Source organism: Contarinia nasturtii, unplaced genomic scaffold (assembly GCF_009176525.2).
Source record: "Contarinia nasturtii isolate CC-2019 unplaced genomic scaffold, AAFC_CNas_1.1 Cnas_scaffold_493, whole genome shotgun sequence".
Lineage (NCBI taxonomy): Eukaryota > Metazoa > Arthropoda > Insecta > Diptera > Cecidomyiidae > Contarinia > Contarinia nasturtii.
The window spans coordinates 1,174,921-1,233,404 of record NW_022197846.1 but is presented as its reverse complement, the minus strand read 5'-3'; the positions used below and the strand labels follow the sequence as shown (position 1 = coordinate 1,233,404).

The 58,484-nt window shown below is 30.9% G+C and overlaps 4 protein-coding genes across 10 annotated transcripts; 3 read left to right on the top strand and 1 right to left on the bottom strand.

Moving 5' to 3' along the window:
- Nucleotides 1-158: 158 nt before the first annotated feature.
- On the bottom strand, nt 159-15,297 carry LOC116339165 (protein NDRG3). 3 transcript variants are annotated; one of them, XM_031764875.1, is made up of 7 exons: nt 14,963-15,297; nt 14,587-14,782; nt 10,092-10,312; nt 3,619-3,705; nt 737-930; nt 471-591; nt 159-399 (listed from the first exon to the last, which is right to left on the bottom strand). In XM_031764875.1, exons 3-7 carry the CDS (start codon nt 10,289-10,291, stop codon nt 174-176), a joined length of 828 nt encoding a protein of 275 aa, XP_031620735.1. In that variant the 5' UTR covers nt 10,292-10,312; nt 14,587-14,782; nt 14,963-15,297; the 3' UTR covers nt 159-173. The 3 variants fall into 3 exon arrangements, with proteins under 3 accessions (XP_031620735.1, XP_031620733.1, XP_031620736.1); XM_031764873.1 differs by having other exon boundaries at nt 14,587-15,297; XM_031764876.1 differs by lacking the exon at nt 3,619-3,705 and having other exon boundaries at nt 14,587-15,297.
- Nucleotides 15,298-17,472: 2,175 nt separating this feature from the next.
- LOC116339129 (FK506-binding protein 2) lies at nt 17,473-43,268 on the top strand. 4 transcript variants are annotated; one of them, XM_031764807.1, is made up of 6 exons: nt 17,543-17,559; nt 18,000-18,226; nt 19,658-19,833; nt 41,970-42,058; nt 42,599-42,798; nt 42,951-43,268. In XM_031764807.1, exons 3-6 carry the CDS (start codon nt 19,658-19,660, stop codon nt 43,128-43,130), a joined length of 645 nt encoding a protein of 214 aa, XP_031620667.1. In that variant the 5' UTR covers nt 17,543-17,559; nt 18,000-18,226; the 3' UTR covers nt 43,131-43,268. The 4 variants fall into 4 exon arrangements, with proteins under 4 accessions (XP_031620666.1, XP_031620669.1, XP_031620667.1 ...); XM_031764806.1 differs by having other exon boundaries at nt 17,473-18,226; XM_031764809.1 differs by having other exon boundaries at nt 17,474-18,226; nt 42,599-42,786; nt 42,951-43,267.
- Nucleotides 43,269-43,868: 600 nt separating this feature from the next.
- LOC116339047 (condensin complex subunit 3) lies at nt 43,869-49,684 on the top strand. 2 transcript variants are annotated; one of them, XM_031764659.1, is made up of 10 exons: nt 43,869-43,987; nt 44,135-44,424; nt 44,496-45,301; nt 45,401-46,488; nt 46,572-47,459; nt 47,551-47,798; nt 47,867-47,932; nt 48,113-48,187; nt 48,383-49,009; nt 49,469-49,684. In XM_031764659.1, exons 2-9 carry the CDS (start codon nt 44,143-44,145, stop codon nt 48,992-48,994), a joined length of 4,065 nt encoding a protein of 1,354 aa, XP_031620519.1. In that variant the 5' UTR covers nt 43,869-43,987; nt 44,135-44,142; the 3' UTR covers nt 48,995-49,009; nt 49,469-49,684. The 2 variants fall into 2 exon arrangements, with proteins under 2 accessions (XP_031620519.1, XP_031620518.1); XM_031764658.1 differs by having other exon boundaries at nt 48,383-49,684.
- On the top strand, nt 49,543-55,765 carry LOC116339048. Its single transcript, XM_031764660.1, has 13 exons — nt 49,543-49,689; nt 49,765-50,064; nt 50,142-50,285; nt 50,363-50,615; nt 50,701-50,920; nt 50,984-51,108; nt 52,464-52,900; nt 53,027-53,098; nt 53,180-53,212; nt 53,592-54,132; nt 54,211-54,303; nt 54,389-54,568; nt 54,670-55,765. Exons 1-13 carry the CDS (start codon nt 49,559-49,561, stop codon nt 55,594-55,596), a joined length of 3,456 nt encoding a protein of 1,151 aa, XP_031620520.1. The 5' UTR covers nt 49,543-49,558; the 3' UTR covers nt 55,597-55,765.
- The last annotated feature ends 2,719 nt before the right edge of the window (nt 55,766-58,484 follow it).

Here is a 58,484-nt window from a genome sequence, read left to right as displayed (position 1 = left end):
CCGAAAGGTACAATCGGTCTATAAATGATTGTTGTTGTTGTTGTTGTTGTTCAAACTGTTATAAAAATCAGTCAACAATGACAAGAATAACGGAAACGACAATGCGGTATCAACTTCTAAACTTAGTTAATAAGAATTTGGAATAAATTTTGTTGCATAATTCGTATTAATAATTACCGTGCATTGAAACTTTGATAGCCCCATTCCATCCAACCAGCTGTCGTTGAACTACAATTAATAAGGCACAATGCACCAACTTTATCACTGTGGTTCAGTGCAAATCGTGCCAAAATATTTGCGCCAGCTCCAACACCAAAGCCTATTATCAATTTTAGACCAAAATGCGACATAACAAATAATAGTTGGGCAGCCAAATCATCCATTGTTGGGTATACGTAACTGAAATTTTGCAAAAAATGCATCATTTGAACTTCTATTAATTTAAAAAAACTTTTATGACTTTTACTCACTCTTCAGGTAGGCTGGGCGCACCCTCTTCTTGCCCCGGAGCGGTAACATGATACACACAAAAATTGTCTAATAATGTTCGCATCGTAGGATAGTTGAAAAATCCAGCAAAACTTGTTGCATCTAATACACAAATAATATGATATTGTTTTCTAATTATAAAATTTTTCAATAATATTGTCAAAAATATTTATGATTGAAATATTACATATATTATTATTTGTTATTTAAACAATAACACAGAACAAATAATCTTTCTAATATTTACAGTTTAATCCCAAATCATGGTAAGTTAAAATGGCCGGTTTCGAAATATCGCCTTGGACGGCCACTAAAACCTCTCCTTTATCAGTAATCACACGTTGTATATCGCAACTTCCTACCAATGAACCACTTCCATTTGAGAATTGCAACTGAACCGAACGCAACTCTATATCGTCCATCGGATCAACTGGCATATTGCTGTTAAAAAAGAAAATAAGGAAGGAAAAAAGTTTTACTATGGATCTAAATAATATTTGTAGTGATCTTTTTTTAACCGGTGAACTCAATTATAATGAACAAAATAAATGTTTACTTTCTCTTTGAATTTTTAAACGTTATCATTATTTAAGCGATGGGCGATTCGTCAAAAAATATCTGTTCATAAAACACATAGAAATGGAAATTGTATTGTTTTCTTATGCATTTGTTGATTGAATTTTGTCTCTCTCAATTTTTCTTTTTTCATTTTTTAAGTGAAAAAATACTTTCATTCGAGTGTTAAAAAAATTGAAGTATATTGGAAAAAATATGGCTGTGATTTGTTTTACTACGTTTTTCAAAAATGATATAATAGATATAAATGTCGCTCTGCGTATTTTATAAAAAAAAATGTTGTCAATGTGATGAAATATAACCCTATAGGGCTGTTCCGTCACTCACGCAAACAGCCGTTTGCTGTAACACTTTTTATTTATGTTGCTAAATTAAAAGACTTGCATTTAGTGAAACATTTATATATTTGTTTATTTCTGAATGACGTCACCAAAACTTAAATTTTGCGAATAAATAGATTATTTTGGGGTGGAATATATATATATACCCCAGCTGTAATGTATAGTAGGGAGTGTTTATTGTTGTCGACACAATGTCGCGTTGCCAAGGGCAACTTCATTCAACAACATTCGGCTACAATATCATGCTATATTTACCATGACAAATTAATGATTTTACTTTGAATAGTGAATTATTTCTCTGATGATTTGTTATCCACACCTATATTTGTTATAAAAAAAATTGAATACATGTTTGTCAATTTTCGAAAGCTTGACATGTAGATTATATATTAATCTAAATATTCTATGATTCTCAGACTGCGAAAATAATCTAAAAGATATGAATATCTTGTGTAGATTTTCGGACAAAATTAAAGCTTAAAGTATCGTATCCATTTAATAAAACGAAATATTTTGTAAACGAAATATTTTGCAAAGTGAATTCTATCGACATGAAATATAAAAGCTTTTATTTGATTACATTTTTATTGTTAGCCCAGCCCATCCAACCAAATATTTTCCTTTGAATTCATATTCAATGGAATCGTTTTTGGATCATATCTGTCATATCAGTTATTTTCAAGGCATAGCGACAGACGATGAAATTATCGTATACATCAAAATGTCCATATTATTGTGAAATTAAAAAACGAATTCGGACATCTAAAACACAAAAGTAGGCGTCTAAATTCGAGAGATTCGAGCTTTTATCAGTCAACAAATTTTAACAACATTTTTGGGACATTTTGATTTACCATTTTCTATTTAGTTAATTTTGTCATTCATTCGTTTTACCCCTAGTAACTTCTGAAATTGTTAATGGTTTACTTTATTTTATTTCTCAGGTAAATATGCCAGTCTGTTGTCAATATGTTTCGAATTTCGATATTACCCCAGAAGTCTTATATAATGTTTCATTATATTAATTTCATTCGTTGATATCAAGTCCAAATACATATAAATTTCATTTCTCACTTAGGTGCTAATATATTGTGGAAATAAAAAGGCTAAATAACTTCACAAGTATTTCAATACAACTGAAAACATCACGTCAACATTTCGAACGTTTCATAGATGACATAAGTACCTATGTTAATTTACAATTCACATCATTAAATGGGTGAACACAATGAATATTTCAAATCCAGTTGGATGTTATCCAAATATTTAGGACCAAAATATTGCGAAGGCAGTAAAATCTGAAAGTGCAATCATTTGAAGTGCTTACTGATTAACGCAAAGTCTTCTTTAACACATTTTCATAACCTGATTTTGATGACAATTATAGTTTGAAATATGAATAAAAAAACTTGTGGTTCTATATGAATTTTCTCCCTTCTTCTTGAAATTCGTTTTCAAATCAGCTATTTGTCGATGAAGTTTTTAGAATGATTTTATCCATGACGTACGCTTTTTTGGTTTGACGTCAATTTTAAATTCTAAATAGAAAACTATAAAAAAATACGTACTTCATGCTCTACACTAATTTATCATATTGTACTGAATATAACTACTTTCAATGCTGTACTGATGTTACTCTTTTCTTCATGCAAATTATTCAAATTGTTAACATTCGATAAAATGTCTATTTATAACCATTGTCTAATTACAGAGAAAGAAACATCTCAGAGGAGAGAATCTTCTAACCAAATTTCTTTTTTATTCAAGAAATGCGAAAAATTGGGAAAATCACGTTTTTCATGTCGTTTTTAAAATTATTTAGTTTTTAGTAGTTTTTGCTCATTCATAAATTTCTTCATTCAGTAATAATCGGTGTCCAAATAGGAGTGTCAGTAGTATAATTGTGATTGATCATGATCAACATTTACAATAAAAAGATTGGTCAAATGGAAATTTCTAACACTCTAATTGAGACACCGTTTTCTATTTAATATCGTAAATAAAACATTATATGGATACATTATGTTAATTTGTGATATCTAAATGAAATGTTTGTCAATGTGAAGTCATCCTCTTCATGCTGTGACTGGAAATTTACTCAAAAATGGTTCATACAATAATTGTTTGTAAAACATATCAAATATTAAATAAAGTAATTGCTGGAATAACTCATTTAAGGAAGTGGAAATGTTAAGGAAAACAACCAACTTACCCAAGAAGTCGTGCCTCTTCGGCAGTATGTGTTGGTGCTGATGGCATCTTTGTATTTTGTGCTTTTCCTATGACACGCTCACGATCTCTGCAAAAATGGTTTTAAATTTCGTAACAAAACGCAAAACTGCATGCATATTAAAACAGATCAAATCATCAATCGTCAAAGAAGAAAACTCGATAATCTAAATATGTTTGTTCTAAGATTTTACGGATTTTAAATATACAGTACGGAGTATTATTTATTATTACAGTAAAACCTCTTACTATTTAGAGTTTTTTAAGTTTCATTCTTCCCGACACTATAATTTGGTCAACGATTTGTCGCACTTGCTTAACCCTCTAATGCATTAATTTATTCGGCATAAGAGCTATTTTCCATGGTTCAAAATTCTTTTTAAAAAATAATCGAAATGCAATAAATCCCATAGTTTACAAAAAAAAAATGATTGACAAAATTCGAGAACAATCAAATCCATTGTTTAAAGTACTATAAAAGTGTTATATATGCTGATTATGCCTTTTGGAACGAATATAAACCATGCACAATCACTTTATTTTAAATGATAGTTGATAGTCTTTGCATTGTTATGTTGATTTCTCAATTTTTCACTACTAATTTCGTTTTTATGAACAAAAATGTATGCTGAAATCAAGAAAAAAAATCTTCAGATTCGCCGATTTCCCAATATTTGGAGGTTTTTTTTTAGCTATTGGAAGGTCATTTCGTATGGACGTCTCGATGTACAATTTTTTCCCAATATTCGAAGTTCCCATAATAGAGAGGTTTTACTGTTTTACATTTCTCTAAAAATACAAATCGACATTATTATAACATGTTCAATTTTAACGATGGCAGAAATTGATTCTGATCTGTTTCAACAGGTTAGTTAATTCATTCGAAAGTTTTAATTCGTAAATGTGTTGATTTGTGATTTGCTAAAAGAAGAGCGATAATAACAAGTGACAAGTATTAATATCACATATGGTTTCATAGAAGATGCTCATGCTTATACTCAAAATATCGTAGTTACTAGACGCTCTTCTTTCTCAAATACTAAATAAAGGAACATAAAAAAACGAAATAAAAGAAAATAAAAAATGGTGAATGAAGATTTTTTTAGTCAATGAGATGACTTCAAACAGCATTTAATTTTCACATTCAATTTATTAGCTTACACAATGAAAATTGTTCGATTCTTATCAAAGCATTCTATATCATTTATACGGGGTGTCATTATCTTGTAGAGACAGACTTGAGGAACACGATAGAAGCAAAAAAAAATGATCATTTTCCATGGCCCCCTAACTTGCATTTTAATCGACCTAAAATTTATTCTATCTTGTAGAGGAAGACCCCAGAATATAATGCAACCATAAAAGACTAGATATTCGAACCTATTTTTGAGGTTTTTTATCGATTTGTAAAAATAACCAACCGCCAACTCGCACTCTCTGGTAGTTGCAAACTTATTTGAGAGACCCTACACTGACAGAACTAAGGTTATGATTTTGACAACACCGTGTTGTAAATGCTTCACAATGACAACAATTGTTGGCTACTTCACAACATTCGTTGGAATGTAAGCATTTACAACACGGTATTGTCAAAATCATAACCTTAGTTTTGTCAGTGTGTATATTTATGATATATATTTTATGATATGATTTTTTTTCAATTTTTCTAAACCAAATAAAATGAGTAAAATTATCAACCTATTGAAATAGCGATCTGAATGTGGCTTATTATCATTATTATTATTAAATGGTTTATGTTTGAATATGTTTCAAGTAATATAAATATTACTCAGTATTTTGTGCATTATATGTACTCAGATTTATGCTATTTTCAGGCGTTCAGTGGCATAACTATAGTTACTTTTATAAAAGTTGGATTTGAGAGTTTGTATGAAAAAATGTCATATTAGAATTCACACTCTTAAATTGACTCTCTTTCGACATTATTATGTACTAGCTATACATAAGTATAAGATGATCTATTGGGTGTATCGATTAATTTTAAAGGACTTTTGCTAGGGGGTAAGCGCGCTTTTAAATATATAGAAATATGAACAAATTCAGGAGATTTCAACGAATTCAAGAGATATCGAGAGATATGAACGGAACTTTATATTTTTGGGGGATATTGTGAGATATTCTCATCTAAAAGTTGTTCTGGAAGTGGGCTTTAGTGGATCCTCAGGATCATCAAAACTGCTCCCAGTTCTGGAAGCGGGTTTTGGTGGATCGTCAGGATGGACCAGACTATGGTTTGACAATGCCCTGGCCCATCCTGAGGGTCCACTTCCAGAACTGGGAGCGATCTGAATGATCCTGAAGATCCACCAATACTTTGAGATAATGTGAGATATAATTGAATACTTTGAGATATTTGAGTTTTAATCAGATTTTAAGAATGAAGTTAAATTTTGGTACATATATGTATATTTATAAATATGCGCGGAATCCCCCTAGGATTTTTGTGTTCAAAGAAACATTTATTTCAAAGCAAAATGAATGAGTACATTAACCAATGTATTGCCCATCGTTAGCTTTGACTTCCGCCCATCTTCTTGGTAGCTTGTCGATTCCACGTTGGAAGAATGCCTCATCTTTTGAAGCTATCCAGTCATCGATCCAATTTCGCACTCCTTCAGCATTTCAAAACGATATCTCGGACAAGCCCATTTGCATCGATAGAAACAAGTGGTAGTCAGAAGGAGCAAGGTCTGGAGAGTACGGGGGGTGATCAAGCCGATCCCAACCGAACGCCTCTATCTTTTGTTTGACGATGTGTGCTCGATATGGCTTAGCATTATCATCGTGAAACAAAACCTTGTGGTGTTTTCTCGCTACTAGCGGCCGTTTTTCGTTCAATGCATGCGCCAATTTGTTTAATTGTTGTCGATAGCGATCAGCTGTAACCGTTTCGCCTTGTTTTAGCAGCTCATAATACACGATACCTTTCTGATCCCACCATATGCATAGCATGACCTTCTGGCAATGAATGTCTCCTTTTGGCTGCGACGGTCCTGGTTGGCCTGTATCAACATACGCTGCTTTACGTTTGGGGTTATCGTAATAGACCCACTTTTCATCGCCAGTAACAATTCGACTAAAAACACTATGTTTTTTGTATTCTTTAAAATGTTTTTTGCATGCTGTGATTCGTGCTTTGAGTTGATTTCCAGTCAGTTGCTGTGTTACCCATTTTCCCAACTTTCGAATCATTCCCATTGCATGCAAACGTTCAGAAATGGTTGATTGAGAGACATTCAACTCTAATGCAAGTTCTTTTTGCATACAGGCTGAGTTTTCAACCAATAATGCTTGCAAATCCGCATCGTCAAATTTTTTTGGCTGACCTGGGCGATCTTTGTCTTCCACGTCTAAATCACCACTTTTAAAGCGTCGAATCCAATACTCACAGGTTGAAATCGATGGAGTATGCTTGGAACCATAAGTTTCCAACAATAATCGATGGCTCTCAGCGGCACTTTTCTTCGAATTAACCCTAAAACCGTCCTTCTGCAATCCACCTTAATCCCGTCTTTGGGGGCACTCCCACTCCACTCTTGGGGGTTTTTCCCGACTAAAAATGATTTCAAAGGAAAATTTAAGCCCCGAATCATTTGAATTACAAGAGTAATTACAACGTTGAATAAATTTTTGGGATTAAGCCTTATAAAATCAAGTACCGCATTTTCCGGAATAATGGGAGCTCATCGTTTTGAGCTGCTCATATACACCAAAATGAAATTCCAAGAAATTCTTACGGATCTTAACATTTGATACCTTAAGTCTAACTCAAAAATATATCATCGCTAGTGTAGCGTTTTTCCTCAGTTTAGATATTCATATATATCACTTTAAGGTGAACTATTAATTTGAAGCTACATATAAAAAATGGATAAATTTAGAAAAGAGCAAGGTAAAAATATATTATTCTAAAGGTAAACTTTAGGTAGACTTGATTAGGACTATAAAACGTGGAGGCTAAAAATAGTTTCCGTGTTAGTGAAGCCTAGCGGCAAGTTGAATATACAGAAATATTGACCCATGAATATTTTTTTCAACTTCGAGGTATACTTTTTTTGAATTGCGGTATACTTAAGGAGACTTCAGGTAGAGTTGAATGAGATGATTGAAAAAAAAATTCGACCTCGCCGGCATTTTGAATATCCAAATATGAGGTCGTCAATACGAAATTTAATATGAGGTCGTCAATGAAAACTAGATGAAATGCCATGGTGAGGCATATCTCTCTCATAAGAAATCCATATTTTTGGTTTTTTTACATTTTTGAATGGAAAATGCATTCACATTTCATCGTCTCGCAAAAAAACGACCAAGAAACTCTTGTACCAAAAAACTCCCGACCGAGTTTAAATTAAAAAGAAAAACATGAATTCAAATATCATGAAAAACCAGTTTTTTTGAGTGTGATATCATTTGCTAGTCAATCGTTTCCAGTGGAAATAAATTACCCAAGATCTACGCAACAGCTGATAACTTTTCAAATATAAGATGATATTCGTTAATCGAGTACGCTATGGGACACGTTATGTGATTATGGTTTGTGTTTTGTGTTTACCTCTCATACATAAGTTTGGATTTTTGGCTCGAATTTGCATTGAAATATCTTCAAACTATATCATATATGCATACATCGTATACAAAAGTTCAAATTTTTGTATGAAAAGTGTTTCGAAAATAATTGTATCGCAATACTAATGTCATAATTAGTTTTCTCGTGAATTAAAATTTACAGCAAAAGATATGTAATAAATGCATTTCGTAATTCACAGTGCAGAAAACTTCATCTTACTTACTTTTAACTCTCAACAATTTGTTTTTTAAAAGATAAGAAATAACAATTATAATAATAGAGATGAAATAATTTCTGGTATTAATTTCTAAAATTCTAATTAAGTATAAATTTCTAGGATTAAATACTACAAAATTATTTCATCAGGAATTATTTAAAAAAAAAAATACAATAGAAATCAAATTCAATGTGATACAAGTAGATATTATTCTTCAGAAATAAATGTGGTCTACTGACGCCTCACTGTATTATATATATAGGCTATACTGTTGCGTCCCCCCGCACAGTATCTATCAGTGTTCGCAACGGAGGCGATTTTTCGACTCCGGCGCCGACCGGTCTCCGACCGGTTCGGCTCGGATCGGATCGGAGTTCGGTACCTTTTCGGTGATCGGAATTCGGACCATCTATAGACTGTTTATGGTGTATTCCATAAGTTGTGCTCGGTACACGGCATAGCCGGTGCACAACCTACCTTCTTTCAAGTGTAAAATATGTTTGATTTTTGATTGCATTGTTTACAGCAAAGACTTTGACTCAATTCGAATTGCTGTTTGTTTCATTTCAACCCAAAGAAAAATTTCAACTCGAAATGAACAAATTTTCTAGATATTTTGTGTGTAGTAAATATATCGAACAGTCCAAACAATCCGAATCGTACGAACAGTCCGAAGATTTAATTTTCTACGAACGAACGAACTCTGGATTCAATGTCCATTGTATACAAAAATGTTACTGATGGTGCAGAGCATATACTGAGCATAGATATATATTCGGGATATTTTGTGAGTATCTGATATTTATCGCAGCCAGACATTATAATGGAGCGAAAACAATAGAAATGATTGTTATAGGTCTAAAAACCATTTACATTACTACAATCACTATAACAATAACTTCTATTGTTTTCACTCTATTTTAAAGTCTGGCTCCAATGAATATCGGATACTGACAAAATATCCAGGATATATATCTATGCTTAGTATATGCTCTGTGATGGTGAGTAATAAGATCAGTTAACTCTTGTATATGAAGCCGATTATAACAAATACGAAGGTTAGGTGTCAAATTCTATGAAAGACAAAAAGTGTAGAATTAATATTGCACTCAAGTTTCAAGTCCTCATTCATTCTCATATTAACTAGAATTGATTTCAAAACTAATTTAGTTACCTAATAAATGTCTTACAACTAATATTTTATTACATTTGTTTGCCTTCAACACCAACTTCAGCCTTTCGGATTACTTGTTGGAGAATAACACTTTGTAACATTGTGTTAAATATTTAAGCTCTTCACAAATTATACATGTTTGAAGATAATCTCATTTCGACGGGTGGCATTCAATGTCGACTGTTTCGTCTATTTTATTGAATGGAAGACCACATTTTAAATATCATAATTGTAATGCAATGTCATATTTTAAATATGCGAGTTCCTATATAAGGTGAGAGATTCTATACTGCATAACCACACGTAATATCATTTAAGTGATCAATGGAAGATATGCAAATGGAAGAGAAAAAATCGAATGAATGACATTATAAGAGAACATGAATTACAGACAATTTATGAGTTTAGCCTGCGTATTTTATTTATTCTGTTTGATATCCGACTTTCAGAACGATTTATACATGTCTTACTTACCGTTTATTTATTATAATTGCTCGTCCGCCCCGTGGCGGAGTTTGTATTTCATCTTGCAAATTGGAATTCCCAATAGCACTGCCAATAACACGCTTAACTGTTTCGAGCACTGTAACTGGCCCAGTTGGTTCTGTTGTCGAATTGTAAACAGAATTCGGTCCATTACTTAAGGACACATAACCGCCCTCGAATTGGGGCATCTTTTTTTTATTCGTTTGTTTCTGGTTTTTTGTACGTTGATTATCGAAGTGATGCATTATTTAATTGGACAGTGCGGACAGTGATGTCATTAGCAGTTTCAGCACCGAATTTCATCCAAATGGACATTTCATATTTCCGTTTAGATTTCAATTTAATTTGACCCATAATGTATTGAATAAAACGCAAGTAGTGTATATCAAGTAGTAGTCGTAATATCATTTGAAGACAGATAAGTTGGACAATATTTTTGTTTCGCAGTGATGTAGTTTTAAAACCAAAAGACCATAAATAAAAAGAAAAAAATGAAATGCAATTTTATATTTGTTCACATAACAAATTGTAACAGAAGATGGTGACATTTTTGATATATCGTTAGAGCAAAAAAAAAAAACATACACATGAACATCTCTAAAAGTGATTAAAACACTTCAAGTGTAAGAAAATGCAACAGTTAAATATTGTTATTCCATCAAATATACATGTTTTTCAATAATACATATAAATTTACCATTTGAAAACCATTTACCAGTTTTATTAATTATTGGGAGTTGCGTGAAAATTTCGAAGATCATGTTGTTATGATTAAAATCACGATTAACGACAATAGTAGTAATGAGTCACTTTCTCGATATAAATCCTAGTTTCTTCGTAAACAACCATATTTTCAAGCAAAAAAATGACAGAAATTATAGTTTTGGTATTTTATAAAATACCAATATCAACAATAATTCGAAATGTTTAAAAATAAAAGTAATTTATATCGAATAAATCTTGTTTTACATTCGATTAAAATGAATTGAATTCTTTATAAATATAGATGCTACTTTGTCTACGAGATACTTTACAGAAAAATATATTTGAAAAATAAAAAAACATAGAACATTTCCCAAGACATCTTTGGTTATTTATAAATCTTCTTCGATTCTAAAACTCACAGGTGGAATGTATTATTACTTGGAAACATGTATTATTTGTGTTTTGGAGATTTTTTTAAAATATACTCGGTAAAAATATATATTTCTCTACATCATTAAAATATGTTTGAATAAAATTGTGCCACAACAAACAAACAAGAAAAATGCAATATCTCAGTGATGAAAGATGCAAAATGACTTTCTATAACACTAATATATACAATTAAAAAAGTGCTCATATTTAAAAATTGGGTCATAAAGGAGAAATTTTCACAAAATATTTTTTTGGAGACCTCAAAAGACGCATTTTTGTTGTTCGCGTAAAATACAGGCGCTTTTTATTCAGGCGCTCAAGAAATATATTTGGAATTTTATTACGGTGTATCTGAGGTTGCAATTAGTAAAATAAATAACGAATATGAAAAAATCGTTGTTTTACTTTATAAATATTTGTAAAAAAAAATTAAATTTAAGTGATGTTTGAAAATTCTCCAGAAAATGTACTACCAATCTCTATATTACTTTTTTTCATTTATCCTTCCGGCTAAGAAAAAAATTGTTGCTTTTAATACCGGAATTTTTCACTATTATCATAGCTCCAAAGTTCAAAGTTCTTGAAGCACACGAAGATTTTAATTGAATAGTTTCAGGAGATTCTAGAGATACTGTCAGAATAAGGGAGTTTATGAAAAATTCATGAATCAAACACATGAAATTTCAGTGATTCTTTCATTCTTACATCGCTTAACATTCTTACTTAATTCGACTATACCTCTTCCTATTTCAAGATGATTTTGTCTTAAAAAACTTAATCTCAGTTGTGATAAATTTTTCATAACCTAGCTCATTCCACTATCGACCAAAGACTAGATTTTCTTTTTTCTTTAATAAAATTGTCGATTAAATCCTTTAAGTTTACTCCGTAAATAATTTGTGTACGTAATCTTCTTAATGAAAATTTGTATGAAAACTAATCAAAAACCAAGTTAGTCAGTTATAGTCGAATTAATTCATTTATACTTGAATTTTTATAGATACTTTTCTTGTTTGAATTTATTATTCAAACTAAATTCTCAACTCAAACTAAAAGTTAATGATTTGAACTTTGTTAATAGAAAAATATTTAAAGAATTGCAGAAATTCTTTGTTTTATTTTAAATTTGAAATATGGACATTTGAATGAGCTAGAATAAAAACCCGACTTGAAATTAAAATTTATAAAAGTGAAACAATTTTTTTATGTAGATTGTATATACAATCGCATAAATAGCTTTTATAGATTTTTATTTCAAGTCGGGTTTTTATCCTAACTTAATCAGTTGTGGAATTTAATGCGATATGGTTACATCAGCACTAATTTTTGAATATCAATTTGTGCAATACCACCGTATTCTATATTAACGGAATGTATTTTTTTTACCATTGAAATGAACGTAGACATTAGGGCTCCTGAAAACATTTAAAATAAACTTCTGAGCACGCATTGCTTGTTTTGACAGCTTAAACTCTGCTATGTACAGTGGCGACTCCTTTTTACACTGAACAAATATGTTATAGTTTAATACGGTGACATTGCATTTGTTCGTATTCGTATTTGCTTTTTTATTTTATTTCCCTTTTACATTTGTAGCTTGGAAAAAATCGATACATTTGTGTATGTATAGATTACATACTGTATGAACGTATGGATAGATTTTTTTCATGCGTTTACACATACTATTCATATTTTTTGTTATTTTTTTTAATGCTGGAGGAAAAGACTTGAAATGAGAAAAACAGCAAAAATTCCAATGTATTGAAAACATTATTAAAGTAAATGTCTAGGCAACAAATACATAAGACACTGTCAAGAAATCGAAACGTAACAGTATGAATCAGTATTTGCAGTAAGTCCAAAATACGAACAAATACTTAAAGCGAACAACCAACACACACACACACACACACACACACTATATATATATATCATTCGTGAAGACCTTTCTCAAGAAATTGTAATCAGCTATAAAGCTAGTGCTTTTTGGTGTATTATTCAAATTTTCCCCACATAATTTATACAATTATGCACAGTACATTCATATTTTGCTTGCGTTTTTGCAATCATATAACAATTGACTACTACTATTATCCATGATAACTTTTGAATTCCTCATAAGCTATTGAAATAAGGAATTGAATGTATTAGCGCATTTCAAATTAATTTGAAAATGATATTTTCGTGCAACAAACAAAAGGTTTTTCGTTTTCTATTAAATGGGCTTGTAATAAAACAAAATTGAGTTAGATAATAGTTTCCCTTGAAAGTCAATTTGTACATTTACACCATCAAAAAATTTGTTAGTGGAAATTTTGTACTATATATTCAACCATTTATAAAAGCATTTTATGGAGACGGTTAAAATCCATGCTATCGCTTTAATACTGTCAGCATGATAAATATATGTTTTTTCTCGCATATAAAATGTGAAGTGTTTAATAGTTTTATATATGATATGTATAAGCTAACGAATGGTTGCTTCCAAAAAGTGTGTTAATTGTAAAAAGAATTATATGAAGTAGATTTTATACGATACTGTCAAATTGCGCATTTATTAAATGACAACAATATCCACAACAAACCACAGCCACACTCATATATGACTTCGTTCTGTTAATTTGGCCATTAATATCTATTTGTACATCGTTTTTTATGAATACATATTGAAATCAGACAATATTCATAATTTCAACGACACTTTTGCTTTGTATTTTTTTATTCAACTTGGAACATAGCCGGAACTGTTAATCAAAGAAAATTTATGTATTATTTAATACGAATTGAAAGGGCCGAAAATTGAAAATGATGTTTTGGTCATTTCTGCTAAATGACAAAACCTGCAAACCTATTTATAGTGCATTTAATTTTGATAATAATATTTAAAAAATAGAATTCATTATTTTAGAGTGGTGTTTATATGTCTGCTCGAAATTAAATTTCTGTCTTTATCACTAAAATCAAACTTAAATCACTTTCGAAAACTTTGAAAGAAAATGTTTATAACATGAAGGCTATAGCTTTTTCCATCAACTGAGACTTAGTATTTTTGTTAATACAAATGTTCTATATTTTTTCAAACAAACTTTTGAAATATAAATAATAATAAATTATAATTTTTGAATGGTCATTATAATCGGATCAGTGATATATGGTTTAGAATCATGTAAAATGAATGTGGTGTGGCCTAGTGTAAGCTAAAGTGAGAACTGTGAATTGTGTAAGTTGATTACGAATTTAAAAAATAGTGGTATTGAAAAAGACGATATAACCCATTTTATAAGTAAAATCAGAATGAAAACTTGATAATATAATATTTTGAAATATTTATAAAAATAAAACATACCTTGAGAATATGATAAATAAAATGTTTTCACTCTATTTTTCCGGTGGCAATAAATGAACGTGCTTTGCAATTGTCAAGTTAAAAATACTTATTTGTATAAATTTTGCGACTTAGTCAAAGTCAGTTTCTTTGCTATTGTTTTTTTTTTTTTCTTTCCTTTTTTTATATGATAGTTGTTCAAAAGTCACTCTTATATCTAACAAATAGATTTTAATTTAGATGGTTGAATGTTAACTGTGCCAATAATTTTCATAGACACCAACAACAATAACACTACAAAAAACACTGACACAGTGAACTAATATTTGAAGTTTCGTTTTGATACACTTTTTTCAATATATTATTAAAATTAGAATGGTAAATCAAATTTCATCACCAAAATATTTCTGCATACGTTTTGCGGCATATGTATAATCAAAATGTTATATATTTGTCTGATTCGAGCAGTAGAACATTCGTCTGATTCAAATTCTTTGCGATACAATTTGAAGGTAAGAATTGGTATTCTTTTGTTTGTATATGGAACGTTGAAACTCTCAATGAACCATATATAAAAATAACAAGGCCTGTGATTCGCATACACTTCTCTCGTAACACTTTATTAATAAATTCCCACTTTTCATACCAATTTTAACTTGATTCTATATGTTTTCATTCACAATGTTTTTCGATTACGTCAATCTCTTATCACACCAAAAGTCAAACTAATAAAATTTTGGTGAATGCATTGGTACATTGCTACTTTGTATGTACTAAAATTCATTGCATTGAAGTTGACTGCTAACCATTTTGGATACCTTCTAGTATATGCGAGCAATTTTCAACTCTTTGCATCATGGCATTTACGTATATTTTAAAATATCAATAAGGACGTCATTCGTTTGTACTTAAATTTATCACAAAATTATAAACGCCGGTTGTCCTGAAATGTCGCTAAGATAATTTGCTCACTCAAAATGCAATACCTAAATTAAATATACGTACAATCTAGCGTACAATTGTACAGTGAAAATCCACTTGAAAGGTATTAAGAATTTTTAGAATAAGAAGAAAATCTTATGATCAAATCAAATCAATTTATTATTAGAATAAATGCTCTTTCTACATAAGGGAGAAATCAATAAAGGGTTTTGTAATTTTTTTTTTTACTCATATCTTAAATGTCGATAGAGGTCGCTGTTTTATAAGCACAAATTACCAATCGGCTTAAGCTTTTTCATAAAGCAATAATCATTTTATAATGATGATGTCACCACTATCACAATTGTAACCATTTGATTTGTTCATTATAATCAAGGTAATTTTCAAATGAAATTTATCTAATAAAACATATATTTATTTATCAAAACTTACGTGTAATGGGCTAATCCATAAATTTTCATTGATTCAGTCGCCAAATTATGCGATAAATTTTCAATAATGTTATTCACCATATTTAGCACGGATTATCATTAAGTTCTTTTGGATATTTTTATTTTAACGATTCCAAACAAATAATATGAAATCTTATTGCTGTAAAAATCAAGAAATATATTGTACACAAAATTCACATCAATTTTTTAAATGAACTCGACATTCTAATGTTGTTTATTTAATATGTTACAATATGTTAAAATATCAAAAAAATCAGAATGGATCGACACATTTTTATAAAAAATTATATTCGTTGAAAAACCCGATTTTTTCAAAAAAAATCACACAAATAATTTCTCGTTGTAATTTAAATGAACTTGAGTCTAGTATAATTTTTGAGCGATTAACGTGACACAACTCAGTTCAAAATTGAAGTTCTTCAATCAAGCTAAATAGAAATAAAATTCAGCAAATGAAACAGAATCACATTGTCCACACACCAATCCCTTTATTCATTTTAAAAACTATTGATCAACTACACACCCAAATCGTCTAATTGTTAAACGAATCCGTTGTGATTTTGCCAAGATTATACACTGAACGTGCTTTAGCCTTTCATCGGACTACAAAGTAAAGAACTTTTTTTACAAATTGCGCATTATGACTTGGATACCAATATTCACTTACACAATCTTCCTTTTAAATAAAAATACAGATTTACCATAAAAAGCTCTATTGATTAAACAATGGTTGTTATTAGCATTCACCACCAGAATACGTACTGAAAAATTCCTTTGCAAAAATATTTATTATTGCCAATTTTTATTGAATTTTGAAATGCATTACAACTGAAATCGTTTAAATAACAAAATAAGACGAAATTTAAATTTCATGAATATATCGACGTTGTTACTTAATTTTTTGATAGTATTGACTGCTTTCTCTAGTGCATTGTTAAGTTGTATTAAATATATCTAGTATATGAAAATCGTTAATAAAATCGTAGTTTCAAGAACAAGTAAAGATGTTGATTTGATATCACAAGAATCCGTATGAGAATTGTAAATATCCCAGAGGCAGTTAATTGTACTAATTTAATTGTTATTTGATTTTTAATGCAACAACCGACAACCGACAACATGTAAAAATACAAACTTCTATTTTTCGGAATTCAAATGGAATTGTAAAAGGAGAAAACTGTTAAACAATATTGAAACATTTTTTCATTACATTACTCGAATAGGAAACAAAACCAGCAGATAAATTAAAACCGATGAGAGAAGACAAAATCAAAAACAGCAACGGACACCTTACTTTGTACAACGTTCCGCTATGCTGTTTTCTTATTTTTCATTATGAATAAAAATACAGCTTCAATACACTACGAAGAGAAAGAAAACGGTTTCAAAAAGAAGTATAGTGGAAACATGTGTAAATATGAACATAAAATTCATCGGCAGCACGGCGGTAAGCAACAACAACAACAACAACATCGCGTCGAACACAGAGCACCACATTTGAATCAGTTTATTTTTCGACTCGATGCTGAGTGGTTGTCTGTTTGGGCTCTCTCTTCTACACACACGCACACACTTTCTCAACATATTTAACAAAATATTCGTAACTTAATTTTATACGTAACGAAGAAAAGAATTTTTTTTTTTAATCTCTGAGTATAATTTTTTTTAAAAACAATTACATACAAATAATATATACATTCACGCATACATATATGCACGCACACCGGTTAAGTGTAATTCATTCGCACGCTTGAGTCAAGTGTGTATTTCAGTTGAACATTTTTGACGTGTGTAATCACCACTTCCATTATTTCTTAGTGTTTGTGTGAATGTTATAACATTATACTTTTAATTTTGTTGTCATCGCTATTTCATTTCGGCTCCATTCATTTAATCAAAAATCATTGCTATATTCGATCGTATTATCAACAAGCTTTTGTGTGTTTATTACATCTTCACTACTTCTCTTCGGCGGCCCCCATTAAAAAACAGCTACCAAGATTTTGTATTACATGTGCAGAGAGATCATTTCTATTCCAGCGTTCAATCTTATTGGATTTCAAAAGTAGGAACCGAAAACTGTCACTTATAAAAGGCTGCAGACTTTAAAGTACTATATTTTTGCGTGTGTCTTCTTTGGTTGTGATCAACTTTCCAATCTCTTTTTTTGTTCAACACGTTCATTCACCCAAAAATATTCATTCAGTCAAAACTACTTTACAAAAGCATATCAATCATAACATAACACGAATATTAAGTTTTTAAAGGTATGTATTTTATGTTTAATTCTACTTTCTTTGATTTTTTTTTTTTGACATTTGTATACGTCACTCATATAAATTGTAAAATATAGCTCAAAGATCATGTGTAAACGTGTCAGAAAGCCAAAAGCGATCTAAGTCATTTAAAGTTGCTCATATAATTAAATGACAGATAGTGAATTGCTGTGGTTGAATTGGGAATTTGTGCCTAAATTATAAATTCGTAGTGAATGAAAAATCGATTTACTCGTGGATAAAAAAAATTGAAAAACGAATTTTTATCAAAATAAACTCAAAACATAAATATATATATATAAAAGTAATATATAATAAAATATATAAAAGTAAGTCACAACATGTTTAACATTTTAGTGAATGAATTACAGAATTGAATTGAGTTTTACAACTCGTTAATTTCACATAAATCACAGTAAAGAAAGATTAAGCATGTATCAAACAAGATTACTTGTTAGCCTATTGGGAATATTTCATATTTTCAAATATTGTTGTTGCTTTCAGTAGCTGCTAAATAATATTTGAACGTGTATATCAAATGATAATATATTTGATCAACACTTTTAAATATTGTTTAATGAACTCATTATATTGGATTCAGATACTTTCTCTGAACATATGCAAAACGAAGTGTGTTTAATTTAATGCATGACGACATTGTAGATAAACATCACAGAAAAAACACACATTCATATTCAACTTTAATACAACAATTGAATACAATCAAAATAATAGCGGGGGAAAATATGCTATAACTTACAGTTTAATTAGGTATGGAAGCGGTGGCGAAGATTTTAGCAAATTGCGTGCAAAAGAAAATATTAAGAGTAGGTGTAAAACCAAAATTTCATGTAAAATCATTCGATGAAATCAACGTTTCCTTTTAAATTTGGTGCAATTTTTTTGCAGATATGTGAATGAGGCCAAATGAAATGAAAGTGTTGTGCTATTGCTTTGATCAACTTTTTTTTTTCTCCACTACAAATGTACACAATTGATTCATTTCGAATGCATGCCTCACTTTGAAATTTCTTTTTGATATTAGCTCACACAGTGAAAAAAATATATGTAAAAGAATGGCATGAACTAAATACTTGTTGAAAATACAATTAGTGGCCGTTTTTTCGAAGCCATTTTTATGTAAAGCAATATATGTCTGATTATTTGAAAAGCATCAAAATTAGATCCGGATCGCTGGCATCCAAAAATTACACACAAGAACCGTTAAAATAAATTATTTTATTTTGGAGCGCAAATTTATTTATTTATTAAAATTAATTTGATCGATATTATTGCATTAGATAAAGCATATATTCTTTTTTTTTAACTTTTGAGATTTTTACATTTTTATCGAAAAAATGTGCAAAAGAATCGAATGTTTTTGATTGTAAATAAAATACGATTTTCTTTTTTACGGATTAGATGATTAAATCAGTTATTTTACTGTCGTGCCTTGTCGCAATCATCAGCTGTGAAGCAGAGCTGAAGGTAGAAAAATTATTTATACCCGAGATTTGTGCAAATAAATCGAAAAACGGTGATATGCTTACAATGCATTACACGGGCACATTGACTGACGGCAACAAATTCGACTCAAGGTAAGACTCATCTTCTTCTTATTTTTATTTATCGATACTTAGTTTCATTTATTGTTATTTTCTATTGTTTGTTTGACTGGGGTACAGTCACTGGGCTCATAACAGTTGTTCTCTTTCAATATGAAGTCGAAATAGGACTATAAAAACCGGACATTTTTTTTATTTATTCATGTGTAATCATTTTGTCGTCTGTGTACTGTTAAGCAGAGTTATTACTATTAGTAAAGCAGACAAACATTAAGTAATGAAACATATGTAAACACTAAATACTTACATTATCCAAGCTATCAATGTACACTATACAGGTATATCAAAATTACCAAATTCGTCAAATATACATGATGTATTCATAAAATATATCTAATTATAAAATTAAAAATTATCAAAACCGCATAAATAAAAGTAATCAAAACTTAGAATTAAAAGAAAAAATTGGTCATTTATGAATTTAAATGTTACCATTGTTTTTTAGAAATTAATTTTCAAATCGCACTATGCCAATATAATAGTAAATCAAACCCTGAGGATAATTTTAAAAAAATATCAAGACTTGTAGTACATAATAAATTGAATTTCATCGACAAACATTTGGATTTCTAACAAGAACATCGTTGTTCATTGAATACAAATTGCAACTAATATCAAACTACTCACATTCATGTGTCGTAACAACAAAATATCCTAATGGCGAATAATTTATTACAGTTATAATTTGACCGGATTCTTTTAATAATAGTTCGATGTATTTATGTGTTTGTAATAATAAAAAAACATACATACCCGTACTTAAGTTGCATACATGTTGCATATTTTAAATTCATGTTCAGATATTTGTTATCATGTTATTTATTTGCATTTCATTTCAACTATAATCAGCCCATAAATTAGAAAAGGTGCATAGATTTGGTTCCTGAGACCAAAATTACGTAATGATTTTAATGAAATTTGAAAGACCTGTTATGTTGCCTATTATTGAAATTAATGCATCAACGTAATCTGTTATGGTCGAGCAATTTTCGTTGCGTTGATATGTCACATCTCCATATATAAGCAGAATAAACACAATATATGATTGAAAAACCAATCAAAAACTGCCTAACTGCTAATGATTCAAGGATTATTTCAGTGAGTATGTTTGAGTTTGATATGGATAAAGAAATATGGGTTGTTGCTTTTCCAATTCCACGCATATTTATCAAATTTACTGTTAACAGTTTCTTTGTGATTTACTAATGTGTACATACTCAGATCAGATCAAAAAAAAAAAAAAAAATTGCTCAATCGAAAAACAACAAAAAACATCACTTTAAAAACGTCACTTTTTGTTTTATACCATCAGTTTAGTGGCCATTGTCATCGGATTTGCTGGGTGCCAACATAATTTTTTTCAACATCGACAATGTAATGAAAATATTGCCATGGAACCGCATTGCGTATCATTGAACATTATCCCGAACACGTAAACATATTTGTTGCCTTTCGCAAAATGTGATGATACTGTCGTTGATAAAACGTTCGCAAAATCATTGAATAATGAGCAAAAACGGATCGAAAATCCATAGTTAACGGTTAGCATCATCAACGGCTTTTGGTGTATGTTTTCATAATTACTTTGGACCCATAAGAAATTCAGTGCAACATATTTACTTGCACTGGAATTTTGTTGAAAAAATACATTTCATACTTCACGTTAAACGTTATTTTTAATGCATTTGCAATAAAAAAAAAACAGAAGATTTGTCCATGGCTTGCAATATATTTCGTTTTCGTTTGTTCGAAATTGAATAGAATCAGTGTAGCAAAGATGCTTGTTGTGGTTGATATCACGTCTGCAAAAAGAATATATGCATTCCCGTATCACACAAAAAGCGAAAATAAATATTTTACACACGGTGTTCTTCATTGTAGAATAGTGTGATACAATGGCAATATAGAGACTACGAAAGTCTCTAGGGAGTTTTATACACCATTCTATTTCGACTTTTATTATTTATATTGTGATTTCATGATATACGTTTCGTATTCTGAACACTGCGGCTTTAATTCAAGATGACCTTTAGTAACCCACTAGAATTTTAACACTGTATTATTGAACACTTAAAAAAATATAAATGCTATGACGTCCAAAAATTTTATTGGGACATTGTAGTGTTAATCAAGATTTCTAGGATAATATTTAAAACGAGCATAAAATACGCGAAAAACACTGTTCAACATTATAAACATAATATACATCTTAGGCTTCTTTTTTCATTTCTTATTTACTGCTTCTATTCTCGAGAGTGAAGTCTGGAAGCACTAAGAAAAAACATCACGCTCCCAAAACCGCAGAAAATTACAGACTATATTTCCATTCCAAGTGGCTGAATGAAATTCAGCGAATATATTTGCGAATAAAGTGAAGAGAAAACGAAACGAAAAAAAAATGTACACCATTCAGAATCGTGATACGGAGCAAAAACATTTCTTCTAATCTTCATCATTCTGTGACAATATGTAATTGTGGAAACACATCTTCGTCAAGCATTTGGAAACGCAAACAAAGCAACGAATACAATTGTTTGTAGCGTATACGAATGTTTTAAATAATATTCAACTGTTTACATAAAAATGGAGTCATGAGGCATGAAGTCCATTTAAACCCATGATCTATGCTATCCCCAATAGAGTTGAATATAATTAAATTTTAACAAATTAACAGGTGTTATTCGAATAAATTGTAAACTTAACTGCTAAGTATTTTGACTCCATTTTTTTGAATTTTATCATTTTGTTAAAGTGGAAAAACGCACGCGGAATCGCAATTAATTTACCGTACATTTTGCTTATGAACTATGTATTACGGTCATGTACAATTGTCTATACGTCATTCATCCACATACTTTTTCATATACGTGTTTCTATTGAGATCTGATGAAAGGCATTGTTTTTTATATACTATTTTTTCTTTTATTACAAGGTATTGTTCAAGATACATAATATAAACACTGCAAAACTGAATGAGAAATTTTAGCGGTAAAATAATATTTTGAAAATACTTCATACCAAAAACAGTGTAAACATGATTTTTCATTAGTTTATGTCAGTAGTGTGCAGAAGGTGGTAGGGGTGAGGTTTTCAAATTTACTAGGGTTTTTGATTCAAATAGTGAAGACCTTTTTGCTCAACAAAAGTTGGAAAAAGGAGAAATTCTTTCGATTTGCTAGAGTTTTTTTTTTTGGATGCGAGAGACAATTTAAGGGTTTTTCGCCCAGAAAATTCTTACTATTTGTTAGGAATTTTCACCGAAAAAAGTGATATAGAAAAACAAAATCACCACCCCTCCCCTGAAATTCGCCTAGCACACTACTGGTTTATAAATTTTACATGGATAATATTCCAAGATATTTCAGAATATCTGGATATTTAACGTGGCCGCACAGAGCCAGAGCTGTGTGCGTCACACATAGAATAACGTAGATTCGTTAAATACATTTAAAACAGACACACCGTGACTTCATACGTGAAATGTCATAAACAATATTTGACATTTGAATTCTTTTCTTTTTAACTCTGGCTCGCAGTCTTTTAATGCAGTCGCGTTGAATATTCAGATATTTTAAAATAACATATGTATCATAAACATTGGCACAAACCGAGACATTTATTAGAACGCAATAACAAACACAAAAATGTCAACCAACGCACGTAGTGCATTTATCGGTACCCCGAGACTACTGTCAAACTCAATCCGACGTAATACATTCATTCGCGATGGCGTACAAATTGGATTTACGAAAGTCTGTCACAAACTGCTTTGGACAGCTAAGTACAAACGAAATTCTGCATGTGTCTAAGGATGATCCAATCTGTCTTCGAACCATGTATCGTGTTTAATTGACTTAGTGTGAAGATGAGGATTCTAGAGACTGCAAAAATTACGGTCGTATTCCCACTTTAAATGCTCAAACCCTTCAAAATTGTCATCAAGTACCGAAAACCGGGTTGGTCAAGCAAAAATTCATTTTTGGTAATTCTTATCGTTACAACACATCCAAATCTGAACCAAAACAATAGATTTAGACACGATCATTAGAAATCAGCAAAATAAGCTACGAAAAAATTCCAAATAGTGGCGAATATTGGATATTTACTTCATCTCATAGCATGTTGCACTGAAAAATTCATCATTTTGGACAGTGAAACATTCATCGCCAAATCAAACCACGAATCAAGTGCAAGTGGTTTCTTTTGCATTGATTATGTTAGGGCACTACTATATAAGGCTAGAGACGTCGACAAACCAAACTTTGATAAAGGGGTGTTTGTATGGTAGGATCTTCTTAGGAAGGTGTTTTAGAGCCATTATTCGAAAATTTAGTGCTGAAATGTAAAGTTAAACCCCCATTACTTGCTCCATTATCAACCAATTATTGTTGAAATCGATAGGATTCGTTGAGAACTATCTGATTAAGGACAAAATTGTGTTTTGCAAGCAGAAAAATACACAATAATGGCTCACTTCTTAAAAAATGGCATTTCCATGAAAAAAGATGGTCCTTTTAAACTTCACAAAAACACACCAAATTAATTATTTCTAGTCTGTTTTTGGATGTATGTTATAGACGAAGGTCCAAAATACTTGAAACGAGTAACAATTGGTTGGATGGATTGAGAGAAAGTTGAAAGAAATCGATATATTGGTCGTCCAGAGCATGATTTTGAAGGTTCAAAGCATACTGAGAAAAATTGAAGACAAAGGTCCATTAAGTGTAAAGTGAATGTGCTATTCGATAGCCTATGAATAAAGGTTTATACCAATAAAAAAGAACTTATTAATGTGTGTTTGTTGTTCAAATGGCGAAAGTCTCAATTTGTGCCAATGTTTATGATACATATGTTATCTTGGATTGAATACTGGTAAATTGTTTGCCTCAACAATTCTATTTACTATTGTAAATTTACTAGACCAAGAGCCACTCCAACAAGTAACTTTTTTTCTTGCTTTATATCAGAAAACTATATTGAACCATGCAGCTAGACATACACTAAACAAATAATTTCACGTTTATTACTTCAGCCACCCAATTCGCGAAATCTGCACTATCATCCGCGGATAGAAAACACATCAATTAATAAAGCGAGCTGCATGTTTGATTTTCTGGAATATATTTTGTTTTTGACTGCATGGTTCAGTATAGTTTTCTGACATAAAGCAAAAAAAAAGTTACTTGTTAGAGTGGCTCTTGGTCTATATGTTAAAATATTCTTCGAAAAATGTTTGTGGAAATCCTATACAAATCAATTTCTCTGATTAAACTTATTCAATATTACCACTTAAGGGGTTTATTCGTTCATAGTCTGTAAAATGATTTGAATTCTGCGAATGACACATTGATAGAAATGATATCTTCCGATTATATTATGTATATTTCGTATCCTTGATATCAATATAAGCTCGTGATACACAAAGCAATTCGGACCTTATAATTATATATATTTTGTTTTTATGTTAGTCACGTGTTTTGCTTTCAATTCATTTACGAAATAAGATAAATGTTCACGACACGTGTTTACAGAAATATTATCTACACAATTGATTGTATAATTATTTATTATTATTATTTAAATAATAAATACCTATATGGTATATATGTTATAAGTATTTTATGTTTTAAAGTCAACATTCAGATGGAATTGTCGAAATAGATGCAATAATATTTCAGTACTTGTTGGCGATTAGAATTTCATATATACTGAGTATTAATCAAGTGAAATCACATGGAAGTTATTTACTTTAGAGACTTTAAAAACCCCAGATTTTTTTTATGCAGAAAATTCATATGTATTTATAAATGAAGAAATAGTAGCCTACAACGTTCAAAAAATGCCAACAAAGACAACCGTCAGAGTGTGAAAAAGATCGAAGTAAACACAATAACTTTCTCCGTTGAAAACATGTTTTTCTGATCAAGTTAAATTCGATCATACACTATCTGTATGTGCATATGTATAATGTATAATGTATAATGTATATCATTTTGCAGTGATGTTAAGAAATAAAAAAGTAAAAATCAATACATATAAGCAATACTTCAGCAAATAATGGCGAATTATATGTCAAACAACTGATGCGATTAGTGTGAAAGATTTTTGTGAATATACTTGCCAATCACCATAATTGGGAGTCATTACAATTCAATCAACTTCGGCATGATAAAATGGCATGTCATATACGTATGATTTTGCAAAGAAAAGTTAACATTAACTCAATGCTATATAAACCTTGGAAAGTACTGTGGAACAAAAGCAGGATTTAAAACTATACAAACATTGGAATTCTTAAATGAAATGTGCCCAAGCTCAATTTAACTTCGTTCTCTCTAAAATACCAAACATTACTGCAAGAAGATATTTATAAAGAAATACACCTGAACTGTGATCTTGTTTCTTCTTAAAATTACATACAAAAACAATTTGCTTATGGAGCAATTTTAAAACTAGGTGCCTTTACTTAAATAAAAAAATTACACGAAGAGGGAATGATTTAGTTATGCCAAAGCGCCGCGCCACCAATTTAAAATTCAGTTTCTCTAGAGCTGTTACTGAGCAAATAAAAAGGGTAGTAAAACCATGACAGAAAAGTGTTGATGCTGTCTCCAATTCCGCAATGGCTCTCGAATCGTATAAATATTGCAATATGCCAGTGGATGCTCTTTTAAATTATTTATAAAAATTGCTTCTCATTTTGTTTGATACTAACTCCGATTTTCGACCGTTTGTTGTTTCTATTGTCACCAATACTCTGGTCGTATTTCACTAAGTTTCATTCGAATTTGCTTCAAGTACTACTCTACATTGTCCGTTTATTGTTTACTGTCACCAAAACGGCTTATGGTTACCAAAACAAACGACATTATCGTAACACTGTCTGACCATATAAGACAACACAATGAACAAAATATGTTTCTTTTAAGAAATTTTGTTATCAAGTGGAGAACGAAATTATGAAAAAGACGTGGGGTGGTATTTTGTTTAAACTTTTTTTATCACGTTCCCAGTCGTCAAAATATCTAATAATAACCAACATTTTTAAAGTCATATACCAAATAAAATAATGCATTTTTAAGTAACTGTTGTCGCGTAATATAGATCATACTACAATAGTTTTGTACTTCTTAAGACACATTTTCATTGAAAAAAAGTATTAAAATAACCATCAAAATTAAAAAAAACATCAACGAAAAAATCTTTATATACTCTTGAAGAGAAGTCATTTTGTTTAGGCCAGATTCAAATGAATTGATTTAAAATAAACAGATTATTAAGCGATTGACTTTGAAGCATTCAGTTCTAAATACCCTTATATACGTTGTGTATGAAAGAACTTTTGTTCTACGAAAAATGAAGTTCTTGCCTTTTTTCAGTTGGTATCCCAACAAACCACCGCAATGCGAGAAACATTTTAAAATGAGAGTTCACTAGTAGTGGTATTCAAGTGTAAGTGCCGTTTGCATGTTTCGACCGTTTCCATGATAGTTTTTGACAAAAAGTATAAATAGCAAATTTTCAGCTGCTGAGCACAATGTGGATTACAATCTTTTTACGAAATAACTAGACTTGAATTCCTCTAACAATTCCTCTCCAAACTTCCCTATCGAGAGCCAGGTCTTGAGTTTCTCTATTCCAATCATTCCCTCCAAATCACATTTCACTGGATCCAAGTACGGGGTGTTCCTCTGTTTCTCGGTCCATCAGCTTCAGCCTTCAGCAAACAAGATCTTCTTCGGCAAACGCGACTCACCCATACGTTGTACATGTCCAAACCATCTCAATCTCGACCTCCTTGCGACGTCATCAACCGACTCAACATTCAACTCATTTCGGATTCTTTCGTTTCTAATACGATTTTCCCATTGATCTCTACGCGATACTCCAGAAATCATTCGCAACACTTTCATATCAGCCACTTCCAGACCATGGATTAAATTTTGAGAATCGACCCAGCTCTCGCTTCCGTAAAGGATAGTTGGTCTGAAGATTGACTGGTGAATCATCAATTTCGTCTCCCTACTCAATTCACGTTTATGGGAAACGTGCGATCCAAGCTGTGCTACAGCCTTATTACCATTCATTCTACGGTGTTCAAACTCTTTATCAAATTTGCCATCTTCGGAAAATATTTATTGCAGTCAATGTGAATTAGAGTATTCTATAGTAAACAAATTCGGTGAAAGTGACTTACAAAGTGTGCTTCAAACTACTATTAACAAGAGTGGTGATCATCATCATCATTTTGACATAATAGACACCCTAATATATATTCATACTTAAATTTTGAAGGCAATTTTGAAAACTCAGTTAACCATATTATGTTATTTCATCAAAATTTGCCACATAATTTCCGGCATGGCAGATATTTGGCTGTTCTCAAGAGAAAATTAACGTGTTTGAAGTATTTTCTTCTTTAAAAACTTGTACATTCACTTGAATATTGTTTATATTGAAGAATAAAATAAACGTGAAGATTACAAGCTTATCTGGTTTGCTAATAAATCATATCCGGACTTTAATCGCTTGTCGAGCGCATTGTCATACCGTGTCATACAGGCAATCATGACTCCCCATATCGAACTTCAAACGATTAACGCAAAGAAGCTGTTGTTAAATAGATTTTCGGTTTTTACAGTGTTCAGTTGTTTCTTTCAAATACCAAGTACCACGAATAGTCTAATGATATTTTTCTTTTATAATTGGATATACTCAAGATAACATTATTTTCTATAATTACAACAAATTCAATATTCTAATATGAATGACACCAAAAAATAAAAGAACACAGTAAATAGAGCCAATGTTAAAATGAAAATGCTCAAATTTCCAATCAGACAAACTTTGGAAGATTGAATAGGAATAAACTATCTACAAAATAATATATCATTTTGTGTGTAGGTCGTTTATTATATCAGAATTAACAATAATTGGCCTTAAAAGTAGAAATCAACCGACAGTTTTTTTCCTCTTATTTTTTTCCGTTCATCTCAACATTCTTTTTTCATCAATAAATGTTCGCTAGTCAAGTAACAAAGACTAGGTAATAACGTTTTGTATACCATATCGACCAGTCTAAACAAATTGAGGTATAAAACCAAAATTTATAAATTCTTGTTAAAGAGATGTTGTAATTCATTGTATAACGCTTCAATGCATCGAATGAAATTACGGAAACAAACAAGATTGCATCTAACGTACATTGCACAAGGTAATGCATGTAGAGTACAAAGCAAAAATACCAAAAAAACGAATAATTGAAATACATTGAAAGCACTTTACATTAATATGATAGAAAATTGTATTTTAGCATTCGGGCGAAAAGAGAACGCATTGGATGAAGTGAAAACAAAGCCAAGCATATGCCACAAATGCTTTTTGAAAGGTCAATATTTCGTTATGTAAGACCAATCCAAACACCATTGAAAAACATGGGTGACATTGTATTCAAAGTACTGGCTTTCCATATACGGCTATCTATCTTTATCCAACTGTAGAAATTGTCTAGTTTTTTGTTTAAATTTTTGTGTGCTTTAGTTATTGCTTTGTCTATAGATAACACAATTTTCTCTTAATTAGCGAATATTATTTGCATGTAGAAATTAGATTATATTTTTAAAATAATAAGCCTCTCACAAAAATTATGACATTTTTATTGGCGCAAAGTAAAATCGAGCACATTTAGTTTTTTCAGTGGACATATCCTGTTTTTTTTGAACTGGAACTGCGGTTTATATTACCATAAGAGTTGAAAGTTTTTTCACAAGACTGTAGAAATGCTAAAATCAGCGCCAATAACAAGTGAGTGGTATGATCTAATTTAAATCAGTTGATATCTCAAACATACGTCCTCACCAGGGGTCCGAGGAATCCGATTTCCTCTCCCTGACGAAACGTTACCTTCAACGAAGTTTTCAATGAATTCTTTTAATTTGCTAGGGTTTTGGACGGATGCTAGGGGCTCTAAACTTGAAAAAAACTTCAAATGAACACTGTTTTGTATGAATTGAGTATATAATGGAAAATATTCCGAATATACGTGGCTATCGAACTAAAATACTACCATCGGAAGCCGTGCTATGGTGTATAAAATTGATAACATGTACCAGTAGTTCGAAATCGATTATTTAGATTATACCGCTCGTATACAGCAGCGATACAAATGGTATATTTTGCTCAGTGAGCCAATCCAATATTTTTTTCGCATAATGACTGCTTGCAAGATCCGGCCAAAACATTATTTCGTCTCGGGCGTGTTGGTTTTCAATGAATCGCTTCAGTTTCGGCAAGCATTGATCAATATAAGTGTCGGTCAATCGATCGCTTTGGCCTTGTTTGGACGAATCAACGGCTCTGAAATACCCTTCGATGAAAGTGCACACCACACCAACACCTTCGGCTCAAATTTTGACTTACCAGCAAATTTAACATCGTCTGGTGTTGCTTCAATGTTGTCAGTGTAATAGCCATCATTACCACTCAATTCATGGTGCGAAAAAGTAAAGTATGATTCATCGTCCAAAATCATGAATTTTCCGTTTGCAAAGTGTTTACGACGCAGTACACGGGAACATTTTGGTATTATTTCGAGTTGTCTTGGTGTATATTTCGGTGCCCGCTTACGTTTACGATAAAATACGTTGTTTTTCTCAAAATGCGATGCACTGTGAAATTATCAATACCAAATTTTTGCGATAGTCGCCGTGTTGTGACAGCAGACGTTTCGTTGTCCGGGCACTTAGTTTGGGTGGACGACGAGGGATTTTTTTATTTTCCGGTTCTTTATCTTCACGACAATTCTTTAAAACACGATAGATGGTTGGATGAGAAATTGGTTTGTCTTCAAACACAAAAAATTTCGTTAGTACTTAGCAGTCCAAAACAGTTTGAGACAGACTTGCGCAAATCCAGTTTGTTTGCCATCGCGAATAATTTTTTTGTGCAAATTGCATTTGACAGTAGAGTAGGAGTCCCGTTGAGTCTCCTATGTGCATTGGTTGACATTTTTATTTTTGTTATTGCGTTGTAATAAATGTATCAATTTGTGCCAATGTTTATGCAACAGATCTTATAAAATCAAATTTCAGTCTAAAAAAGTTATATTTCTTTGACAGAAAAATAATTTGGATGAAGAACTTCAAAAGTGTGTATATAATATTGGAAGCCTCTGTGATTTTACAAATGACGTTTCACTAAATGAAATGCAACATTCATCGCCATTTTGCGTATTTACGATAATCACGATAACCAAGATAATCTCGAAAATTCATGAATATTCACAGTAAGTCAATATTCGTGAATATGCGTGGTTATTCTCCGATAAAAATTCTTCCAAGGCCCCTAGGGGAGATGAGAGGAAAATCTTACGATTTGCTAGGGTTTTCGAAACAGGTTCACTCGCCATTTTGAATGTGTTTGTGATTTCGTACGAATATTTTTAAAGCTGATTAATTTACCTGCAGTAGTAAACCTGTAGTATCACATTGTCACCAGAATTACTGTATGTAAGGTTTTTATCTTTAAAAAAAAATATGTCAGAACGGGATGTCATATTAAATTATTTTATTTGATTAGCCGTTATGGCTAAAAGTAAGAAATTAACAAAATTATTTTTTTTACTAAAAAAATAATGTGCCCCAAAGAGGCACCTTTAATCTACTTCAAGCTGTATCAGTAAATGGCATTTTATCATGCTTTCAATTTTTCTGAGTAGCTTTGAATGCTGTATCTTTCATAGAAAATGAGCCAAAAATAGATAAGTTAGAGTTACCGATTTAAAATAAAACAGAAACATATTTCTTATACATATCCAATTTTTATCAATTCCATATTATTTTTGTACAACTTTTGCATCACTATTCTTTGTGTGTGCACTGACAAAACTAAGGTTATGATTTTGACAACACCGTGTTGTAAATGCTTACATTCCAACAATTGTTTACAACACGGTGTACTCAAAATTATAACCTTAGTTTTGTCAGTGTGTGTATATTTTGAAATGTAACAGGTTAAACTACAAAAACCTTAAAATCATAGCATTAGAAAAATGTTTGGTATATGTATTTTGACCTGCAGCTGGTATGTATAATATAAAGCAATAAGTGCTGTAAATGACAATTCATTTTGTTAACGTGTGTAACAATAGGATTCATCCTTCTATAGTAATTCAGGAATGTTTTGCAACATCTAGCTTCGAAATAAGTTCTGAAAAATTAAATTTGTGTGTTCATTTCATAGTTCGCATAATAAATATTTAATTAAGTGTCTACGCTTTACCTAGCTAACTGAAGTTAATTAGTTTCGTTCCCAACACTTTCAAATTAGTTTGTCGTTTGCTGTATGTACAATTTACATATCAATTGAATGGTGAAAATGTCTGTTAACAGTTTGGAGTTTGAGTGTGTCACATTTCACGCGCGTATAGAACAAGTGATGAGAATTTTTGCGGTCAACAGGCATCAAATGGTGAAGACTAATTTGAAAAAGAACTTTCAGCTAATTTTATTTATAATGTTGAAAGCAGTAAACCTACAGTGAATTACCACAACAAAAGCTATCACTATCAAAAACAAACATAACTCACCATTTAATAAATAAAATCGAGTTATGCAAGCTGCTAAAAGAAAAGTTCGTATTCGTAGTGTTCTAAAAAAACACGTTTGATGAATAAAAACGCATTTTAGAGGTACAACGTGTCAAAAGAAAATTGTTTAAACGATTGAAACTCAAATGGTTTCTACCCCTATCTAGTGGATCAAAGATTTGTGTCGTCTAGAACTGTCAAAATGCGAGATATTTGAACTAAATGTACTTTCTTTTAGGAGCGAAGATTCTTTGCTTCAATTACACTAGTTATTAAAAGTTGATGTCATAATTGAGGGCTAAGCATAGTGGCCAAATCTCACCATAATATGTTACCGTTCAATCCGGGCAGAGTCTTGACATACACCACTAATCGGAGTTTTAGTATCCATTGTGATAGATCAACTTCTTTTTTTATCGCCAAATCAAACTACTTTTTGTTTAAGTTTTTCGACTATAATAACATTTATAAATTCCAAAAAATGTAATAAGAAAACTTCGCAATACTTATTCACCAGGCCAATATATTGAAAATTCTTGTAGTTTGTAAACTTATACATTCTTCCTCTCTCTCTCTCTCTCTCTCGCTCTCTCTCTCTCTCTGTGTGTGTATGTGGGTGTGTGAAAGCATTTCAAATTTGAATTAAATTCAATGGCATGGGACCAAAAAAACACAATCAATCTCAAAAGTCGTATATCATCTTATGCTTGATATCCGAACAACTTGTCAATTAAGAAAAAATTTAAAACGTTTTGAATGATGGATTAAAAAAAACTGTATGAATATTTTATGACGATAATCAGTCAAATTGGATCGACAATAATGATAACTGAAAACTGAGTAGCAAAAATCGAATGTAAAAACAACAAAGCATAAAATAGGAAAATTTGCAAGGAAGAAATTTCGCCGAAAAGTGTACGTAAATAGAGGATGTATGGAGACAATGACAACAAGCATTTCCATACATTCACTTCTTTATCGTGTTCTTTTTGCGGTCGTTATTCATTTTTCTTCTCTTTGTTGTTTCGCACATGCACGTCTTAGTACATTTGGTCATATGTCAGATGTAATGCGCACATAAAATCTAATCAAATATTTAGTAGAACAGGCGGTCACATTTTGATTCTAATTCGCTTGTAATAATTGAAGAGAGTAAAAGTAAATTCAGCGGACTTGTCTATGTCTCTTAAAATATATGATTTTATCGTATTCGCACGTGCACATTTCTCTTGACGAACTATAATAAAGAACTTTTTACTTAATTGGCGCCAAAGTAAACAATTACCAATTGATTGAATATTTAAAGATAAAAATTCAGATTCAATATGGAAGAATTAAAATATCATAGGATTGTCTTTAGGATAATTACGGATGCTTTTATTCAAGGATGTTAGTTGTACTTCTAATCTTCTTCATGTCTAATAATCCCAATTGAAATTAAAGAAATTTACGAAAATCACAATATAACGCGGAGTTGTGTTTCTTAAAAACTGATGCAAGAAAAATTTACTATTTTTCTTAAGGCTTGAAGTTTTATTATCTGGTTTTTTACTTACTTATTTGCCGTTACACACTGATCACCATATTTATTATATTTTTATAATAAAAAAATATTTTACTTGAATCTCAGCTAAAGTTTCTTTTGGAGATATGGACCAGATCGTATTAGCCTTATAAGCTAAAGAAGAACAATGATCACTGAACTGGATTACAAATAATTGTTGATAGATGTTTACGTTTCTAGAAATATAATACATACGTTTGACGTGAAATCGATCTCTTTGATTGCTCAGGCTCGTATGTTTTGTGTAGTCATAATAAAAACGTCGGTTTTTTACTCTATACATAGATGTGTTCCAAACAAATGTGTTAAAGGGAATCTTTTTCCTATCACCCCAACAAATGTAAACTGTTGGAAAATATTTCATTCGATACACCATTATTTATTCATTAACACCATTTTGGTATCTTTTTTCAGTTCGTGCCGCATAATGTTTGCGAGTAACATGCATTTTTCTCCGCACATATGTGCAGGCATAATCGTCAGTTCATCGTTTTCATTGGTAATATTGGTATCGAATAGAAGTATTTTGGGCCTTTTTGAGTTTGAACTCACATCAAAAACATTTATTTAGATTTTCGAATATTTTCACAAATGCTCCTACCATTTATGGGATTGTGGCAAACTGTCGACATATCAAAAGGCCAACAGTTGAACGTTGCCAGAAAAGTAGCGAACTGGAATCAATAACTACCCCATACAAAAATACTATATAGATTGAATAGTCTGAAGACGGTAAAAAAGGAGCTACAAAACGATATAAAAATAAAAAAGCTTTACATACGTATGACCAACTTTTCCATTTCCTTTTTTGAAGTGTTTAATAACATATGTCCATAAAGTTTTGGCAGTTAATTCAGATGTTCGCCATTTGAACAACAAACATACAATATTAAATTCTTTTTTATTGGTATAAACCTTCATTAATGGGCGTTAATGGGCTACGAATAGCACATTCACCTTACACTGAACGGGCCATTGTCTTCGATTTTTCTCAGTATGCGTCGAACCTTCAAAATCATGCTTTGGCGGACCAACATGTCGATTTCTTTCAACTTTCTCTCGAACCTTCCCGCTAATTGTTGCTTGTTTCAAGTATTTTAAACCTTCGCCCATAACTTACATCCAAAAACAGACGAGAAATAATTAATTTGGTGGTCTAAATCTATTGTTTTGGTTCAAATTTTGATGTGCTGTAACCATAAAAATCACCAAAAACGAATTTTTGCTTGACCAACCCGGTTTTCGGTACTTGATGACAATTTTGGAGGGTTAGAGCATTTAAATAGGGAATACGACCGTACTTTTTGCTTTCTCTAGAATCTTTGTCTTCATACTAAGTCCATGAAACACAATATATGGTTCGTAGGCAGATGGATTCATCTTTAGACACATGCGAAATTTGTTTTGAACTTAGCCGCCACAACCATTTGAGACACTTTTTCGAAAATCCAATTTGTACGTCTCCACGAATTGATGTATTTCATCGAATTGAGTTTGATAGTAGTCCCGAGGTACTGATAAACGTGCCGTGTGCATTGGTTGATATTTTTGATTTTGTTTATGTGGCGCAATAAACGCCTGAATTTACTGCCAAAACTTTATGGACATATGTTAGACATTGTTTGACTAACTATCAAATATATATTTTTTGATTTAAAGAATATAGTGAAGAAGTCGTGAGAAATAACTAATGACAATTGTACCATTTTTAAAATATGTATATATGCTATAAATAATTGCAATTCTGCTCAATAGTAAAAATGAGGTTAAACCAATGTCCAATTTATTTTAAATTCTACTACTCGCAATGACACCCGTGACGTGTGCTGTGAACTTTTATGAGACTCGCAATAAGTTGTTGTGGTGACGTAATTTTGTTTGATCATTTAAAATTACAATAAAAAAATGTTTATGAAAAAGACTCCGTGTTTCAATATTGTTTGAAAAAAATGTGAGGTTTTTTGCTGCAAATTGTGATTTAAAAAATCCCATTAAAAAATTTCTTCAATTGAAAAGTTTTGTCCACAGTAATCCCGCATAGTTCAGTGTAAAACTCGCCAGAGGCGACGTGCACGTGCTCAAGCCGTTGAAAAAAAAAAAAAAAAAAAACATTATGATGTCACAGTTTCGAACATTTTTTAAATATGTAACTGCCTTCTTAACTCAAAAACTCAAGTAAAATTATTTTCTAGCGATTGTAATACTTTTACTTGCAAAATGAGATGTAATAAAACTCAAGAAATGGTGCATGCACATGTACAAACGATATACTGTACACTATATAGAATGGCCAAGATGTGAATGGAATATGTAAAATCTTTTTCTGAAGATGCCATAAATGTTTGTACTTGTACGTGTATATCGTTCGTTTTTTAGGTATTTATCGTCAATATACTTGTAGTTTGAAAATAAGATAACCATATATCTGATTGCATGCAGAATATTTCGCTTGACAGAGAGCATAATAAAGAAATCCCTTAAAAATGAACACAACTGAGGTAAACAAAACACATAAACATACACCTTTTCTCCCTTCAATCATGCCGCAAATGGTTTGGTAAAATGATTTTATAAATTCGGTATGGTAAACTATTAAGTATTTACTTATGCAGATATAAGTGGAGATAATATTTGATTTATCAAATATACTTTTCGATTTTTTAATAGATCGTTAATTTGTTGAAATTTTTGGTTTATCTTAACTAAAATGTTCTGGACATTTAATTAATATGTTAGTTGATTGTAGATGAAATAATTAATAATTGATAACAAAACATAAGGACAACAAAAAAATAAATATGACACATTTCTTTGAATTATTTTATCAGCTAAAAAAAATGTTCATATAACTTTTTAACCTCTTTTCATAACGATTATGTGTAAATCTGAATGGTTCGGACAATATATTTATCGCACTCATGGTTCAAGATAATATAAGGATTGTTTCTTTTTTTTCATTACTGTCAGTCGTTTCGACCTTTCAGCTCTGTTTTTGTTTACTCACATATGCATTTTAAATTTATTACCATCGTTTTTCATCCGAGTTTATACATAAAAAATATGTGAACAAATTATCACCAGAGCTCAAAAGGGAGAGACAAAAAAACGTTTCGTAAGTTAGAAAATGGAAAAGGGGCGCATGATACAGAAGCAAATTTTATGATTGTCGCTGTTCGTTCATATATTCGTCGGGATGTTTTATACATTCAAAAATACTACAAATTTCATCAACTGTCATTTACTTCAATTGCATCACATAATTTATGGTCGTTCATTTCACCAAACTGCGAATTCATACAACAATTTTTCATTATGTCGTTTTGAAGTTATTATTAAGTGAAGTGTTATTATGTTTAATTTGAATGATATTTCACAGTAAGAGGATTTTGCAAAACAATTTAACCATTTCAATACAAGATAAGAAGTTATGCATAGTCAATGATAATTAATACTCTTTACAATATTTCATGAAATTCAATATAAATTTGTTTAACTCTTATGAAAACATTTTTATTTTACAAAATTAAACTGGTTGTATGGTTTTGTGTTTTTATTTCAAATATTGTCTGTTTGTATTAATTGTATGAAACTTTATTTCTCATGTGTTTAATAACAAAACGAGAAAAAAGAGCGCAAAACGTTTCAGAAATGAAGAAAACAGAATGGTCACAGTTTTTCCCACTTTGTTTATAACAATAGATTTTATTGCAATAGTATGCCTTACACACTTGACAACCATGGATGGAAAATTCCATGAGACGGGTGAGAAAAAAGGTGTCAAATTATATGCAAGGGATCTTATTGCTCAGCTCTGGCTCAGCTCCTCATTCCTGTTTGCATAAATAATCTCTTCAGGTGCATTCAAAATGATGTCATAGCGCGATACAGTAAAAAAAAAATGTTCGGTAACAAAAAAGACACTCGTACGACACATACATATACCGTTTATTATAACGGGTTGATTTTTAGTGGATTTTTATTGTTATTGATGCATAATATGAGGCAAAGTGTGCGTTTAGAGAATAAATAAGCAGAAAATTCATGTTGCGCGTGCTTTATTATTATTTGTATTGCAAGCGACACAGCTATATGTCCAAAAAACATTTGCTGCTGTTCGTTTCTCTATTGTACCAGTAGTATATGTTCTCTGTATCTCAATATTTTTTTTTTTTTTTGTTAGTATAGATGTGAAATTTGTGCATCAGGAAATCTGTTTACAAAGTATCGACGTGTGATCATGTTCAGGGATTTGGCACTGTCGCTTATTTTGGCTTCAAGTGATTGTACACCAGGTGATGTGAGTTGAATGTTTATGAAAAAAGCGCAACGTCGATTTTTGGTGTTTTTTTTTATAATTCTGTACATCGTGTCACCATATCTAAAGCTCCAAGTACTCCCCTAAGTTCCAAGTACTTTTTCTGTAGCTTGTTGCATTACACCAACAAATGAGAGAATTTACTCGTATGCTTATTTCATTGCTCATTGACACAAAACAACCATAAAATCAGAGACTATTAAGTGAAGTTATTATTTTATTATGTTTTTTTTTTAGCGATTTTCCGTACCTTTTTTCCTTATAAGTTATTGTTATATGTTCAGTAGACTTGTTGTATTTACTTTTACAAACACATACGAGATCAATATAAAACCATCCACGGTGCATGTTGTATCATAACTTCAACATGTAGTTGACAAGAGTATTTCATCTGTTTTTTTTTTGTTCAAATCCTTTGTGGTTTAATGATAATGTCATATAAAATATAAAGTCTTGGATAGGCGCAGAAAATTTTATCGCTTAGAACAAACACTTGGAGCTGCAAAATAAGGAATTTTTTGATCTTTGGATAAATATAATACCAAAAAATATATACATTTCGCAATCAAAAGACTTGAATTTATTTATTTATATATAATTTAAATGAGGACCACAAATAACATGTGTGTAAAGATAGCATCTGCATCTGCCAATTGTAGTTTTTTTCTTTGTTCTCTTTAACCTCTCGTCATAAAGTTTTTTTTTTCGTAAATATTGTACATATTCTTTTAAAGCCCATGGTTGTTATCATCTTTGAAGCTTAAGGTACGAATCACTTGCCTGTTGTATCAAAAATAAAAAGGGATGCTAAAAACCCTTCAAAATAATACTACAAGAACAACGCATTTTTTGTCGAATGCTCACACTACTCAACCCAGCCATACCAACCGAATACACGGTACAAATGGAATAACGTAGATTATATATGTAGAATGGTAGAATTTTGAAAAATCGAGAAAGATAAATGTGTGTAAATTGTGGTTTTGAATATGCCACCATTGATTGTGTAACACATTTACAAGTGCATTTGGTTATTTGAGCATTTTTCACGCTTAAGACTTTGCATGCTGCATGAGCTTGATTCTATCGTTTAATGTTAAATGTCAACTCTGTTATTTATTTTTACGGCAAACATCTTCTGTCGTTTGTCGCGCGTACATAATTTTTCATATCTTCAAGTGGCGGGGGTGTTACAAAGCGAATGCTTTCATGGAATATAGATCCAGACATTCTCGTAAAACCTGAATAAAACTCATTATATTTATTTCGTTTTTATTTATATATATTTTTTTGTATTTGTCACGTGCAAACGTTTTGGTTTTGAGTACGTCAAACGTCATAGCTTTCTTATTCTAATTTTTTTGGAAGCATCTGTGTCTTTTTTATTGCGTTACTAAGCTTTACAAATTTTTTAAAACAAAGTCTATGTACAATTTTTATAAAATTATAATATACTTTTTCCGTTGCTCATTTTGAACAAAATTTTGGGTATTTCGAATATTTATCAATTTTTTTATAATCCATTTTTACTGAATTTGAGATGAAATAAGTTACGAATAAGACACACACACACAGAGAGAGAGAGAGCGAGAGAAATCAAATACAAAATAAAACAACAGATACGATGTATGCGAGATAGCAAGAAAAGCAACTACAAAGGGAAGAAGTGTTGCACTCATTTTGAAGTCACTAACAAAGCGAATATGTTTCTTGTTTGCTTGAAGAAATAAAAACTGATAGAGCACAGTAATACCAAAAATCCAGCTGTGAATATATAAAATTCAATAAAATATTCACGATATGCAACTATTTGCTCAGAATGAACTGAGCACATCTGATGACTGAATTGAACTGTTCCAATGTATTTGAAGCATACACACATTCGGATATGTTGATAAAAATGTTCAACATACGTTCCATGTATAAATGACAGTTTTGTGTGTATGGTTACTATAGTTAAAAAATTTCTGTGAAATAACTGTTTCCTGTATTTGGGATATCATTTTATTATTCATAACATAAATATAGAAATATAAAAAGCGCACGAGACAAAACGAACGATATACTGTGATAAAATTTTCGGGATTAAATCTCTAAAGTAGCTATGGAAAATGCAAACATTATTATACATTTCTTCTTTTTATCTATGTATGTTTTTATTTCAAAAGGGTTCCAATAAAAGTGTTAGAACCTTGAATTGAAATTAAACTAACATAAATTCAAATTTAGTCGATCTCTTTATTGTAATGGTAGCCCTATCCAATGGCAATTATAATGAAAAAAACAGCATAAAGATTTTTCACCTTAGTTGGGTTTGTAACAAATACACAAGTAAAAATTAAAAATGAGTCTTCCAGTCTTTTTAAACGACTCATTTTTAATTTTTTCTTGTGTATTTGTTAGAACTTTTAAAACCGATTGATTCACTTATTAAGTAAATAATAATTATACTTTTAATAGTTAACTCAACATTGTGACTACATTGTATAAGGACACCTTGTTAAAATAAAAATAGACAGTGTCATTTCTTTTCCACTTACTGTCCCATCCGTACAACTTAAAACTAAATATTTGCTTTGGAAAATTGGTTTCGAATCCATGAAACGACATTTTCTCATTTTTCCAACACGATTCAATTTTCATTATTAATATTCTCTTCGACCCATCGCATGTGAGTTTTAAATTACAGGCAAAAGCAAAAAAAATCTGTTAGAGATTTTGTTGACACTCTCTTGACCTTTAATATCTTGGCGTTGTTGTGACACGACTAGAGTCTGATACAGAATACGTTTCATCGCTAATTAAAATTATTTTCGATCTTAAAAAATACTCTCACCGCAGCGATGTGTAGATTTAGTTATGAATAACGTAACGACTCGTACTTGGTCTGCCCGAACTTTTTGAACTCAATGCTAAATTATCAAATGTTTAACATTTTGAAAATAAATATTCGAGTTGAAGTTTCCTGTAACAATTAATAGTTGTTCTCAAATATCGTAACTATCATGTACAGATATAAGGATGTTTTAGTTCAAGTCGAATTTATATTCAAACCCAATAATTTACACACATTTTGACCGATGATCAATGCGCTGTTTAGTTGGCAATGTCATACATATTCATTGAATTGAGTTTGAATCCATATATTTTTTCTAATTTCAATATAGATTTAAATAATTAATAATTAATAAATATACACGTTATACGTTATGTACTAAACTACATTTTCTACATGAATCAATCAATTACATTATTGCTTGACGCAAAGCCATAAAGTGAAGTTCGACGAACGGCTTGCTTTATAATATAATATCAAAGTTAAAAAGGAGAAGTAGACTGCCACTTTTATACAACAACAATAACATTGTATCGCGACAATTGTGTACTCGAATCCGTACGAAAACCTATTTTTATGGTCAGGCGTCGGTCGGGACTCGGGCCAACAGAAATATAAAGCCAAAGGAAGAAATAAAAATATAAATAAATAATAGAAATTGGTTCTTTGTACAAATTCTTTTATATATTTAAAAAAATTTAAAAGTATATTTTAAATACTCACCAAAATACTAAAAAATGTCATTATATGCGAAATTGTCGCGTCAAATGTAAATATGTGAAAAATACATATAATTTTTTTTTTTCAGTTTGGACCGAGATCAACCATTCTCATTCCAAATTGGCAGCGGACAAGTGATCAAAGGGTGGGATCAAGGACTCCTGGATATGTGTGTCGGTGAGTATATTGCAAAGTTATATTTTGTTCCATTATTTGATTATGGAAAATATTTTAAATATTATAATTATATATTATAATATTTTAAATACTCTGTGTATTCTATTATATACACGAAAAAAACTCTAATTAAATATTTTAGAAAACACTTAAAATGCCTTTATATTGATTTGCGTATCCTTGATATACTTGGGAGTTAAAATAGTATAATAACAATTTGAGTTTTTGAAGGTGTATCGAATATCCCCAGACATTATATTGAGATATTTTCAGCCAGATATCGTCAGGATCTGAAATGGAGTGAAAACAATAAAAGTGATTGTTATCGTAATTGTAGCAATGTAAGTGTTATTATAACCATCACTTCTATTGTTTTCACTCAATTTCAGCTCCTGACGATATTTGGCTGAGCTGATTCATCTGAATGAAAATATCTCAATATAATGTCTGAATATCCCTAAAAAATTTATCCAAAAATATGTCGATTTTGAATTCTAAAACAAACAAATATTTTTCATATACTGTACCAATAATTTACAGGTGAAAAGAGAAAGTTAACAATTCCACCCACATTGGGCTATGGTGATCGTGGTGCTGGAAACGTGATCCCAGGTGGTGCCACGTTAATTTTCGAAGTTGAACTATTAGATATTGGAAACTCACAACCAACTACTAATGTCTTCAGAGAGATCGATGAAAATAAAGACAACCAATTGAGCCGCGAAGAGGTAAAAGTTTATGTATGGTCGATCTTCATTTTTTCATACTTTTAATTTCAAAAAATTTCAGACCAGAAACTGTGCATTTTTACTTTTATTTGTATTTAATTTCAATTCACTGCAAAATTGAACGAACACTTTGAATAATATAATTCTTGAAATTTCCAAAACAGGTGAGCGAATACTTGAAAAAACAAATGGTTGCTGTTGACGGTCAGGAAACAGAAGAAGTCAAAAATATGCTGAAAGAACATGATAAATTAGTAGAAGAAATCTTTCAACATGAAGACAAAGACAAGAATGGACTGATTTCACACGAAGAATTCTCAGGTCCCAAACATGACGAGCTCTAGAATTTATTTTGATCTATTTCAACACATACATGGAAAAAACGAGACTAAAATAAATAATTTTCCATGAGACTCTTTTTACTGTACTCAATTTAAATTTTAAACATATCGGTAGATTTTCTGTTACATAAATTGAAATAATTGTTTTTTTTTTTGTTTCAATCTATTTATTTTGTGAATTAATTAATTTTTTCTATGTTTAACAAGTGCTCAATTTTGAAAATTTTGAAAAAAAATGTAAAAAGAATATACAAATTTTTGATTTTTTTCTCTCATTTTTATTTGATTGAATAAAATGCATTTAATAAATAAATACGGAAATACTGTTCATCGATCAAAACATATCAATACATGTACGTATAATAAAACACGAATAAATGCGAATTTTTCTTAGTTTTACATTCTTAAAATAAAATACGATGTTTGTAGGAGAAAAAACGGTATTAATGTCTTGAAACAAATAAATAGCGATTTGATGTTGGCATTGTTTTCCATAACCACAATTTTTAGCGCGGCAAATACTTGTGCAGTTTTTTCGAATATTTCATAAATATTCCCGAAAATGATTCAAATAAACTTGTCAGAAGCACTTATTACTTAAGTACGTTAAAAGTTGAATACTTAAGCCATTTTAACGAACATTTTTGAAATGAACTATTTTTCCCAAGCGAATTGATGTGAACGCATCCATTTTCATACACACAAACAACAACGGCATCAATATTTCGAATTTCATTTCAATAGTGAAGTCAGCGTCAGAAGGTTAGCAAAACATTTTAGCAAAAACGTTTTCTTATTCTGAAAAATATTTATGTTCTACTGGATTTATTTTGTTTTTAAAACGTGGTGATAAAATAAATGTGAGTATTATTTTACAGTGAAATTCATTTAAAGTTTTTTTTAAATATTTCAACATGATGATTAGTGTAAAAAATTGACAGTAGCGAAAAGTGACGGATAAATCCCTGAAATTGTGATACAAATATTTATTTTTCCCGTAATTATAGAGTTCACGATGTCGAAAAAGACTCCTCGTAAACGCAAAATAAATGCTGTCACTGATGAGGAATTAATGCCACCTCCACAAATGCCAGTATCGAAAAAACATAAATCATCAAAACATGCATCGACTCATAATGTAAGCGGAATAAGCGACATAAGCAACATTAGTAATGGTAACACACTTCAAACACAAACGAAATGTGGACCACTATCAATTATTTTTGAAAAAGCGCAAGAAAATGAACCACTTCACAATAAGTATTTCAAAGAATTAACTAACATCTACGAAGATAAAGTGAGTTATTAATATATTAGTGCTCAAAAAAGCATAATAACATAAAAAAATTCTTCAACATCATTTTTCAGTTGGATCATGCCAATTTTATGAGATTTTTTTTGAATGGTATACGCATCTGGATGAAAATGGATGAATCAAACTCGTATGCCAATGTTGGTTTGGGATTTTTGGCAAAGTATCTGTCCTCACTGCGATGTGATGATTCCGATACCATTACGCATCCAATTCTAAAGTCTACATTTGACTTTTTGCTAAAACACATTAGCTTGATCACCAATGTACGTTTTCGAATTTGTCAATTCGTTAATTTACTGCTGGCATCAATGAGCTCGGAAGCTAATATTGATGACGACATCTTTGATGAAATTTTACGATACATGAGTGATAGAATGAAAGACAATTCACCATCCGTTCGTGTGCAAGCAGTATATGCACTGCAGCGCCTTCAAATACCAGAAAATCCAGATGATAGTGTCGTTCGTTTATATTCGTACCATTTGAGTAACGATCCATCAGTTTTAGTTCGAGAGGCTGTTCTTAAGTCGATTGGCCGTAACGCAAAAACTGTTGAAATTATACTTCAACGCTTATGGGATGTGGATGCACGTGTACGACGACGCACCTACCTACAAATGAGCAGTCATCCTGTTAAAAGTTATCAGGTTATTCAACGTTTGATGTTACTTGAACAAGGATTAAACGATCATTCAGAATCGGTTCGAAAAATCGTTCACAGTGTCTTGTTACCGCAATGGCTTCAATCATACAATCGACAATACTTACAGTTGATATCAGCATTGAAATTGGACGCAACTACAGAAGAAATTCAACGGTTTGTAAAAATCACGAAGAAGGCTTTGTTCATTTTATTCAAGTAAGTAAACCCGATTGTGCTTCTATATAATTAGAGTCTAATTATTAGACCATAACTAACATTTTCATTTTTTTTTTTTTTTGTATATTTTCTCGATAGAAACGACTCAATTGACCAATTAATTGATCAATTGCCGCTAAGTAGCAATGGTGAATTTATAATGTGTATACCATTTGAGAATTTGACAGTTGAATCGGCTGTATTTTGGTTAGCTATTGTGGAATTTATTCAGCAAACCGATACAAACCAAGATGATGAAGATCAATTACAGCATGTAATTTGTGAACTGTCAACATTTTGCGAGTATCTTTCAAAATACATAAACTATATAAGAGAAGCAGCAACTGAAGACTCTGAATCATGGAACGCTCAAGAGAATCAGTACAAGCTGCATATTCTTATTGATATTTTGATGAAATTTGATTTAGGCGATGAGATTGGACGACAAAATTTGAATTCGTTCGTTTCCAAAACACTTTCCACTCAAATACTTGGTGAAAATGTGGTACAAAAGCTAGTTCATTGTGTAGAAAATCTAATTCCTGATTCAAATGCTCGATTGCAATACTTTATTGATATTATAAGAAGCATTATTGAACCCAGCTCATCGATTGACGTGTCAGATCCAGCAATAACAACACTGATAGACAGTATCAATGATCCTGAAATTAAAGTGAACATCGGTCAAAAGAAATTGCGTATAATGGAATTGCGAGAACAAGAAAATGAATTATCAAAAGCCAAAGACTATGAAACGTTGGAAAAAGTCACTGAACACTTGGCAGCACGCAACGAAGAGTTTCTGACTATTCTTAATGAATATACATCGACCAATAATTCTGAATTAAATAACACCATTTTAACATCACTGAATTCGAAAAAAGTGTCGAAAGAATCAATTTTGCATTGTCTTGAGATCTGTTTCTTTACTGTTTGTTCAAAATGCACAATATCGTTGACACCAAATATGTTCAAATTGTACGAGGACTTTGTACAACGGCATTTGAAATCACAGCATATGGAAATTCGTGATCGAGCCCTTAAATGTGGCATTGCATTTAGCATGTTGTATCAGCCATTGGCAAAGGATGTATACGAAGAGCTATATCTACAGTTTGTGCTTCATTCTAATCCGCGTCTATGGACAACCGCTGTCAATGGTATTTGTGAAATGTTTGATAGATATGGTATGTTTGAAATAAGTCAATCTATTTTGACAAAATATTTAAAATTAAATTATTTTGTTTATAATATGGATAAATATTTACAGGGATTGAATATTTTACGTATGATACGGATAGTGAAAAGCAGGGCAGTTCGAAGCCGAAGAAAACTCGTCAGCTTTACAATGTGTCATGTGATCCAGATGATGAAGAAGAAAGCCAAGATACAGGCAAAAATGGTACGAATGTTATGTACTTGTTTGCACATTTATTCGATACTTGTGTTGATACGGAAATAAATATGGCATTAGCGACTGGATTTTGTCGGTTGATTTTGGGTGGACATTATGAAACAAGTGAGCTAATATCAAAGATTATTCTCAAGTTTTTCAATCCAAAAACGCGCACTGAAATCAACCAAATCCTCAGTGTTTTCTTTGAAACACTTATTCAACGCGGCAAGCAATCGTGTTTGGAAAAAGCTCTACTTCCAACCGTTTTCACTATATTGGATGCACCACATGAAAGTCCTTTACGTGAAATCAAAGTTGAATCAGTTATCAAATTTATCATCAACACAACGATGCCTACTTCACACAATTCCAACACAAATATTCACAATGCGATTGCAAGATCATTTTTGAAATATATGCATGATCATTTATCGAATAAGGAATTGCTTAAGATATTATCAAAAGAATTACAAACGTTGGACATCGATCCGAGTCCAGCAATGAAAGATGTACTGATAGAATTGGCTGAAAATTTATTGAAAATATCAATTAACGATAGCAAAGTTGAGGGTTACATCAAAGATTTTGTGGATGTATTATCGGGCAACGTAACAAAACAAAATCGATCAGAAATTAACTTAGATGATGTGGGATCCGATGATGAACAGTCAGTTGACGAAAACGTTGAAAGAAATCCGATTGACGATTGCGTTCAAACCGTTCCCAATCAACCAGACTCAACGAGTCAATCAGCTATAATCGGTAAGTGAACATTTTTTTATTTTAAATATCAATTTAAATATTGTTTGCAATGAATTTATTCATAAATTACCCACCAACACTACTTGTATAGATGCTAACAATTCATCAATGCAAATAATACCATCTCTGGAAAGAGATCACACAAAAGATCGCGTAGAAAATGCAGATAAATCTCAAAATAACATTTTTTCATCGGATGAAGAAAGTTTTGTAAGCAGTGCCAGTAAATCAACTACTAAAACAAGAGGAAAGCAAGTCACCTCACCATCAAAGAACACCAACAAAAGGAACTCAACTCAACGTAAAGATATGCCAGATGAGAATGAAAACTGTGAACGCGTAAGTAAATTTATTTAGAAATTGATTTAAAATGATTCAATAAAATATTTTTTTTCGCATATCATTAGGTCGTTACATCAACTCAAGAGCAATCTGATGATGAAGTTATTCCAAATACTCCCACCGCTTCTCCTGTAAGTTTTCTAGTCCAACAAAATTGAGTGCAAATATGAGATATTTTACACCAATAAATAGCACCAGTACTTTTTATTATGGTCAATAAAAACACTTTATGCACATACACATAGTTTAGTTTTTAATATAAAGTCAAAACACCCAATCAATAAATCATGTTTCATTTTTTTGCGACATAGGTCGTTCGCTCTAGAACTTTACGAAAAGAACAAAATCCAAAGAACAATGATAAGACCAAATCTGTTACCCAAAAGGTATGAAGAAATCCAACTCACTTAAATATTTAACTCTTTGTTATTAATTGAGATTCGCAATATTTATCTCATTCTTGCAAAATTCTCACCTAAAATATTATATAAAAGTATTAAAATAGTTTTGATTAATGTGTAACCATTACGTAATTAAAATCCAGCCTTTGAATATTTAATAATAATAAATTATTTTTTCAGAGCTCTACCAGAAAAAATACCACGCCAAAATCAAGTCCGGTTCCACCTCAAGAAGGTAGAAAACGTCATCGGCTTTCACATGCTCATGTGAGATTAGAACGACTAAATCTTGATACAAGTGAAAATGTGATAGTGCATCGAACTCGGAATGCGCTGGTCGCTGAATTCAAAGACAAAAATATCATGACTCGTAATCGAAAATCTTTGGACCAAATCAAGAGTCCGACCCAACGTATGGAGCACTTGAAAAAATTGACACCAAAATCCACCGGGAAGACGTCGAAGAACAATACGTTGCCATTGTCACCATCTGTAACGCCACTGCCTAAACGAAGAAGTGTCTCAGATCGATCATCACCAATACCTGTGAGTCTGAAGTTGCTTGGCGAAAATACTGCTAGTGTTGCAAGAGTAAATATTCGACAATCTAAAATTCCAACTCGAGCCGCGTCTACTTCCATATCATCATCATCATCATCATCATCATCCTCGAGCACACGGACGACAAATGGCCGAGTGAGCAATTCATCATCACAAACAAACACAAAATCTAGGCTCCCCAGACGAAAAAGCAATCGCAGCACATCTCAAATATCACTAAGGAAAAAATGATTTTGATGAATGAATGAAAGTGTTGTTTGTATACTTGTCATGAAAGTTAGAAAAATAGTAAATTTAAGCTTTGTTTTTTGTTTAAAAACAGAATCCAACTACAAATACTTCTTTTTAAAAATAGTATTCATTATTCTCATTATTTTTCAGTGTTTAATGCAATCAAGATAGATAGAGAGATAGATAAGATGAATAAAGTCATTTTTATAAGATGATTTGCTGCAATCAACTAGGAATCTTTTGTCGGGATTATTTACAATTTCTATCCATCTTGAAATAAGCTTTTCAGTTTTTCTTTTTTTAAGTAAAATTTATTAGAAGATCATTTTTTTGTAATGAAAAATACAAACAACAACCTTTATTATTTTTTATTTAGAAAACCAAATAATAGATAGGTTTAAAAAAATTACATTTTCTTGAAGTTCTTCTTTAATATTCAATGCAAATAACTCAACATATACGAATCATTCACAGGCAATAATTTATGTTTGGCCTGTTGCTATAGCAACCGATATACACAACTGAAGATATACAAACATAATAACATACTATCCTCTGTAGTACATGGACAAGCAACGCACGTATCAGAGTAATTGTAAGAAAAAACAAAATTGTAAAAAAAAAACAATTTTATTGATAACATTAAAGTATTTGAAAATAAAAATGTGGCATCATTTTGCATCAACAGAACGACTGTAAGAAATATAGATTACCTTAAAAAAGTTTATGGCCGATTATGAATTTGATCACAGTAAATATTTTATATTTAGGTCCACAAACCGATCGGATACACAATCTCCGTATGCAAAAAATTATCGTACAAATTTGACACACGATCAACGTGAACAGCTGTCCCATCGGCAAAATATTTCAAGAATTCCACGTCGTGAGTTCGAAGATCGTTATATCGCATTATTAGATGAATACTATGCGCTAAAAAAGGAAAATGCTGCGAACAATCAAAAAATTAAAAGAATGGCCACGAAACTGTTACGACTATCGGCTGAAAGTAAAAGTAGAGGTGCGACATTTCCACAACAACTTGCACCAAATGAAAATCTGGAAATACAGTAATATACACCTCTTTCTTTTTTAAACTTAATGTAAATGTGTAAAAAAAAGTATATAATTTTTATTTAATGTATAGAATTTATAGACTAGAAGCATACAATTCGCTTTTGAAGGATCGACTAAATTCCATAATAAAAAAATATGCCAATTGTGCTACAGCGAGTATAAGTACAATAAGACGACCAGCTTCGTGTTCAAACTTTTCTATGAAACGAAAAATGTTTGTGAAAATTCATTCTTATTTATTTTAAAAAGAAAAAGAAGATTTAAATGAAAAATATTTCCCCTTTTAAGCAGTATTTTAAGTGAAGACGATTTACATTTGCTAGAGATACCGGAATTGCCAACACTTATCACGAGCGATGTGAAATTGTCCACGATCAAAACGGCTTCGAATAAGTCGCAAGACCATTATAACAACAGCCAATCATCGATTATTTTTGAGAATGACATTGCATCAATTCATCAAGAATCAGGTCCAAGTGAACTAATCGAAGAAGAAAGAGGTTCAAATAATAACCTAAAGAACACCATACATAAACTGGAAATGGTAAAATTGTCTTCATAAAATAACATAACCACTTAAATTAAAGAATAATTATGCGTAGTTAACGTTTGTACTTATTTTTTCTTAGGAACTGAACGAAGCAAAAACCATCAATGACTCGCTACAACAGTTGAATACTTCACTTGAAGAAAAGCTGACACATCAATTGATGGAGAAGTGCACTGAATTGGTTGAATTACGTCGAACAATGATAGAATGTGAAATGGAACTTCATGAGCTTCGAGATCAATACATAAATTTAAAGACTAAAGCAGAATACGATTTAGATGAAGAACACAGAAAAATAGGTAAGTAATTATATTCTTCCAATTTTTTAGCTTAAAAATATCAATTTTTTTCTTTTTGTAAAGACGAATTAACACAAATTGTTCAAAATGAAATGGATCGAAACACAACCTTGTCAAAAGACTTGCAATCACTACGAAATGGTACGGGATGCATGGAGAATATCAATATCATCAAAAATGATGACAAGGTAGAGTACATTTATATGATTTTTATTGATGCAGATGTCTTGCATTGTTTTTTCTCGATACTCAAAATTAATTATGGGCTCAAACTATAGTTGGAACAATTTGTATCACAACCTTTATATGTTTACGGTAAAATTTGGTCCCATGTCAGTCATTTTCAACTGGGATAAAGACCCGCAAAAATTAAGTGTTTGAATAAAATTAGCTATGGGTGGTCAGTTGGTCACACATTGACTCCAAAGAGAGAGAGTAAAAATGGTGGGAGATTTGACGCAAACGGCCATGAAACAAACATCAATTCCATTGAGTCCCATTGGATTATGATCTCTGTATAGTCACTATACTATAGTGTTTTTCGCTGATTTTTTGTTGCCGGTTTGTCAGCAAATTGCGGAATATGGGCACCAAATTTAGCTTGTTTGTCAATTTTCACATGTCTCTTATGTCTACTCGTATGCTCCTTAAAAAGTAATCGCATAACGGTACAAGAGCAAAACTGTTTATTTTCGGTGGGCAATTATTTGTTGGCTGTTGAAAGTTTGGATTGTGACCACATTTTTCGTGAATGGTATTATTATTTATTTATTCACCGTCTGATCACAGACTGATTTTATCACAATAATTTACAATATCATTTACAATGAAACACTACCCGATCGAATACTAGCCGCCAGTCTTTTCGACTTCGGAGCAGCAGATATCGACTGTGTTCATTGTATATTACTATTCATAACACAATTTTTCTTAGTTTATTTTACCGAATATTAAATAACAAATTGTCCAATTTAACAATACTATTTCTAAAAATGTGTCTCGATGCCGATTCCAAAAATGTTTCTCTTATTAAATTGGTATTCCATTGAGTGGCGGGCATCACTGTGAAAATCTTTTATTTGACGTTGCATTTTGATTCAAATCAATGATTTTTTACGAAGAAGTGCATGCATTTTTGTTAAAATAAAATGTTGATAAGTCGGTGAATCAAAATGTACAAATATCAGAAAGATCAGATGCTTTTCGAAAATTCAAAATTGTAATTCTACACAAAAAGCAAAGAAAATAAATGACATATAAAAATGTTTTATTGGATTTCGTAAATTTTATTGGAAACTGTTAACATAATGTGCCAAAGCATTACATTTTTCTATGTTAAAATGTATTGAAAACGTAAATGCAATAGCTCATTGCCGTTTTGTTTTTTATTTCATCGAATATCAAAAAATATGTAAAATGGTATTTTTCTTACAATTTAAGACAACTGCTTAAGCGAATTGCATTTGCATAAGTTAGTTTGGATCCAACATTTTTTTAAGTATCGGAACATTATATATTATTAAATTTACTTTGATCACTTAAGGGAGAAGTACAACGATTGAATGAAAGTATAAACAAAAATGGTGTAGAAGACATCAATATTGTGGACGTATCAAATAAAAAAGAAGAACTAGAAGACCTGTTAAATGAGGCAAAATCCTCTATAATTCAGTTACAAGAGGAAATACGGTTGCATAAATTTGAAATTGACAAACTACGTCAAATAAATTTTGAGCAAGAAAAACAAATAGATTCGTTACAAAGTAATAACAAATCCAAATCAAACCTGTTGAACAACGAATTACATCCACCGTCTTTACCACTTGAGCCGATCATTATAATTCAACAACATAAAAATCAATCAAATTCTGAGGTTGATGCCAATGACAAAAAAGAAAGTTGTGCGAAAGAAGAGACAAATTCAATCGTGACTCCATCAATAAATAATCAAACATCACAATCGGACAACACTTTTATTATGTAAGTAAATTAAACATTTCAACAAAAAAGACACCAGAGATAGATAATTAGATGGTGATTTATATTGCTTTTAAAACATACAAAATTACTCTATAAAATTTTATCAAATACTATAAAATTTTACAGCACAAAAGATAAGTCGCAGAAACAGGTGAAAAAGAAGCCAAAACAATTGAATATGAGACATAATGTTCCAAAGTATGGTTCTAATTCTTACTTCAGTTATTAATTGCATCAAACAATAAAATTTAATCAATAATTATTTATATTTTACCCTAGTCCACAATATTCAACAACTGATTCAGAAATGAGGTGAGAAAAACGAACTTAACATTCATACCATAGACTATTTTAAGCTGCAGTTAGTATCTTTTTCTGCAGTTCTAAATTGAAAAATGCAGTTGTAAATTTCAATTTCTGCAGTTGTAAATTTTGTAAGATTATGGAAATTTTTGAAAAATCGTGAACAATTTTGGTTGAAATGTCCTCTATTTTCCACCTCAAAATGCTCAAAAATCATCTACTTCAAATGTAAAAAAAAAAACCATATTAAAAAAATGTCCTCGAAAAATATTAAGTCGTGTCCTCGATTTTTTTCTGTTCTGCAATTGTAAAATTTTCTTAAAATAGTCTCTGATTTATACTACTCCATCAATTCTTTACATTTAATTTTATTTTTCATTTCATATAGTTCTTTGGATTCGGAACAGCATTATCGTTTATTCCAGAACAAAAATCAGATTATTCAAAATTCTATGATGTTTATGGATTTATATCGGTCACATTCAATTTCTTTTTCTCAGCGTATGAGTTTTTTGGAAAAAATTGCATATTATAGACCATTGGCGTATATTTTACCAAGATCAAATGACATAGATAGCCAAAGTCATTTTCTAGCATGTGATTGCAATGGATTTGAATGCGATCATCAAAATGAAATGTTTTATGAAGAAATTCGCAGAGCTGTGGAAAATGCCAGATCGATTATTTTACAAGAGATTCAAAATAATCCATACGCTGAAAATGGCTGTGATAATTATTCTGAAGCCAACAAGTGTTTTAATGATTCAAGTGAATGTCGTGAATTTTTACGGGTTCAATATAATTTAAACATGTGTTTAAGACAAGAACTAGAACGAATATGTAAGATATGTAAAAAAGAGAGACAGGAGTTTATGAAACAGATTGACAGTTTGAAATCAAAGTTGCAAAACTATGAAGATGAGCATAGGGTATGTGTGAAATTTTCATTTAAAGCCAACAAAAAAGATTTCATCAATAATCTTAAAATTTATCACTTTTATATACAGCTTGAATTGGAAAAATCGGCTAGAATGCTTTTTATAGATCATGATGAAGGTTCATTTGAACTTCATGTAAATGCATTTCGTCCAACGAAAGAGGTACAACTCTTTATTAAAATTGTTTTATTATTATCACTATTATTATTATTATTTTAAATTGCATCCTTTATGTTATTTGTTTTAGGGTCGCCTGCTTCTTTCTTGCAGACATGGCGAATTGGGTTCGCTCTACGTTTCGTGGAACTTTTATGAATGCAAAATTGAGTCAAGGACCAGCATACGACCGCCACCTTATTACTCTTATGAGTCTAGTCATATATATGTCGTATCAATTAATAAGCAATTTTTAACACGCTTGCATAACGTATGTTTTTCGAAATTAAAAAATTCAAATACTCCATTTATAGTCTATAAGATTATAGATTCAATTTTTATTCAAATTAAAATCTTTTTTTATATTTTTAGGAAAAGTTGGTGGTAAATTTAATTGCATCATCATCAACTGGGTCGACGACCACAACAATTGGATCTGTAAATATTAACTTGGCTGAGGTTCTAATATTTCCGCATAACAAAATTCAATTGACCACAAAGGTCATATCAATCTCAAATGATTGCAATCATACAGACACATTTTGTGAATGTGATGTAATGAATGCAACCAAAGCGAGGCATGTGGGAAATTTAACGCTGTGGTTTCGTTTGACCTGCGAGTTAGACGTGCTCAAATCGCTGTATAATAGAAATGAATATTGGGCTAGTGAACAAAATTCAATGATGCAAGAAGAACAAAACACCTCTATCACACAACCTAAATTCAAATTGAAAAAATCGTCCAGTAAGTTAGATGTAACAAATATAAATACTGAAAACCAGCCAAAGGATGAACAAATATTGATTATTATAACAATTGTGTGTCTAAGATTCAACACAAACTATGTTATACCCAACGAAACAAAAGAACAAATTCACATCGAGTATAGCTTTCTAAATTCACGTCGACTTAAAACAGATCGAAAACCACTCTCTTCGAATCAGTTAAATTTCAATTTTACACAGAAATTTATGCACAGCGATCGCAATCAACAACGCCTAGCGAATATTTTGATAGACGCCGAACAAAGTATCAAGTTGACAGTTTTCAAAACAAAACAATTGTCCGAAACATGTTTTGAAGATGAATCTGAAAATGTCGACGTTGAAATTGGTTTTGGATTATTACATTTGGGAAAATTTATAAGCGAATGGAACGGCCCCGATGAAAATACTCCTGATATTCATATATTTGAAATACCGATTTTATCGAAGCAACCTCCCTATCATAACATCGCTTACCTGGATATTTCTATAGAGGATATAGCAACATTAAAGCATATGCAGAAAATATTATAAATGAATGAAAAAAAAATTGATTATAAATTATAATAAGTTCAAATGAGTTTGTCTAAGAATTTGTACAATTAGTTGCAACCGATTTTACTCTTATTTTAGTGTTGTTGTTTTTTTTAGAAAAAAATGTGTCCATTTGAATTTAACGGACATCGAAGGTCATTGAATGCATTCATTATAGTGACTAAGTTTGAAGTCCAAGTTTTTTTTTTTTGATGTATTAGAAAAATGAATTAAAATTATATAACAATTGAACGATATTAATGTAAAAGTGGAACTTGAAAAATAAATATTTTGAGTTTCAAATATTCAAATTATCATAGATTCGCCGTGTTTTAAATTATGTATTGACGTACTTTATTTTGACTGATGGGACTTAACGGCGAAATACGAATACGCTCCGAATTTCTTTGAGTAAAAAACATATAATGAATTTCACAAACAATACATTTGTATCGGTTGTTAGTCAACGCCGCACTCTGTCGCCATTGTGTTGTGTGTAATGTGTTGTTGTATGTAGTGTATATAACTATACACGTAAAAGCAATTTCAATCGACAGCAAAAAAGTTTTTTAGTCAACATTTTCTATTGCTAAAAAGTAAAAAGACAAAAATAAATAAACAAACTTATAATTGTAATTCAACATCTTGTATTCAAATGTTAAACATTATATAAAAACCTACAAATCATTCATATAGTTCCTGGAATTCATTGAACTACTAAAAATGAGTTCCAACTGATAATACCACAACATTAAAAATATCACATACGAAATCATAATTTTGAAAAAATATATATCAACTTCAATGAAAAATATCGTCGAAAGAAAAGACATGGAGTGCCATTGAATTGTTAGTGCATAGTTGCAATTATTTTCGTTTATTTTTTTTTATACCTAGTACACACACATATACATACATTCTTCGTTTATCTATCATATCCATTTGTTTCGTCTTGTCAATGTTCAGTGGTAAGCATTTTTTCTGGAAAATATTTCGCATAATTATTTAGTGACAGCATAAATATGTGGCAATTTGATGTTATTATTGGAGTTGAAATTGAATTAGTTAACCTAAAAAAAAATAATTTTACCATCATTGTTGGAATTTACAAAAAGGGAATATTTCTACAACTATACTTCCATGATAGCCGCTAGTGTTTTTCAATAACCAACATCGTAATCTATATGAATTTAAAAAACGATGTACTGGACACATTTGACATCAACCACAACGACTCACAGATGAGTAGGAAAAGATTGTACACAGAATTAATTGATGTTTAACTTATTGCTTTGAAAAATATATATTTATTGCTTTGTCCCAATTTACCAAATTATGAATCAAATTTAACTTAACCAAGAATATGTGGAACATGATAACTGATTTAAATGCATTGCAATCTATTAAAGAAACTTAAATAACAACTGTAAATTCTATATGATAAAAAATGTGTATATGAGATAAAAGAACGCTTTGTACGACATTTCCTTGGTGAGAATTTCATTTCCGACCATACATGACGTTATTAAAAAAACTCAAAGCATTAAATACTCTGTAAAATAGAAGGGATTAAATATTAATCATTTGGGATTTTTCATCATAATAATCCAAAAGGATTAAATGTTAGCACTATAGGATTAAATTTGAATACTTACTAAAAGTAGCTATAATAAGACCACGATGACATCCCGCACAATACCCAGGGCTTACGGCCGAAAGTTTCGTGCTTGATCTTGGATAGAACCCGATGTTCCTTGTATTGGTTGTTGATTCTGAAAGTAATGATTATAATAACAATACTTAATGTGAAATTCAAGTTAAACATAGTTAGTGTGCATTTTGAATATTGCATAATGAAATTTGATAATTTTTTTTTTACCTGAATGGGTGCTGTGGGTCTTTGAAATACGGGGTGTAGTTCTTCATTCATTACTATAGTTTTGCACGTAATAAAAAATTATTATGATAAGTTAATAATAATAAGCATTCCCACCAATATCGTTATTAGGATCGGATCCTAATAGCGTTATTATGATTTTATTAACTTATCATGATAAAATCATACTAATGTTATTAGGATTACATTCTAATACTTATTATGTTTTATCATAATATTTATTAGGATTCATCTTAATAAATACCGTGGACACTTCACTTGTCTGAAGTAGCGCCATCTGTTGAAAATTATTTTTGGCTGAATAACAATATGCTATCAAGTGAACACGGTTTTTATTAAGATCAATCCTAATAAATATTATGATAAAACATAATAAGTATCAGGATGTAATCCTAATAACATTATTATGATTTTATCATGATAAGTTAATAAAATCATAATAACGTTATTAGGATCCGATCCTAATAACGATATAGAACATTATAATTATCATCCTAATAAAAATTTAATACGATATCGCAAAACGCAAAACTATATTCATTACAGCACACCGTCCTATATTTGAATTGTTTAACAAATAACAAATTCATTACTTATTGTTCATATTGAGAAATCGATTCAATCAAATGCACAAACCTTTGTAGAGTATATTGCGACCGGCGTTTGTATCACGATTCCATGTGATAGTACGACCAATTGTCCGTTTTTCTTCGTAGCGTCGGAATTTTGATGCCATACGTGGTCCAGGACGAGGTCGATGTTTTCGTTGTTTCATCAAAAGATGATTACTCTTTCGTGAGTCGATGGGACCATGTGGTTTATTTCCTTCTGGCAATGGTTCACATCCACGGCAAGTAAAGTATCGATACTTCATCTTCACACGATCACCTTTCTTCGGAAATTCCAAGTCTTTGAAACACAATGAGCACACCTTTGTTGTTCGAAAAATGTTTCAATGAAAAACCGAAAAAATGGTTTTTTCTTGATTTGT

Excerpts from the sequence above, each read along its gene's own strand:
- LOC116339165 (XM_031764873.1), bottom strand. The coding sequence starts at position 10,291 with ATGCCCCAATTCGAGGGCGGTTATGTGTCCTTAAGTAATGGACCGAAT. Across the intron at positions 3,706-10,091 it reads GCAATTATAATAAATAAACG|AGATCGTGAGCGTGTCATAG; the intron begins GTAAGTAAGACA and ends CCATTTTTGCAG. Across the intron at positions 592-736 it reads CCATGATTTGGGATTAAACT|ATGCAACAAGTTTTGCTGGA; the intron begins GTAAATATTAGA and ends TTTGTGTATTAG.
- LOC116339129 (XM_031764806.1), top strand. The coding sequence starts at position 19,658 with ATGATTAAATCAGTTATTTTACTGTCGTGCCTTGTCGCAATCATCAGC. Across the intron at positions 19,834-41,969 it reads GGCAACAAATTCGACTCAAG|TTTGGACCGAGATCAACCAT; the intron begins GTAAGACTCATC and ends TTTTTTTTTCAG. Across the intron at positions 42,059-42,598 it reads ACTCCTGGATATGTGTGTCG|GTGAAAAGAGAAAGTTAACA; the intron begins GTGAGTATATTG and ends AATAATTTACAG.
- LOC116339047 (XM_031764659.1), top strand. The coding sequence starts at position 44,143 with ATGTCGAAAAAGACTCCTCGTAAACGCAAAATAAATGCTGTCACTGAT. Across the intron at positions 44,425-44,495 it reads CTAACATCTACGAAGATAAA|TTGGATCATGCCAATTTTAT; the intron begins GTGAGTTATTAA and ends ATCATTTTTCAG. Across the intron at positions 48,188-48,382 it reads CCAAATCTGTTACCCAAAAG|AGCTCTACCAGAAAAAATAC; the intron begins GTATGAAGAAAT and ends TTATTTTTTCAG.
- LOC116339048 (XM_031764660.1), top strand. The coding sequence starts at position 49,559 with ATGGACAAGCAACGCACGTATCAGAGTAATTGTAAGAAAAAACAAAAT. Across the intron at positions 53,213-53,591 it reads ACAACTGATTCAGAAATGAG|TTCTTTGGATTCGGAACAGC; the intron begins GTGAGAAAAACG and ends CATTTCATATAG. Across the intron at positions 54,304-54,388 it reads CATTTCGTCCAACGAAAGAG|GGTCGCCTGCTTCTTTCTTG; the intron begins GTACAACTCTTT and ends TATTTGTTTTAG.